Source organism: Lepisma saccharinum, unplaced genomic scaffold (genome assembly GCF_977018435.1).
Source record: "Lepisma saccharinum unplaced genomic scaffold, izLepSacc3.1 HAP1_SCAFFOLD_232, whole genome shotgun sequence".
Classification (NCBI taxonomy): domain Eukaryota; kingdom Metazoa; phylum Arthropoda; class Insecta; order Zygentoma; family Lepismatidae; genus Lepisma; species Lepisma saccharinum.
The window spans coordinates 280175-352263 of NW_028143009.1; the positions used below are offsets into that span (position 1 = coordinate 280175).

General features: G+C 38.1%; 1 protein-coding gene across 3 annotated transcripts; it reads right to left on the minus strand.

Moving 5' to 3' along the window:
• Positions 1 to 254: 254 nt before the first annotated feature.
• Positions 255 to 51513, minus strand: LOC145982534 (phospholipase A2-like). Of its 3 annotated transcripts, none has more exons than XM_083115987.1 (6): positions 51422 to 51513; positions 45329 to 45486; positions 43907 to 44055; positions 37169 to 37328; positions 27463 to 27615; positions 255 to 5820 (listed from the first exon to the last, which is right to left on the minus strand). In XM_083115987.1, exons 1-6 carry the CDS (start codon positions 51443 to 51445, stop codon positions 5724 to 5726), a joined length of 741 nt encoding a protein of 246 aa, XP_082972113.1. In that variant the 5' UTR covers positions 51446 to 51513; the 3' UTR covers positions 255 to 5723. The 3 variants fall into 3 exon arrangements, with proteins under 3 accessions (XP_082972113.1, XP_082972110.1, XP_082972109.1); XM_083115984.1 differs by lacking the exon at positions 255 to 5820 and adding an exon at positions 19710 to 20171; XM_083115983.1 differs by lacking the exon at positions 255 to 5820 and adding an exon at positions 19710 to 20174.
• Between the last annotated feature and the right edge of the window lie 20576 nt (positions 51514 to 72089).

A 72089-nucleotide genomic window follows, 5' to 3' on the forward strand; every position in this document is an offset into this window, starting at 1 on the left:
TTTTTATTCGTGTAATTAATCATAACGATCGTAAACGTAGGAACGCGCAATAAAAGAATAAACGTAGGATTCTATTGTTTATTTGTTTACCATCTTTCCACATATAGCCCGAATGTAATTTTCCTCTATTGCAGATACACGTATCCAACATATATAAAAAAACCAGTCAACACAATTCCCCAAAACCCACTACCCGGAGAAAATCTATGGTGGGGGTACATTGGACGTTTAGTTACGACTGAAGGGTACAAAAAAAAAGTTTCAGAACCACTGGGCTAAACTAATAAAAACACAGAATATTATATTTCAATACATATCTATATTTTCCATGTAATAATTGTGCGTTATAACGATCAAGCTCTTCCACAAAAATACATACACATCTGTCCTACAAATATTTCATTACTAATTAATCTATAGATTAAGAACATTGAATTCATACAATATATGCAAACATAATATATGAAACGGTAACATGTCTTGGATAGGTTTTTCACTAAACATTACAAAATATAATTTATTTTCTCTTTGATATGCGTAACAGTGGTAAATACATATTGCACATCAAGTAACTATGACGTAACATTAATCACAGTGTTATATCCCCTAAGTTTCTTACAATCATTTGATATTTATTATTCTATGCTATTGCTACCTGTGATATAGTTTTTCAGTAATGGGCAATTCTACTGTACATGTAGCAAAGAGCATGGGTGTGAACTATTTAAATTGTTGCACCTTTTCGAACATATAGTCCTTTAAACCATAACAAAATTATAAATAATAAATCTTAAGACTTGGGATGCGAAATGAATATATTTTATACATAGGAGTACCCAGATTTTTTCCAGGGGAAGTCAAAACAATTTATTCTCCAGTGAGGGCAAGGAATATATATTTCGAAATTGTGGCAATACTTTATTATGAATTCTTTGAAAAGGTAATAACATTTATTTTAATTCTCAATGTAAAAAGCACAATGAACCAAACTACATTTTTCAGCCCTCTTTTTCCAAGGAAGGTAAGTGCTCCCTTGCTCCTCACTGGATATACCCATGAATGTAAATATCAAATTATCTATATTCGTTTGCACACAAAGGTGCAGTCTGCAAGGCTAATTGCCAATGTTGCCGGTTTTGTACACAAATGCTGCAAAGTTTTATTGTGGAATCAATGGAAACTAGATTGCTTAGTAGAATGCCCTCGCACTGTTCAGGTTTATTACTTATTTATTTTAGTTTTATAACTTTAGATGCAAACATAGTCAATTTACATTGCAAACATGTTATGGTATACATATTTATAAATTTTAAAAGGAAGATTGTATTAACTATTAAATATTACGTTAACCATATTTTCATCTGCACAAATCTTTACAATGATGCACATACAACGCCATTATGTTTTACATTGATTTGATATTCAGTGTAACTGACTCTCAATATATATGCTTAAATTACATTATTTTGTTAATGATATGTAATATATACAATATCAGTAATATAAAAGGTAAACATTTCTTTAAATTTACTCCCACAAATTTGAAAAAAATACAAAAATTATATGTAAATGCAACAAAATGTTAACTGGATTGTACACAATTTTAGTTAATCTCTGATATGTACGATTAAAAAATGTATATATAATGAAAATTATCAATGCAGATATGTACGTATCTTTCCTTTCCTAAACCTGATTGAAGTTGATATAGGCCTACCTCATTGAATATTTTTTTTTCGATCACAGTTATACCAAGGTTACAATCAAGAATATTTTGTCTGTTAATAACTGCCTATGATTGCATGTTGGAACTTATAAAAGAGCCATTATATAATATACATCTATATGCCTATGTGATTGAAGGTTTCTTCAAATGAAACACAATAATTATTTTCAAATTATAATGTGGTTGAGGTATAAATATAGATTATGACGTCGGCACTGATATAAAAAGTATTTGTAAATCCGTCTATATAATTTGAATTTACTGTAAGTTAAAATCACATATATAATTACATAATTGTTTTATGTATTATGATATAGTTTTATTGTCGAATCAATAGTTTTATACCACTTTACACAAATCTCCGTACTGCAAATTTATCTCTCTCTCTTTCCTATACCCAACATTATTACAATTTAGTTTTACTCTCGGCCTATAAATTTATATACAGAGATATATAAAAATAAATTTGCTGCAGAAAAATACATATTATTTGATAAACAAATTGCACAGAAGATTTTTGATATGTTATAGTACTATGCTGATGTGATATAAAGTAGTATTTTTTTACAAAAAAATACACTAAAATTTTCTTTAGTATTTATATGTATCTTCATTAATGAATATAATAGTCAAACAACAGATTCTTGTCGAGAAAATTAAAAAATATATAGTAAAATTACTTTTTCTGTAAAGGAAATTCGTGTAGCATCGTAAGAAAGTTTCTTGATATTTGCAATAGACGTTGAACATTAAAAATTTTTACGTTATGGTGATCTTTGTATTACTATTATACACATCTTGGAGTGACAACAATCTGATTATCTTGATATGAAGATTGTACAGTGGGATCCATGAGTATTACCGTGCAAATTGTCCATCACCGTGTTCGTGCACCTTATTTGACCTAATAAAAGCTTCAAGAATTAAAATAAAACTCAAAACAAGCTGTTGACAACTTTTGCACCAGCATACAGAAACGTCCATCACTTAAAAACACATAGGATGTAAGAGAAAAATTAATGAAAATAGTCATGGACAATTTGCATTGTAATACTAATGGATTCCACTGTACCCTCAAATTATTATGTGAAATAATGTTTATAAAATGTATTAATGGAAGAAAACACAAGCTTTAACAACTTGAATTTGCAAATGAGATAATGTGTTTTAGTTTTACAGCGTCTGTGCTCTATAAAGATCTCTTTGTAGCATTTATTCATTCCAGCGTGAAATAATAATAAGGGCTAAATTACGCCAGTTAGTAACACATTATAATTCTGTCTCTCTACTGCTGACTGCATTTCGAAAATTACAGTAGAACTTAGAAAAATACTGCATTAATATAAAGCTGTTCAAAAAGTTACATGATTGAGAATGTTTGATTGAAAATTGTCATGAGAAATGAGAAAGCATTCGCCTGTATATATACACAGAGATACATAAAAATAAATTTGCTGAAGAAAAATACATATTATTTGATAAACAAATTGCACAGAAGATTTTTGATATGTTATAGCACTATGCTGATGTAAAGTAGGTTCTTTTTTACAAAATAATACACTAAATTTTTTCTAGTATTCATATGTAACTATAATCATACACTGAAGTTATTATTTGGCGGACATAAATTTTTATGCGAGTACGATATCATTCAATTAAAATTTTACACGTGCTCTTTGTTTGCGTTCCATGTAATAGGATATGTCTAAATTATTTTGTTAAAATTATAACAAAAGAACTTCTACAACACTAAGTTTTCAATTGATTTCGTTGTAAGAAATAGTAGGCGAATTTTTGTTCGTTGCTCTAGCTCAGAAAATGCCCATTTATTGAAGCAAATTCTAACATGGATAATTTTGAACTGAGATCGCATTTATTTTTTAAAATTCAATTATCACAATTGAATTGTGCATGATTTAAATTAAATATATTTTTCCATGTCATAAGAGAAAGTAAATATTTTCTGGAATAGTGTTAGAACTATAGTAAAAATAAAATTATAAAATATAGATTCTTAGATTGTACTATTCCTCAGTTATCTAGGTCGAAACTAGGAAGCTGTTGACAAGTAATTAGCAAAATAACTTTGCCCCAAAGCATCATTTCTTCAATGTTTGTTGAACAATCTTATTTCTTTCAGAGTATTTTGCAAACTCAGAATCGGTTTAGGAATATATTGTACACACAATTAACCGTTTAAATATATGTTTTATAAGTAGGCAACTATCTTCTGTAAAACTTTTGCATACACAAATAATTGATTTCAATAAAATATACAAGCAAACAATTACTTTATATTTTAAATAACCAACTGCGTTAAAAAAAAACATGCCATTTATTTCTATATTCTACAGAGTGGCATTGCCCGTATATTATCATAGATCAATAGTTAAGTCTGCCAGTGATATATATTTTGATATTTGACAATTGCTGTTTACTAGGTAGATTTTGAGCATTGCAGACTTAGAAAGTGTTCATGTATTCATGCTCAAAATACAGGTTATCAAAAGTTGCTGTCAATGTAGACTTATCTCAATATATAATTTTATATTGAAACTAATTTCATATTTTTTTAATTAACAAATGAGTGTTCTATTTTATATAGTTGTTTTTTTATAATATACAACTGTAAATACATTGTCCTTTCCTTGATTATTTCTTTGTGGGACGGTAATTGTAAATTAGTGATTTGTTATACATTAATTCGTGTGCTCTTATATAAATTAAAGATAGGATCTTTCTAATAGCTTTAATGATCAAAGCCATTTTCACATTGTAGTGAATCAAAGTGGAAAAAGTTTTATAATTCGAATCTAGTAGGACACTATCACACTTTGCACATATTTTATAAAGAAATAAGCATTGATATGTGCATTATTTTTGTATATTTTGGCGAAATGGATCTTCTAAACTTATATTTCCTCCTGGTTCTCATCTAGATCAACTAACAAATCAATGGTTTTCAGATGTTGTTTTTTCTCAAGTAGGATACTGCAAGGAAAATACTATATCATTGTTATAATAGCGGGGATAGTGAGATTTTATTTCACCCAGTCGTACTAGTGCTTACTCTATTCTCAATTTGATAGTTTTCTTACAAAATAGACCATACCCTCAATCTATGTGATGGTAAGATCTATCTATCCAAATACTTATTTGTAGCGTGATAACTTTTGGTGTACTCAAACCTTTTTTTTTTTTTTACATTTGAAAAGTCCAGTGAAGAATGGTGGAAGATAGTGTGATAGGCACGTGTGCTATTCATCCTCCTTACAACGTTTTCATGCCTAATACTGTATTAAGATCAATGTATTATTTGTAAAATTAAATGCGTGTGCCTTGAAACTTTGGGTTTGTTAGCTTGCATAAGGACAGGATAAAATTTGTATTTTTTTCCGTCTTGTTATTTTGTATACATTGTTAATATATGTATTGATATGTGAAGCTGACATCTTCGTTATGAAATGTGCACCCGGCTTTCGAAATGACATCAGTCAATAAATTCCACCAGATAGGGCCTACGTGGTACATAAATTCAGTACATTCTGTCATTTTAGATGGAAGAAACATAATTAAGCAACTCAAATATGAATTTCAGGTTAATAAAGTTACTAAATGAGAATAAAATAATATAATACTGAGCTTTTTGCTTCATGTTGAGCGATTGAGCTTTTCACTACGAGCTAGGTATAACATCACAAGACACGGAATTGTGGGTAATTGTTCTTCACAGGAACTAACTGGAAATCAGTCTATGACGTACTATAAACCTTGAGTTTTGGAACAGTCCAATTGTGTAAGCATAAGCGGACAATGTGTTGTCAGTACAATACTTAAGTCTATTAATATTAAGCATACTAACTGAGATACCACTGTTTGATTACCATTTCTTTTCTATAATACTATACAAGGTCACGGATACAATATTGTTCTTGTTGTCTAAGGAGGTTCCTTTGTTCGAAATGTTGATTTCTTGGTACCAAAAGATATGCAATGTTTACTCATTGAGTGTTTTGTATTCTCCGCTGTAGACGAAGGCCCATTCTTTGGCTCTGGATGTGTCCAGTTTGTATTCATGGCAAGTGTCTCCATCCCTGAATATAAAGAGCAGAAATAGGCATTAATTTTAAACTTACCAAATAAAGTCTCACAATGTTCGAAATTAGTGTTGGTTCTCAGTTTGGCGTCCATGTTATGTCGCCAATTTTGGCGATCGCGCAATATTCCTAGAACATGCCAGTTTTGTGCTGTCCCGTAGCTAGATATTTTGGCGTCCTAGGCAGGATTTGGTTTGGCGTCCCTACACTACCATGCACTGACATATTATGTCTTTAGATATTTTTTTGCAATGCCATGGTTTGTGATATTTACATCCTACAAATTTTTAATGAGGAAACAAAGAAAACTCATTAAAAATAATACAGGGTTGGGGCAAAAAAATGTTACCACCGAAAGGGAAACATGCACATTTAATATACCCCTTCAACCTGTGAACCAGAAATGTGAATACATTTGAGCATTCTGTCAACCATTGATTCCATGACCCTTGAACACATGTCTTGCGGTATAGAGAGTATCACTGTAGAACTTCTTTGTTTAAGGTCTTGTATGTCCCGCGGTTTTGTTGCGTAAACACGCTCCTTTACCATCCACCATAACCAGAAATCTCACGGACTGAGGTCTGGTGATCTTGCCGCCCATGGTAGTGGACCACGCCGATCAATCCATCGTTGCCCCACCGCAACACCATATAAGTGGTAACATTATTTTGCCCCACCGAAACCTCATATTAGTGGTAACATTATTTTGCACCACCCTGTATAGGTTATATTTAAAGATTTCTGATTTTTTTTTAAAGTGTAGCGTATTTCACAATATTTCACTTGTCTTAGAGTCTCAACAACATCTTTAAACACAAACTATTACCACTACTTTGGTAAACAGAAAATTCCAGCAGTGTTGCCATAATGTAAGCTTAGTCTGTAAGTTCGTATCAAGCTCATTAACAGAAAATAATTTGTGATACATATCTATTTGTGACGTAGTCGAAGAGGGAACATCATGTTCCGAGTTGAATGGTGACATATATTTTTAAGTTGTGACCCCCCAAAGGAAGTATCTAGAGGTCACTTCATCACTTGTGCACAGGGGAACACTTTACTTTATATATATATATATATATATATATATATATATATATATATATATATACACACGTATATACATACAGAGCATTTACTGACATTCGCTACGAGACTCGGCGGCAAGCGGCCTGGCGTCAGGGCTTGTCTTTCCCGGTGAACGGGGTCCGCGACAGTCGCACGCTACAGTCTGTTTTTTTCGCTCTCTTTCCCCTTCTGTTGACGTTGCAGACTGACGCCAGTATAATCCTTCCTCAGAAGTTGCGTTGTGTTGTGTCCCTGTGTTGAAGATATTGGGTTAATATGGCACCACAAAAGTTTACATTACAACAAAGGATTTATCTTGTCGAGTGTTACTTCGGAAAGAGGAATTGTGGAGAAGTGCGACGAAGTTTTGCAATGAAATTTCCTGTTCCCGTTCCACATACGACCACTATATTAAACCTCGTAAAAAAGTTGAGAGTAACAGGGTCAGTTCTGAATAAAAGTGGAAAGAAAAACCCACGTGTACTTACTGAGGAAAAAAGCGATGAGATAGGACAAAGGTTAGAACAGTCTCCTCGGAAATCTATCCGCCGCCTCTCACAAGAAACGGGTGTTTCAAAAACCCTCTAGGTCCCCCGATTTGTCGGCCTGCGTTTTTTATTTATGGGGAAATCTAAAAAATAAAGTATACAAAGACAATCCGCACACCATCCGTGAGTTAAAAGAGAGTATTGTACGAGAAATCGAAACAATTACAGTAGACAAACTTGCACGTGTAAATGCTAATTTCCTTCGGAGATGCCAGGAATGTGTTGCAGCAGAGGGGCATCATTTTCAACACCTTCTGTAATTTTAATAGCCGACTCTACCGACTGTCGCGATTGGTAAAATGCTAAGAATGTGTGGGTACAAGCTCTCACTGACTTGAGTGTTTGTAAACGTCGTCCTAGTTGATAGAATACCAGTATTACGGAAATGTTATCTTTTGTAAACAAAGTGCAAACCTCGGACCGCGCAAGGAGTAAAACACTCGGTGTTTACAAAATGCAATCAATGAAGGCTTGCAACCACAGATTCGCACACATCATTAGTATTTTACCAACTAGAACTACGTTTACAAACAATGAAGTCATTGGCGGCTTGTAATCACACATTCGCGATTATCTCGAAAATGGCCCGTTTGCAGACCCACGTTGACTGAGACTATTTTTGCTTCTATTATATCGTGTACTTTCACCTGTGTCAGTTTGCGCTATTACTTATAAGACACCCTGTATATATCTGTGTGTGTGTGTGTGTGTGTGTGTTCCAACCTCCGTGGTGGAGTGGTCAGCCAAGCGCTCTACTACCTGTGGGGAAAGTTGAAAACAAAAATTTACGAGAAAAATCCACGAACTTGAAATTGAACATTGGGAACACCTCTGTGGGCATGTTCAAGATTATCGAAGTCTGCCTTCGAGTCGACTGTCGTCACTCTCAAACTTCCTGTAAACTTGAATGAGTAAACCCCTGTTCGTGTGTTCTCTGATTCAGGCTTCTTTTTAAATTGAACGCCCTGTATATGTTTGTGTTTATGGCGAACAAAACATTACTGTGGATTCTAAGTATAGGTTTTTTGAAAGAAAAAAACCATTGTGTACTCATTTCTTTATTTGGCATCTCCTGCCTCCTGCCCTATTCTAATCACACTATCTTCTGTGAATAATAGTGTTGCCCACGAGACGAGACTTAGGCCTGTCTCGTCTCGTGGAAATGCTGTGAAATGCTTTCTCGTCTCGAAAATATTCGTTTGTCAAAGGGACACATGATCAATCTCGTCTCGTCTCGAATTTTTAAAAGCCTGTCCCGTCTCGTCCCGTGGGCAACACTAGTGAATAACTTCACTAAGATTATCTATTAAATGAGTAGGAGATTTAGAGAATAGCTTAACAAAGTTTGTGACATAAACTGCATTTCTCAGTGCATTTAAAGTAAAAAAAAAAATCCAAGGCTAAATATCAAGGTGGAATGATTTAAATCAGGTTGATTTAAATCAAGAATTAAATCAGATGATTATTTTTTGAAAAAATACTGATTAAAATCACTTTAAGTAAGTATTTTATAGAATAATGCACATACGGATTTTGTAGATATCTGACTGAGTTTTAGCGAAAGTACATTAATCTCGTAATCATTTAATGGTATTTATTAGGCTCTAAGAAAGGAAACAAAATATATGTACTGATGAGGTGAAACTTATACGAAAGGAAATGGAATATGTAAACTATAAACACACTAAAATTTTTTAAATTTAATATTCAATAATTTTTATAGGCAAAAATAGCAAGCATTTTGTGTAGAAATTTATACAAAATACTAATAATGTTAACAGTGTCAATATCATTAAACTGTAAATAAACATGGCAGCTGAGATTTTGCAAACTAACATTATTTCTTAAAAAATGCCAAAGTTCAGCTGCAAAGACTATAAGGATATTAAAGTTCATCCAGAATGTTCTATTTTTCTGGAAGAAAAGTTACTGACATTTTTATAGTTTTATTAACACACTCAACAAACATTTCCATAGAAGATTCATATATAGTACAGTATCAGAAACAGAAAAATGTATATTTACATACTATTTGTTATTTGGTTTATTCAAACTGTTCAATATATATATAGATGGTGCCAAAAGCCATACAAACAAATTTAAGCATCTTGTTTAAACAAATCAAAAAAGTCGATTTCTACCAAAAAAAAAGTCATCAAAAATGATTTTTTTAAAAATAAAAGTCATAATTTTTATCCACCCTGATAATTATTGAGACAAGAACATACTCTCCCCATGGAGGTACTTGTGAGGAAACAGTAAGTGTACTGAATCGACACAGTCGGTGCCTTTGCTCCGGTAGACCGTATTGTAGGTATAATGGAAGGCTTGATGGACGGACAAGCAAGCTCTGACATGTGTGTGGTGCTTTCGTTAGGCCTACCTTGGGTGGGGAATTGACACAGGCGCATACGTGCTGTTGGAGAAACAATGCAAAATGTTAAGTTTTGTGCGAAGATAGACGGAACTACGCCACTGAAACCTAACAATTACTGTAAACATGATTTGGAATTTCCCCTTAAACTTGACCAGTTCCAGTGATGTCTTCGGAATTATGCAATCTTATTGGTGCAACAGTTCTGGGCTGCTTAACAGGTAGCAATGCTTCCTCACTCACCGTACTCGCCTGACCTGTCCCTCTGACTTTTTCTGTTTCTCCGAACGCGGAAAGAAGATATTTTGGCAACGGTGACACTATCAAACTGGATGTCCAGCAACAACTTACTCCCAGTCAGGAAGAGAAGTCTCGGATCTGCTTTGAAGACTTTCAAAGTCGTCGAAACCGATTCATATCTGCGTAAGGAGACTCTTTTCAAGGCACAACCTAATAAGTTTCATTATATTTCAGAGGAAGAAAGCAGTCCTGGAACTTTTGGAACAAACGTAGTAGTTATTGGACAATGCCGTCTTCGGCCAGCCAATGGACATTATACTTCCCTAACTTAACGCCACTATCAGTGCATATAATTACAAAGAACAAGAAAACTAGCATCGCAAGACCAATCAATTTGTAACCCTTTCGTGGTAGAATTCAGTCTAAAATTAACGTGTCAACGCAAATATAAAGCAATACTTTAAACAAATTATGATTCCATTCATTTTATTCCCTGTTGTGTGATTTTGAAGAGCCTAAAGTTGTAGATTTCTCTTATACGCTAGGCCTGCCATCTGACGTTTTGATATTGAAACGAAGTTTGGGACTAAGTTGTCAGTTTGGCGCCTATCTTAAGTATTAGTCTCGTGTGTCCTAAATATCAAAGTCTGGTTTAAAACCCTGGTCTGAAGCATGATCAGTCCTTTTTCTTTTTGGGCATAATATTTTTTAATCAACAAGATCTAGCGAGTAGAGTGGATGTTCTACGACGATACATGAGAGAAAGAGTTTGATTTCTGAAAATACTAGGGAAAGTAAAGAATTATCCGCACTTTAACCATAACTTTCTGCAGGTTGGCCACACTGCCTTCAGCGCTCTCGTGCTGAAAAGTAGTACTCTTGTGGTTATGTTGCCGAGGATTCATAATATCTCCATTTGTCTTTCTTTTGTAACAGAGTGAACATGGCCGCGCTGCTGACAGTGTGCACCAAGGGAAAACAGAGATCAGTGATCTGAAGCTTGTCGTGGATGATTTCGCACGCAGGAAAATGACTAACAATGGTGTGCCCAGAATTTTCGAAAGGGGAGGGTGTTACGTACACTTTTTTTTAGTAGTCTGTCCTCATTCTCCCATCATATCCTGCCTTCGACGTTCTTCTTGTTTAGGAATACTGGGCTAAACGGGGAGAGGTTATTTCCCCTACCAACCCCCCTCCTCTCGGGCACGCCACTGATAATTAATTGCGAACAGTCCTAATTGCGAACATTTGCTGCCTGAACAGGAATATACTCGAAGTACTATGTCCTAATAGCGAACACATTTTTCTGCTTTGGGACATACAACTTTCACACTTCCCGAGTCTATTTAAAGATTTTTATTTTTTAAAGGGACTCAGTTCCAGACTTGAGACTGGTCAGTGTTTGTTTATCATAGAAAATTCGACATGATTAAAGTAGTCGACAAAGTAGATATAATTTAGTAATAAAAGTGTGGCCTATTTTTTACAGTACGTACGGCACACTTCTTAACTGAAAAGAGTTTCGTCAATATTAACTTTACCTAAATTTCTAATTCAAATTACAAAACATATGACACTGTTCTTAAAAATTTAGGAATACGACCAATCTCCTTATACTTGTTAGTGCTAAGACTCGTGCCATTAAACTTTTCTGCCTCAGCCTCAGTCGGATGTGGACTACCTAAGCCCCGCGACAAGTTAAGTTTGCAGCAACTTTTCGGCCATGTAGACCCAAACGTGCGCGCAGAATATAGTTCCGCTGCAGTACTGCTGATTTTCTCAATGTCTGTGATATGAACAGCTCGGCGGTTGAGGCAAGACTCGCACGGGAGATGCTGAGCGCCATTCTCGCGCGGTTTAATACATAAAACCTGCTGCAAACGTAACCTGTCACGGGGTATAGTTCACTGTTGATTTTGCTGTTCCATCCCTCCACTACATTACTTGTCCGGTGCTTCCTGTTGAAGCAGTTTCACATCACTTAAGGACACCAAAGCGGTTTTCGAGTCATTAACACACGAATGGTAAGTCAGATTACAGCGACAGCCTGAAAGGGTGAAATGACCTTGGAGGGATTTACAAAGCAATTACCATGATTCAATCAGGTTGGTTATTGTTGCTAGTCAAACCAGCTGTCTCTCTGGATCACTGCCCTTGTCTTTGAAGACAGGTTTGTGGGTTTCATGTGTTCGCAATTACGACATGGAATCATTTCTCACTTTTGTGTGTTCGCAATTAGGACACAACCCTCCGTCAGGTTGTCAGAAACATCTCTCGAGCTTGTTGAATCTTTCCGTCGTCAGTGGAGGTTGATGGCGTTCTGCTTCGCGCTTCCCGCTTGTCCAGTCATTTTTAAACCTCTCCATTCACTCATACACACTTCTACACGGTAAAGCACTGACCCCGTATTGTACTGAAAGCCTGCGGTGTATGTACAGTCATGTACCAAAACTGGGGTGACAAGGACAGTTTACTCTCCCGTAGTAGATAAGGTTTAGCACAGTACGGGGGCAACAACCCCACGCCCCCCTAATTGTAGCCACTGACCGTAATAGAAAGAACGAGCATTGAAGAAGATTCGTCTATTGAAAGAAATGCTAGAGATGGTGAATTTACTCTTCAAACGAAGAGATTACTTTAGGCCCACCCTCAAGATATCCCGAAAAAAATGTTGAAATCTTAAAACTGATAGTTAATTATTTCTAATGACACTTAGTTTAATTACACATCAGAAGCAAGGGGGAATTTTTTAAAAAATAGTATTGTTTTATTTGTATTATAATTTGATGCCTATGACTCCCCCCGTGAAGTTTTATCCGACCCTTAGGAAATTGACTAGATTCACCAATGTTCTCAAGGTTCTTCTCAATTGTTTCTATCCTTTGCCATGCTTTCTATACGTCCCGCACACATAAATCTTATTGGTTTAATTATTCAAGTTATATCAGGAGATGTATATAAATTATTTATTTCTGTATTGTGTAACCCAGCGGCGTACCGAGAACAAAAATCGGGATTAATTTCAACAGGGTAACAGTTACCATAAAAAGTGTGTGTGTTTGTTTCTAACATCCACTTTATGCACAGAAAGGTTAATTGTAAATGAACCTACACATCTGAAAAATAGTAGGATAATGTCGAGATTAGGTTCAAGTTTAGTCCAGAATATATCCTTATGAATAATTAAATAAAAATATCCAGATAACGTCCCGTTCACGTGAACCAAGTCGCACTAATGTCCGAAAAATATCCAAAATCGATCCGTAGAATGTCCAAAAACATGTCCGAAAATGATCCACAAAATGTCCAAAATGTATCAAAAAATACCCAGAGAATATCTTGGTCCCTTACATTGAAAGAGGAACATAAATTGAGAGTATTTGAAAATAAGATCCTTAGGAAAATCTTTGGACCTAAAAGGGATGAGGAGACAGGTGAGTGGAGAAGGTTACACAATTTAGAACTACATAATTTGTATTCATGTCCAGATATTATTAGAATAATTAAATCAAGAAGACTTAGGTGGGCAGGCCATGTGGCACGAATGGGAGAGGAAAGAGGAGTTTATAGGATTCTTGTTGGGAAACCTGATGGTAAGAGACCTGTAGGAAGGCCAAGACGAAGATGGAGGGACAACGTTGAGATGGACCTAAGGGAAATCGGTAGGGATGGAAAAGAGTATATAGAACTTGCTCAAGATAGGGAAAGATGGAAGGCCTGTGTTGCTGCAGCCATGAACCTTCGGGTTTAAGAAGGCTAGGGAGTTAGTAAGTTAGTATATCTAAATCATGTAATTCCTGGATATATGGATATCCAGGGGATATCCAATGGATGTCTACAGAATATCCCTGGATACCTTGTGGATATCCAGAACTTCGACACGAATATCCATAAGATGTCTTCTTGATATTTGTGTGCTGAATGGGTGGATATCCAGGTCGGGACATTTATATCAAGGATGGGATGTCCTCTGAATATCCAGATCGGGCTCTCTGGGATATCCCATGGACGTCCTAATGGCTATCCATAATATCCATGGATCTGATCTGGAGATTTGTGGATATCCTATGGATTGGAGATTTGTGCAGTATGGGAAGTCGGATACGAACCACTATGTGCTTCCACCAGATATCTGAACATCTTTCTAAATATTTTATTTCCAAACGCTGTTTAAAGCGCCCTGGTCACTGTCAGAACAGTCATTCTATTGTCTGTATTTACCAGGGGTGCCCATCCCCCCAAGCCTCAGGACGCGCTTCCCCCAAAAACATCCTCTTTCGTTTATGCCAAATTAATTACTCAAATTATTTTTGTCAGACAAAATTTGCGGAAAAATATAATACCAGAGGTGCAACCACGAATGTTTCTTTGGGGGCTGGCAAGTACCAGGATAAACGTACCAATAATAATAATAATAATAATAATAATAATAATGACATCATCATTATTATTATTATTAGTATTACTAGTGGTAGTAGTTATTATCCTCAAGAATTATGCAAAAGGGGGTAGAAGTCAGTGCTAAAGCATTTGTTTGGAACAAACGATTGGAAATATTTTTTCAATACCGTCAATTTCACATTAGCTAATAATGGAAACCAAGCACACAAACTGTATTCTTGAATGGCAGAAAATAAATGATAAATGCATTCCGAAGATACATGAGTAACTTTCATGTAAAACATATGTTTTACACATATGCAACATGGAGCGAAATAAAATAAGAAAATACTACATATGCAACAAGCTAACACTAAATTGTGTACGTATTCAAAGCCTATTCAATACAAATATACAAAATACAACAGATATTATTTAAATACCTGACATTACAGAAAACAAGTAGATTGCAAGCGAAGCGAGCAAGAAAATTTTTAGATCCATATTTTGCAATTGAAAACAATATTGATTTAATAGGGCGCAAATAATTTCACTGGACGGCATGGCATTCTCTCTTTTACAACATTTTTCTTTAGATCATTCGGCGCCCATGGCCGACTCCCGCCGCTCCTAGCTCTGAACTTGACGAAAACGAGAAATGCAGATAATCCGAGCGAAGCAAGCAAGAAAAGTTTACAAAATGTATTTTTGTTTGCATAAAATTTGAAATCGAAGTGGGCAATTGCTCCTCTGTGACCCCCTGAAGGTGCCCTTGGCAGTCAATGTGTGTCCTCCCTCCCTCCTGGAGTTGACTTCCGTCAAAGGTTGGGGGGGGGGGGGCAATGACCCACCTGCCCCCGCCTGTGGTTGCGTCACTGCAAAATATAGCATATTTAAGCAATATATGTTTACTTTAGATACTTTACGCTCACTGCCATTGTTGGTCAACCCTATTCTGCACAGTTTGTCTGCTCGACTAACCTTGTATTAATGCGAATACCATGCCCCCCTACCCTCCATCCAAACCGATTCTAAAGGCATAAGAGGTGGTGTTTCATTTCAACCCTATCGCCGCGATCACCCACAGGTAGGTAGAAAAACTATACAGGGTGGCTCAATAAGTCACTTAACACCCCCAGTACAAGGCCACTGCGGCATGGAACGTGAAAATGGCGATGACCAATCGTTGCCTGGCCAAGGGGGAACCACATTGACGTCACCCGCATGGTCGGCAGCCATCTTGATGTCCGCCATCTTGAATTCAACTTCAGAAATTTATATAGGAAGGGGGTCGTGCGACATATCAAAATGGGCTAGAATTTCATCAGGAAAACAACTGTGACATTTGTTTTCACCTAACTTTAATTGTTGCAGAGTTAACAATACCACAAAGTTAAAACACATGCTCAATATGACGTCCCTCTTGCGCAACACACACGTGTAATCGTCTCTCCCATGACCTTACCACATTCTGAAGTACCTCAGGAGTTATTGCAGTACAGGCATCCACAATGCGTGTGCGCAAGTGGGCCAGATCCCTGATTTTCGTAGCATACACCATGGCTTTCAGGTGTCCCCAGAGGTAAAAGTCCAATGGCGTCAGGTCAGGTGAGCGTGCAGGCCATTCCACAGTCCCTCGGCGACCAATCCAGTGGTGAGAAATTGTTGATCCAGGTACTGACGGACTATCATTCCATACTGCGGTGGAGCACTATCTTGCTGGAACCATTCAGGATAGCTCCCATCCTCGGACAGTAAGGATGGTAAGATCTGCTCCCGTAGCAGAAGCAAGTAGCCCTCTGCATTTAAGTTGCCCTCAATGAAAAATGGACCAACAAGTCGGGAACCCCAAGTACCACACCACACCATTAGCTTCCCGCCTCCCGTCACCTTGCTGGGATCTGTCCAATGTGGATTTTCGGGTGACCAGTACCGCAGATTTTGCTTATTCACCTCTCCCGACACATAAAAATTAGCCTCATCACTGAACAGAATCTTGCTACCGACGGCAGGGTCACGTTGCAGTTGTGCTATAGCCCACTCACAAAACTGCAAACGCCTGTCTGGATCGTCCTCACTAAGGTGCTGCTGCAGCTGTATCTTATACGGATGCCAGTGGTGGTCACGTACAATCCTTTGAATTGAACCCCTGCTGACACCGCTTTCCAGCGCCAGTCTCCGTGTGCTACGGGTTGGGGACTTTGCAAATGATGCCAACACCGCAGCAGTACCCTCAACCGTGGCTGTTTTCGAACGTCCATGTCGCGGCTTGTCATCCACAGATCTAGTATCTTGGAACTTTGCCAGCAACTGGCTGACGGCCACATGTGACACCGGTTGTCTTGCAGGATTGCGGTTATTGAAGTCTGCGGCAATGTCACGCGTACTTCTCTCCCCTGACATCAATATGATGGCAATCCGTTCCTCACGTGTTAGTGGCATTTTCGTTCAGATCAGTGAAAAAGGAAATATGCTAATCTTGACACGATCAATTCACATCATCACTCTTTTAAACTTTTATGTAAAGACAAAACACAATCGTAATTCCCATGGCAACCAACACTACAAGATATGTACATACCGGTAAGTCAATATCCGGACATTTTTAAGTGATTGGTCTAACAATAAATACCACATAATCACATACTAACGATAATTTGAACAATAAATATTTAAGCAAAAAGGAAATGACGTGCCACTCTCCCATGCGGAAATCGCCCTTAAATTTAAAGTTAGGTGAAAACAAATGTCACAGTTGTTTTCCAGATGAAATTTTAGCCCATCTTGATATGTCGCACGACCCCCTTCCCATTTAAATTTCTGAAGTTGAATTCAAGATGGCGGACATCAAGATGGCTGCCGACCATGCGGATGACGTCAATGTGGTTCCCCCTTGGCCTGATAACGATTGGTCATCGCCATTTTCACGTTCCATGCCGCAGTGGCGTTGTACTGGGGGTGTTAAGTGACTTATTGAGCCACCCTGTACATATATACTATGAAACCTCCCTGTGGACACCCCTGATATTTACCACTCTGAAATGTTTGCTTCTCGCAGTTTTTGCAGGCAAATGATGTTCTAGCGAGTAGGTTCTGCCCTGTTCCGTGTTTGCCTCAATGTTGTTCCCTTTTAAATCTTTGACTTTTTTAACATACGCGTAGAAAATTATTAGGGCTATGCTACATATGCTCCATAATGGATATTTAATATAAACACAAAAGTAACCCTTAGATCGCATGTCATGCCCACCAATAGATGGCAGCACATAACGGATTTTGAGATTCTGAAAGAATAGCACTATCATACATTTAATTTGATGCAGCTAACTCCCTATTAATACCCTACATTAAATTTAATTATCCTTGTAAAGTTTTAATTGAAAAAATACATTGAAAAAGTTTCATTTTTGAGTAAATTTGTGAAAGCATTCAACCTATATGAGGTACATTTCTTAGAACTGGACGTGACAAACTGACTATCGTACCAACATAGTTTTCGTCTAATGTATACCATTGCAGTTAAAAGACATGTTTGGAGGTCAACCTGGATATTAAAAAAAATCAAACTAAACCTTCTGGAATATGAATATTACTTTGTCACAAAAAGTCCCAACGACTTACAGAATAAAGTATATTACATGCACTCAAAAGGTTTTCTGAAAAATATTATCAAAAACTGATTTAATGTAGTGGTTCTTTGCTACCTGGCATTGGTGAGGTTGAAACATAAGGAAAAGTGGTCGTTTTTTTCACTTCTGGCGGAGAACATGCAGGGTATAGTACATTCATTCTTGAATGTAAAACGTCCCAGACGGTAATGACGTCATCAAAATATGGTGACCAACATGACATAGACTAAGTCAATGAAATACTTTTGGTTGTCTTTTGACGACAACCTCTACATGTATAGGGTGATTTAAAAGCCCGACATTACTATTATTTGAATTTGAGTTTGAATTAAAATATTTTGGGTGCGTCAGCACTGAGGCTATTTTGCACCCGTCACACTATACGGGGTCCAGCCCTTATCATAACAAAAATAAAAGTGTGTCTGAAAACTAAAATTTCCTTACCTTGGTTAAAAGCTGAGGCTGCAAAGGTGCGCTCAGCACAAATAAGGACAAAACACAGGACGACACAGAATCGTACTGGCCATGGAGCCAGTCGCCAGAGCCTCCTTAGTGGAAGTGAGGTTGACTACTGGGCACCTATGTGCAAGATCGCCCCTTACACCCCGACATCACTATTATTAGAGCTGACATAGAACAATGGAAAGCACCATGTATTGCTGGTCAGGATTACAACATAAGAGAACATGAGATATATAAACCCTTCCATTGGAAAACCTAGCATGAAATATCATGTTTCTATGTTCTAAGCTAAACAAATCGAAATCATTTTCTTGTTGCTAATTGCTTCTCGTATTTGCACGTGACTGTACAAGTAAACAAAATTAATATAATAAAGGCAAATAAAACGAAGCATAACATTTATAAACAAAAACATAAACATTTATTGCTAACAAAAAACAAAACAGAAAATTATACAAAACGCTAAACAAAAAACACAGACAGAAAACAAAATTTTACAATTGTACGAAACACATGCAAAATTGAATACATACAAGGCAAACAAAAATACTAAGCATATAAGGAACATAATATAAAATTATTTATATTTTTTGTCGTAGGATTTATTTGGTGTAGTCCATAGGAATGTCCAAATAACTACTTTTACCACTAAATGAATGAAAAAATATGTACTTTCCACTCTTTTATGGTATACTATGCATGTCAGGTAACAGGATTTATGAATATAATATTGCACGATAATTATTATTGCACTTTGTTCATTAATGTTCATTTTCTGGGAAAAATTGAGTTGGTTGACGTATTGATGTGACGAAGTTAAGTAATTCGTTTAACGATCACATAGTATTTCCTACTTATGCATTAAACCATTAATTCTATTACAAATAGATATAATAAAGAGAGCATGAAAATCCATTTTAAAATATTGATTTTAATTATTTTCCCCTGTACCTTGTATTTAAGTCATAAATGCTCCAATATAAACAATTGGCTATTGAAATATTTTCACGTTCATCATACTTTAGCAATACGACACATGTACATAAATGTTTTCTGTGCATAAGAAACTGAAATTATTATATTTAATGGCACATTAGTTCAATCATATCCCTAGATTGTTCTTTTTCTCAAGTGAATTACAATAATATTTTAGCATGTATAACCACTAAAATTTCTCTATTTATAATTAGTTTGAGCGGATTTTCAGGAAATGTTTTGGTTGACAGAAATTGGTTTCAATAACTGACTATTCTCTATTTCAGTTTTCAAGTATCGATGTATTTCATGCTTCTGTATCTATCGATTATCGAATTCGCCACATCTAGTGTTACTCAAAATACCTTCCCAAGATTTATAAAGCTTTGTTGCCTGATCACAGCCTTCATTGTTGTTTTGATTGTTGAAAAACAAATAATACTAAAATAAAATTGTGGTTATTTTCGAATTATTCCAGTCGCTTGTACTGTATTTAAAAATGCACTGAATAATCGTTCTTTAACAGACTGCAGTGGGTTATTGACTGTAAAACTTCTTCTCCTTTGATTATCATACGCAGTCCTGGACTTGGGTGGATCGGTGTACCTTGAAGGTGTAAATAGACGTAACGCCCTCGATCGCTTGCACCCGAACCAGTTACGCGCTCGTCTGCTGAAAGATAATAATTTCCTTAATAGAGCTATTATTGAGAGAGCTGTGAGTTTGATAAAATTATTTGTCTGGATATTCTCGACGCTTACTGAAAGAAACAATTATGAACATTGGCGGCGATTGGGGGTGGGGGTGGAGTTGCCCCCCATATTTGCTACTTTTGCCTCTATGCGAAACCTTATCTACCCCCCCCCCCAGTTTTGGAACCCAATCACCGCCACTAATCACAAACATTTTCATAAATTGAATTGTTTGGCTTAGACCTACATACGTATTTTGAAATGTACGTAGCTATGAAGTTGTAAATAATAATTTCATCATGGGCGTCCGGAAGGGGGGCAAGGGATGCACCCCTGGAAAATGAATGTTCACCTAAAAGGTATGTATTTCACACATAATTTCATTTCGGTCACAGTAATTTATGTTAATTATGATAAGGCCTTTCAGATGATAATTTGAGACTGAAGCAGCGGTTTTGAGGGGGCGTCACTATTATGGGGGGAAACTAGGCCTCCTTTGCTCCCCAGGCCAAAATTACCTTCCTTATCCCTTCCTGAAAAAAAATCCTGCGGACGTCCATTATTTTCATCTGCATTCCTTACGATCAAGAACATTATCGATATAGAATATCGATGGAGACACACAGAAATTCCAAGAAGTTCGAAATAAATAATATTGTAGATGGTAATGATGATGCGACTAGGCTACCACTGTTCTTGGAGGCAGTGGCCCACCATGCCTCATCAATATATTCGGGGATAAGCTCCTTATCAACAACTAGCTGATTATCCGGCGTTGCCCGGGTATTTATTTATCCCAATCTTGTATTAGACAGGAAAATAATGAATTGTAACTAAAATGTAAAATGTAACTAATTTTAAATGTGATCGTGAATGTCACCAATTAGCTTAGCGACTCCGAAAACTATGGATTCGACACTAATCTAGGTCATTTGTGGCATTTTATTTTTCACCCCCTCTAAACCCCCATGCCGATAGGTGATGAACTTCAAGTTGAACCGCAATGAGAGTGTCACGAAAACTATGGATTGCATTCGCAACACAGCCTGAATGTTAGACAACCGGAGAAACACTATCGTTGTGCGGATTACATAGTGTCACGGATGTCTGTTTGTGCGGAATTTAATATCGGTGGTTCTCAATTATTTTTACATGTCACCCCTTCCCACCCCACCCTTAGGGGTGCCAGGGGTGTCTTAACCCAAAATATTATTTCCAGATTGCAAGTGATATGTGTACCAAGTTTGGTTGAAATTGCTCCAGGTGTTCGAGAGTTATGCCGGAACAAATAAATATACACATCCACACCCACACACACATACATCCATTTATATATATATAGATTATATGAACCAATTGAATCAGTATCAACCGTCAATATATACGGGGATAATCCCCTTATCAATCATTATGTGATAGTTATCGTTAGGTCTAGGATTTTCATGACTTAGCATATTTTTTTTTTTTTGGTAAGTGTGATGTGTTCCCTAAATATATAAAAATTCATATTATGAAGAAACTAATTACATTAATATGCTTTTTAAGGGCATATTTTGGCATATTTGGCCATTTCTAGGTGATAGAGCATATTTTGAAAGATTTTCGGTCATATTCAGCATATTTTCGCTTTCTAAGGTATATAGAGCCATTTTAGAAGTGGGTTAGTTCACTCAAGTTGTTGATTTCATTTTACAAATATGCATCCCAGTTTATTTTCTGAAAAATGGTGAAAACCAGTGTCATTTTCTAATGGCATGAAATCAGAAAATGGTGCCCCAAAATAATTCTGAGGAAATATTTGCTTATTGTTGAATTTCTTCGAAGTGTAAGTCACTGTTCATTTTCTGCATAATTATGAGAACTACCTTCCTCCCCTATTACAATGGAGTGCAAAAAATGGACTTTACCCCAAAACTTCTAAGTGCAAGCACTTTGAATTGTTTCGCCACAAGAAGGTAGCTAAGATACTCATGGACTGTAGTAAAATCATTCACTGGGTTCGTCTGTTTATTGGATCTTGTTGAATTTATTTGAAAATTTACAGGCAGTATTCATTGTTGTACATTGCTTATAAGTGAACTAAAAATAATATTAATGTTTGATACAGTTTAGTTGTAAGGGCATAATTTTCAAATTACAGTGCATATTTTTTAAAATTTTTAGGACATTGCATAATTTGGTGATTTTTATGTCATAAAAATCCTATCCCTAATTATTGTCAATATATTCTGGGACAAGTCCATTATCAATAGTTATGTGAATCAATAGCAACAGTTGATATATTGTTATTGATAATCCGCTTAATAACAGTATCAATAGCAACCGTCAAGATATTCGGTGATAAGCACCTTTACAAACCTTCTTACTGAAAACTGATTGATTGATTGATTGATTTGTTGTTTTAAGTCCACTTTATGCACAGTAAGGCTAATCGGGACTGGACCTATAGTTTAAAGTGGGATCCGAACTACTTGTGCCTCCACCGGGTATCGAACCCGGGACCCCTTGATTACAAGGCAACAATGCTACCATTGCGCCATCGGGGAGGCCCTTACTGAAAACTATTGATGTGAAGATAAGCTCCTTATAATGACTAAAAGCAATAGAATATGTGAGAACTAAATTTGCCATGCCTGTCGTAATAGTTGTTGAGGTTGTAATGGTACACTTAACACACAAATGGACACAGTAGGGCAACAAACGGTCCTGCAGAGGGTTATACTAACCTATTGAACACGATTCGGTTACAGAGAAAGAACAATGAAGGGTTCGGGTATAAAACATGGTGAAAGTTTTGTAATTTTCTAGTTACAATGTAAAATGTGCCATCCTTCAATTTTCGAGTGAAATTGTTATGTCATACAGTTTCCATTGGACTCAGTGAAGCCATCTGAAATTAGTAAACACAACACGAAAACAATTTATCTACAGTATAGCTTTGTAACGAACCTGAGCGTTTAAGGTTTTATATTTGTAGGATATTAAGATTTTAAAATGGTTGTTACTTCAAATAATGTGGAAGCTGTCACAGACAACTATAGTTAGATTGATACAGTTGTGGTTTGAACTTGTGTACCTAGTTATATGTTTAGAAATACGTCCTAATCTGTTCGTGTTGACGTCACTTTCTCATCTCAGCAGAGGAAGTGAATCCACCTGAAGGTTTTTCACCTGACGACAGACTCAGTTAGAAATCAGGTGAAGCTGAGAAATGAGAAATCAACAGAAACGGGGTAACTGTTAATGGTATGCCCGAATAGCGTAATTGGTAATTATTTTCGTTTCATTCTGGCTATACTCGGAAATAATATTTAACTCCAGAAAAGGGCCTCCTCGATGGCGCAGTGGTAGCGTCGTCGCCTTGTAATCAAGAGTTCCCGGGTTCGATACCCGGTGGAGGTACATAGTGGTTCGGATCCCACTTTAAACTGTAGGTCCAGTCCCGATTAGCCTTACTGTGCATAAAGTGGACTTAAAACACCAAATCAACAACAACATTAACTACAGAAACTTTCGTGTAATTACGTTTGTCTTGTCCAACGTTAATTCTACATGAAAGTGTGTTTAGTGACTGCGATGTGATTTAATATACTATAGAATTGTTCCTCTTCAGGCAGAAACGTAAGCAAATCTGTACCTTGCTTGTAAGTCCACATATGATAGTAAATGTAAGTGATTATAAAACTGCGTTTAACTTTGAATACTGTGTTGTGTTTCTTTTCTACCCAGCAAGCCCTGATGATTTGCAAAGATTCTCATGTTCCCAACTAAAGGAGTAGCGGACTAACTTTCTGACGACTGGTGTACAAGTACGTTGCAGCTTCTAATAACCATTTTTCTTAATGGACTCAGAAATGACCCAAATGTCGCTTACCATGTTTTACACCCGAGTCCTTGAAATATTCGATTTAATTAAGTGGATCAATACTTTTAGGGTGTTCATGAATTGGCGCATATTTTCCCATCGCCATATTGCACCCTTCTGACCAAAAATTTGTTTTATTAAAAAAAGTAAGAAATTAGATTTGTAATTCTCACCAATTCGGCCCCATTTGTTTAGAATTACCAATTACATACTCTGTACTGGCGTGAACTTAAAATAAATAGGGGGGCAAGGATGGCATAAACAATACTTTATATATGTGGATATACAGCGTGTACACAAAGTCCTGCTACCATTAAAATGAAACTTAACTCCTAAACTATATGAGATAAAGACATGCGGTTTTTTCAACGTGTTCTACAGCTCTCAAAGTTTTAATAAGTAGTGGTATTTTATTATTATTATTATTATTATTATTATTTTATTGTTTTTTTTGCAGATTATGTTGTGAGCGACAATGACGACAGCACAGGAGAAAGCACAATGTGTGTGGTGGTATACTAACGGGTCGCAGATGGAAGTGTTGTAATTGTAAATAAAACTTTGAGAGCTGTAGAACACGTTGCAAAAAACAGCATGTCTTTATCTCATATACCTAGTCTTACCATAAATACTGTCCCAAAGTTGTAAGTAAATAGACACAAAATGGTGAGAGATATTGTAATATCAGAATAACATGAGGTGCATGGATGCATTATGAACCAAAATCACAAATAATTATTCGAAATGGCCACCTTTAGCACTGACACACTTCTGAAGTCTTCGTAGTCACGCATCAATTGAATTACGCAACACATCGACTGGAAAATGAGCAACTGCCTTCAGAAGAGACCGACCACTTTAAACTTTCAATATTGGGATGTCTCTTCTTCCAAGCCATCTCCTGAAGCTTGGACCACAATTTCTAGTCCAAAGGGTATAGGTCCGGACTTGCAGAAGGCCAATCTGAAGTGGAAATGAAGTCTGGAACATTTGCTATGAGGGCATGCTCCATTTCTGTGAAAAAGGGGTAAAAACATCAGCCAAAGTGTACCAGCAGACAGTGCTTGAGAAACTATGCAAGAATCTTACCGACATCATCTTCCATGGAGAGAACTGGAGCTTCCAGCAGGACTCAGCCCCAGCACACAAATCACGCACCACCCAGCAGTGATTGGAGGCAAATGTTCCTGACTTCATTTTCACGTCAGATGGGCCCTCTGCCAGTCCGGACTTAAACCCTTTGGACTACAAATTGTGGTCCAAGCTTCAGGAGATGTCTTGCAAGAAGAGACATCCCAATATTGACAGTCTAAAGCGGTCTCTTCAGAAGGCAGCTGCGGAGTTTCCACTTGATGTGTTGCGTAATTCCATTGATGAGTGGCCACGAAGACTTCAGAAGTGTGTCAGTGCTAAAGGTGGCCATTTCGAATAATTATTTGTGATTCTGGTTCATAATGCATCCATGCACCTCATGTTATTCTGATATTACAATATCTCTCACCATTTTGTGTCTATTTACTTACAACTTTGGGACAGTATTTATGGTAAGACTAGGTAGTTTAGGAGTTAAGTTTCATTGTAACGGTAGCAGGACTTTGTGGACACGCTGTAAATAATGTTTGTCCTTTTAGGGGATTTGTGGATGGGGGGCAGAAAGTGCCATGCCTCCCCGAAGTAGGCGCCTATAGTGTCCGGGGAATCTCTGGAGCAAAGGAAGAAAAACAAGTCTCTTTAGAAGTAGGCGTCCAGATGGCTCGACCAATGAGCGCTTGAGAGGAGAGGTGAGTTCATGGATCGCATTATACCGCGTTTGTTACAACCTGTCCCGGTTCCCGCGCTAGCTGGTCGCTCCCTTTTCTCCGTGCTGGGGAAAGTCAAACCCAGGCAGCCAATTAAAATACGCAACGTCACAACAGCGTCTACGTAAGCGCCTCTCTTCTGGCTTCCATTCGCTCCTTGCTGCCCAGCAGACGATTTTTTCCTCGTTTCTCATTGGCACCGAAACTGTAGAGCGCTCCCTAGCGCGGGAAACGGGACAGGTTCTACCAAACGCGGTATAGTGGAGACGTCACAGCAGACGACGGAGCATGTGTTGAGTCTAAACAAAGTGAAAACGTGTTTTTTTCCTATCCCAAGCCATTGAAATTTCCACCGGAAGGGGTAGCTTTAAGAGTTGTGACTGCAGTTATGAAACAACATTGTGATGTGCATCGTACATCAATGTAAAGATGAGATTTCGGAGAATGCGTCTACATATAACACATACCTTACAGAGAATAAGATAGAGAATAACCGGAGTAAGAAAATCATGCATTTTTATACAACATCTAAACATTCCAGTTCCGAGCACAGCCGAAGCAGGCCCGAACCTCACCCGATCTCAAGTCGGTTGCGCTGGAAATCAGGATACTCAGGCGATTGAACCGACGGCGCCCATTGGCTGAGATTTCTTTTGCAGCATTCGCTTTACTCCATTTTCTCTTTACATTCTCATTTGTAAGGTATGTGTTATATATAGACGTATTCTCCGAAATCTCATCTTTACATTGATGTACGATACGCATCACAATATTGTTTCATAACTGCTGTCACAATAATTAAAGCTAACCCTTCCGGTGGAAATTTCAATGGCTTGGGATAGGAAAAAAACACGTGGTAGATTTGGTCACACTCAGTGATGTGCAGTAGACTATAAGTTTACGTCTACATACGTTGTCTACACGTAATCTACGCGTAGATTACATTGGGTTGTAGTTTACATAGACTACGTAGACAATCTAAAGTGTATTTAAATTAATTTTCAAGGGTTTCATGAAGGGAAAGTGACATATTCAACTATATTGGCTCCTAACGAATACAACAAAATTTCTTTTCTGTTCTATTATCAACTCTGGAAGAAAAATAGTATGCAAAAAGCAGCAACAGATGGCAGTCGTGAGGCAAGAATGGTCTTCTTCCTATAAAACAATAGAATATTTCCTATATTAGGTTTCTTACTAGGTGAAAATTTTTTCGAATTTGGAAGAAAGAGTATGAAAAGTTCTCTTCACACATCAGCAACTGTTGGGTGGTATAATTTTCTTTTAATTCCACGGCGCCCTTTGCTAAGTTATCACCTTTCGCCATACATAGATTACGTAAAATACGTGTATAAAATAGTCTACGTGTAGAATGTAGACTATCGTTGTTTACGCGTAGACGCACATCACTGGTCACTCTAATACTGTCCATTGCAGGGAAAACAAGACTGCGGCTACCAGCAGTTTGCAGCAGCGCGGCCTTGCTCCACAGATTCCCGAGACAGAGTTTAGTGACGGGTACCATTATTTTTTTTATTATTAGCAGTAATATTCTGTGTGGAGGGCAATGCATTGTGAATAGTGGCGTGTTTCTTGATACTTACGGGTTCCATCGCAGACATCCAATGATGGGGTGCTCCTCTCGAAAGCACGAGACGAGGGCGAGATTGAAGTAGAGCTTTCCTATGTTATTGGCCACCTCAGTGCTCAAGTACTGAAGGCACTGCTTAAACCTTTCGTCGCAGTCACAGTGAGATCTGAAATAGACAAGATCAACACATTAGATAGAAACATAACTGCAAGTAATAACAATATATGCTGATAGGCATGACCCAAGTGCAAAGTAATTTTGTGAGTTCTTCTTAACGGATTCCGTTTCCTATATTATGCATAGCAGGATTAGGAGCTTCTACCCTGCTGCTTACTGACCTTGAGGTACAGCGTACAGGAGTGAAGCTCGCACCGTACTGAATTCTCTTTCACCTACAATGTTGCAACCTTTATGGTCAAGCCTGGACTACAAGATACGCTAAATAATAGAGGACAAGGTCTAAATATGGGACCCCCTTTTTATTTTGTAATTTTCAGAGGGAAAAAATTAATATATCAAGCACCTGCCTTTAAAATGCATATCTATGAAATATATACTTAAATGTAATAGCATGTTAAAGTATAGAAGGTCTCCATTTTTTAAAAAAATAAAGCAATTTCCAAAAAATAGTAAAATGATGTATTTCAAAATTGTGGTCTAAATATGGGCTACTAGTGGTAATATCACAAAAAGCAATTAAAATTTAAAAAAACAGTCTTTTATCGCTAAAACATTATAAAATTCATATTTATGAATAATCTGTTGTTTTGAAAATCACGCGGAATGGGAAAAGTCGAAATTAAGAAAAACATCCAAATATTTGTTGAAAATGTGATCTCAGCATTAGACCTCATGTCATAGCCCATATTTAGACCATCATGCTATTTTCCGAATCCACGACTTTTGCGACACCGTCGTATGCGACACTAGCATTTCTGCCGTCATATGCAACACTGTATGGAAAATATATTCCATGACAGTTGCGACACCGTCATCTGCGACACGAAGTGTAAATAGCTTCCCGTCACACTTTATCCAGCTTAGGACTGGCAGCATCATGGAAGCTGGTGTGTTTTTCCGTCAATACATTAACTGTATGGTTCCATCCCTCGACTGTATTGTTAGTCCTGTGCCGCTGTTGGGAGCAGTTCCACATGCAAATGTCGAAAACAAGGTTGTTTATCTACTGTTCAACGAAATAATCCAAACATTTTCTCAATATGTCGTGGTTTGGCGCATCTTCCATCACACACAGCCATCCATCATCGACGTCAGCCACAGGGAGGTAAGCCAGAGCTGAACACATTCTTATACATAGCCGCACATCTGGATCTGTTTTGTAATCGTTTGTCAGTCCCAACTCCTGCACCTTTTGCCACAAACATTCGTTAAAGTGATAATTACAACCACTGGTCTGAGCCTCGGGAAATACTTTCTTCAGAGACGCTATTGCTGCTGCAAGTACGAAATGTCCCTAATTCTGGTAAACAAATTAGAAATTGTAGGGTAATATCCAAGCAGTGTCGCTTATGACGGGAAAAATCCAGTTTTTGCCTTAGTGTCGCAAATGACGGTGTCGGAAATGTCGGAACTCCCTATTTTCCTTCTTCAATTTATTTTCGCTCTCTGTGGTACTTATTTCACAAACAAATCATGGCATTATAAAAGCCCACATTTGTTTTATGTACCGCTAATATCATAACCTATACAAAGCAGATGAGAATTCAGAAAACGCTGAGCTAAAACATACCTGCAAAAAGTTTTCGGAGGTCGCAATTCTATAACAGCGTCCAAGGCCGAAACTAACCACCACTTTCTCTTGCGAATTGGCACCGCAACCTTTGTCCTTGACAGATAACCAGTTCCCATAGCCTCTGCCAGGCTGCAGCACCTGGGAGTGCTGATGACTATTTAAACCTTTACCAATATTTAGACCTTCTCCTCTAATAATAATAAAAATAATTTTGATGTACTAAATGAGGAATTAAATAGTTTTGTACACGGTACACAATATTGTGTCCCGTCTTTACTTTTACTTACCAGTCAAATATAGGGTTGCGTCGACTTCCGTGGCGGAGTGGTTAGCATATCGAAGTCAGCGGTCCTGGGTTCGAATCCCGCCCTTAGCCTGAGTGAGTGTACCCCTTCATTAATTTCATCACGTCATCACTCTTGCTCATCTTCGCCATTAACCAAAAGTCACAGAGGCGCGAAGTAAAATAAAACAAAACAATAACATATAGCGTTGCAATGTTATTGTTGAACACTCAGGGATGAGAGAGCGCTCATAGAATTGTACACTTCTCCAAATGTTACCTGACTGCCCTGAAAGATTTCTAAGTCCAGAAATCGTTAATTTGGCAACATAACTCTGCAGAACCAGCAGATGGTAGCCAACTCTACTGCAAATCCCTCTACTAGGCGAGAAACCCTGTGTCAAAGATTTACAGTCTTGTTTATAACAAGAAGTCAGAAACTATATTCGCCCAACATATTAATAGAGAACAAAACGGAAAATTCAAGTATGACGAATAATTTAAGAGAATACATACTTGCGATTCGGCATCTTAAAATTGGGATCAGAGAAACTGTTGTGAGGTTTGAAGCACTGCACTCGCTTGTGCTACACCTGGAGGAATTGCTGTCAAGTTTGAACACAAAAGGGCATAATTACGAATAGTTTATGCAAATAAAATATAACAAAACCCTTTCAAATACTGTGCGATGAGCGAAAAGTAACAATTCTTGCAATTTCCAGTGAAAATGTGTTCGTCGGATAGAAAAGTGGTAGTTTGCGCAGTCATCAACACGTTTCAAGGCATTTGCTACAAGCAAAGTTGTAGAGTATTGGTAAAGTACTCTCGTCTCAGATATCTATTTTTCCTTGAAATTAAGGGTCGCGAGTTCAAATCCAGAACCCTCCATACTTTTTCAAAACTTTTTTGTTCGTAAGTATGGCATTTAGATACATCGAGTATGGAGTCAAGTAATTATATAATTCAGAGATGAGATTTATTTTAAAGCACTAAATTCCCACCCAATCTAGGCATGCTACATGTGAAAATTGTTCTTTGTATCTAATCAGTGGTGATTTATTCATTCTAGTTTTTGGACTTTTAACCACTGTTATTTTTTAAAGAGATTTACCTACGTTTAGGAGGAGTCAACATGCAATCCGGGGCGGTCCAGTCCCCGGAGATCAAGGTGGAAACCTAACGGTGCCACACGAAACCTTGATCGTGACCTTGACGTGGTCATCTAACAAAGTGCAGCCTGGGCCACTGATAATCTTACCTGGCAACTTTTTGTATATAGAGGTCCTTGTGACCGACAGACGCGGTGGAGCCTAGGCCACCAAGAATAATACTCCAAGGTAACCATTTATAGACACCACATGATTTAACAGACTACAGGCTACCCTTAAGACGGAGGCAGATTCAGACTCCGAAATGTAGGTAAATCTCTTTAAAAATATAACAGTGGTTAAAAGTCCAAAAACTAGAATACATGTGAAAAGTCTGCAATTATTTTGAAACTAATTTAAACATCATATCCTTGATTATTATTACCATTCATTATAAGTAATTATTTTTATTATTCTTTGAAAAGCAATAGGAACATTCATCAATTTGGATCTATCAGTACCTAAATTATTGTCGTATTCCAACAGAAAGTATCTGGCCAAACAATGAATGTGCTGACTAGGGCTCGAAAGTTGGTGAAGAATTCTGAGGCTTCAGTACAATGATAAATCTGATATCAGTCCGTTTCCGCCCTCAGATAGAACCAGAAAACATATATATATATTTGCGTTTGTCGGCCCTTTTCTTGCTTCTAGGTCATTTTCAATATTTTTTTGCTTTTTTGTTACATTTTTCTTAAGTTTAAAACTTATTTCTCTCCTTCCCTGTTGTTTCTTGAAGTTTAGATGCATTTGCTAGCATAACTTATAACGGTCAAATATTGAGTGACAAGTAATTAATCTAATTGCCCGTTAGTAGGAATTAATTGCAATTGGTATTATTAATATCCGTCGCGAATACAGGTGTCTAGCGAACTGTCTTAGCCAGCACTAGCTTGCTCAACCACCGTTTTTCGCCCGAATTCGGATTTACATGCATTCTTATGGGAATAGCAAGAAAAATGCAACTTCTAAACCAATGGACCGAATTGGATGAGATTTTAACCAGCGGAAGACCACATCATGAAAGTACTGATTCCAAGATTTGAGCCTAATCAGAACAGAACTACGGGAGTTATGAATTATTAAAGATTCATCGCTGAATTGAAAGGGAGACGCTACCCTACTGAGTTGGCCTTGCTTTCCGTGACTGACACAATAGAGGAAGATTTAACCTAATCTCTGCACGAGGGGCCGCTACCAGAGGTTAAGGATCGGAGTGAGCATTGACCAGGATAGGAGGACAACGGTCAAAGCACCAGAAACAATAAACAAGCACCTGATCATAGAGGATAGAGCGTCACCACGTTCAAATCTGGAATAAAAGGGATGATTTGGAATAGTGAGACACAGTTTTGCCTACAATCGCCCCCGGAGTGTGAGCTACGCGCGACCTAGCTGCGAGCTACAATCAGACCCGAGGTCTGGATTTGTTTTCCTCGAGTGAGTGTTTTAGAGCCATGGAGTAGAGCAGAATAGAACCAGGGGGTCGTTCTCCCCCTCACCGTCAACGCATCCGTGCACATACGTGTGGTTATGTGAGTATAACGCCAGACACGTCCACCTGTGTCAATCGTCCGAAACAACGTCCTAAGTAGTAAAAGTTAATAACATTTGATATCCATGTGAAACCGCGAATGGCTCATCGCGTATGTTCGTCTCATCGCCCAAGTCACATATCTGTACTTACGAGTGACCGCGAAGAACTGACCTATTATTGCGCAAGTTGTCGTATGGAGTCGACAGTGTGCGTGTACCGTCCTGGACGTCCCTGCGAAGTGAACGAGTGAAGCCAGGATCCGATGATGCCAGATGGAGCTGCCGACTGATCCACTTTCGCCAACCAGAATAACCGCGAGGTGCAACAATGGAGTGTGGAGGCCTTCCAAAACTGTAGGACCACTTTCACCCAACCCAGGTCAGAGGGAATGCAGCGAAGGTAAGATCCAACCATGTGCGTGTGTGAGAGAGATGACACCTATCTACCGCGAAACTGCGTAAATCAAATCATTGCATAACTTAAATCAGTGCTATGGCATCCCTAGACATCGGTATTCCGGCAGAGTAATCAATGATAAAGATGAGAGTTTATGTTAACAGCAAACAATAGTTCATTGAAATATATTTATACCTTCAGAAAAGATAGAAGGGGTTCGCACAAGGAACAATTATTCACTTTATACTTAAAATCCTAAACGATAAATTGTAAAAGGCAATGTAGCCAAGACATAACAAGAGTATGGTCAAAGTAGTAATGAACCTAACCTTTGTAATTGTCATATTGTCGCCATATGCCATGGAATGAGAGTATGAATGTGAGATCAAGTGAAAGAGGGCAAGATGTACTGTGTATTTATCTGTGCTTTAATATATGTGTATATTCAGAAACACCGTAGTATTATGTAACGTCATTTCAGGTACTTAAAATCAAATCCTCCTAGGTTTATTCTCGGTAACTCCGACTGTTAGGCACTTATCCTGACCGTATTATATTTCATGTGATGTTTAATTCGCCCAGCAGGTGAGGCGAGCGATTCTTCGTTGTTGCATTGCTAAGCTCAGCTCAGTTGAGTTAGTTGAGTTAATTAGTTATTAAATTAGCCCGTAACAAACTTATAGATATAAATTACCTGACATTGTCCTTTTAGCAGGTTTACCATTAAACGAATATATGGTCAATGGAAAAGCACAACTATTATTTTCAAGTGAAATATTTGGCAATGCATTAAATAATTAATTGTGGTAAATTTATTTTTTCCTGCAACAAACTTAAAATGCTTTGTGTGAAGCCTACTTTTAGATTTCCTTGCTAGCCTCTGCTATTGCTTTAATCTGTGCTTTAAAATAAAATTAGGCACAATATTAAAAAATAAATATATAATCTTATGTTTGCCAAACACAAATGTATTTTCAGTTGCTGGCCGTCTACTGTATCGTGGAAGATCCATTCTCAAGGAAGTGAATGATTTATACAAAAAAGTTGCAGTGCATGTTATGTAAACTTGAATAGTCAGTAGTTTAAACCTCCAAACAGCGGGTTTTATCGAATTATTCAACGACTCTCTTTTAATTTTTTTTAAAAAAAATCAAGCTTTCATTTTCAGTGCGAAAAATATTTTAGGCTATTTTTAAATCAATGTTAAAGTTATTCTACAGGTCATCATCTTCCGAGCCCTAGCGCTGACTAAGCTATGTTTCCTATGTGGTTTCTGCACCTGTCACGTGGTATCAGAGTGTCTGCTTCAATTTAGATAGCTGTCTGAAATTTAAGGTTTCCAAGTCTTTGAAGAAATCGATCAATCTGAAGAAATATTTCGTCAAATGCTTCTTGCCTTCTGAAAAATTATCCGCTGTGGTTGGGGATCGATCTTACGAACCCTTTCACACACGTCGAGCACGATACCACTACACCACAGGTGCCACTTTCTTCTTATGCCACTAGTACTAAACATGTAGTTTAAAAAATGACAGTCCACTATTTAAGTCCTTTAATTTAACATCTCGTATCCATATTTCTCAAATCACACAAAATGAAATTGTAAATACCCAGCTGGGATAGTAACGTGTCTTTCTCCCTCTCTCAATCAATATATGGACATAATTTCACTTTTTTCACTTCTGAGATAGAAAAGGCTTGTGCTTGGTCGTTCTTCTTTCTCCAACATTTCTCAGGACTTCGAACTTCAGAACACATGAACGCAGTATTCGTACATGTACGAGTAATTCCCCGCACGTTTCACATACATAATAGTGAATACGAATACGAGATTTCGTTAAACCAAAGGACCTAAATAGTGGACTGTCACTTTTTAAACTGCATGTTTAGTACTAGTGGCACATGTGGGGTAGCGGAATTGTGCTCGACGTGTGTGACGAGTCGTAAAACTTTTCACATGTTGCAGACATTTCATTATCTAGCATGTCTAGATTGAGTGGAAAGTTAGTTTTTAAAATAAATCTCATCTCTGGATTGTATACCTTACTGCAAAAAAGAAAAAAAAATACATTGAGCTGCTGGAAATGTTGGTCAAATTTTAAACCGAATTACATTTTGCAAACATTCTTAAACTAAATTATTCAACTTAATTACTAATACAAACAAAAAAGTTTTGAAAAAATATGGAGGGTTCTGAATTTGAACTCGCGACCCTTAATTTAAAGGAATAAAAATATCTCTACAACTTTGCTTGTAGCAAATGCCTTGAAACATTGTTGATGACTACGCAAACTACCACTTTTCTATCCGACGAACACATTTTCACTGGAAATTGCGAGAATTGTTACTTTTCGCTCATTGCACAGGTGTTGTTATATTTTATTTGCATAAACTATTCGTAATTATGCCCTTTTGTGTTCAAACTTGACAGCAATTCCTTCAAGTGGAGCACGAGCGAGTGCAGTGTTTCCAACCTCACAACAGTTTCTCTGATCCCAATTTTAACATGCCGAATCGCAAGTACGTATTCTCTTAAATTATTCGTCATACTTGAGTATTCCGTTTTGTTCTCTATTAATATATTGGGCGAATATATTTTCTGACTTCTTGTTATAAACAAGACTGTAAATCTTAGACACAGAGTTTCTCGCCTAGTAGAGGGATTTGCAGTAGAGTTGGCTACCATCTGCTGGTTCTGCAGAGCTATGTTGCCAAATTAACGATTTCTGGACTTAGAAATCTTTCACGGCAGTCAAGTAACATTTGGAGAAGTGTACAATGCAAATAATCTTCCAGAAAGGAGAATAGTAAATTTCATAACAATTGGCTTGGTTTCTGTATCGTATTTCCAATTATTACAACGAATGTGCGTGTACTCTGTTTCGCTCTGCACCCTCAATCCCCCTTTCTCTTCCGTTATGTGCGACCTTGCTCCAGAGATAAGTGAGAAAGAGTAAAGCTATACTTCTGTTGAAAAAATAATAACGTGGTCACAAAATCGAATCCTTTCGCACTATTTAAATGCACATCCCCGTGTCGTGTATCACAATAACACAATAATTATTCTATCTATTTTAGATTTGCACACTAGTCTGTAGTGTACTGGTTAGAATAGCGCAAATTTTGGAAATTGCTTATTTGTCTTCCTGCTGCGATAGCGTGTAACGATACTAGGTAGTTTTCTAACACACCGTGTAAGTTTTCAATAAGTGAGTTACACATTGTTGTAACTCCCTGGGTGAGTGATTTATCCAAATACCCCTCCCCAAAAATTCCTCAACACTCCCATAAATATCTTCACAAATGCCCAATTTTATTATCATTTTGGCTCTAAAATTACCCTTACAAACTTGGAATATGGGAAATTCTTAACAAACCACTACCCGCACTGGAGCTACAGCCACTCCCATAGATTTTTTTTAAAAAAAAAATCAGCATTTTCAAATCAAAACAGGATTTTTATTTAATTTTCTTTATTTAGCATTGCTTTTCTGCCACTGTTGGCTAATCGCGACGAAGAGGATGATATGATGATATTGATAAAGGGACAGTTGCAAAGGACACCCGTGACCAGGGGGGATTCGAACCCGTGTGAAATCAGGAAGGAACTCGGGAACACCCACAAAGTTTAATGTAAACATCCCTTAAAATGACACCCAATTACAATTTTTGTCTTTGAATAAGAAATGGGAATTGCGTAATATTTTACAATGTATCCACCTCGCCTACAAAGCAGCTATGCATATCTACCTTTACAATTCCACCCCACTACAAAAAAAAAAAAAAAAAAAACTACTGCGTACGCCACTGGTTACTCGTGTGTATGGACATTCCTTCACCGTCTCTGCAGAGAGTAGGAGGGCCTCCACGATGGCGTAGTGGTAACGTCGTCGGCTTGTAATCAAGTGGTCCCGGGTTCGATACTCGGCATATTGGACAGTGGTTCGGATGCCACTTTAAACTGTAGGTCGGGTCCCGATTAGCCTATATGTGCATAAAGTGGACTTAACAGTTCAACAAACAAGCAGGGAGTAAGTACCAACTTCAGATTAGCATGGCCCAGTTGCGGAGTGGCGCTACGACGCCAGAGATCCCGTGTCCGAATCCCGGACTGGGCATGGATGTCTGTGAGTGTCCATTCATCAATTTCATCATATCATCACTCATCCCTATCTTCGCAAATTAGCCAAAAGTGGCACAAGAAGCGAAGTAAAATAAAGCAAATCAATCAATCAATCAAAAAGGCCAAGTTGATTGGTTAGGTAGACAAATCAATATATGGCATTGGTACTAGTATTGTAAATAATATGATTAAGAAGAAAATTAGTTTGTTATGAATGTAATTGATTTATCATTGGGGAATATATAGCAATCAAATCTAGTGAGAATCAGTCTTATACGTACAGTCACTGCCGACTTGTAACGATTCCATTGAAAGTCAATGCATTCATTACAAGCCAGCAATGTCCGTGACTGTACAAGCAACGATATTGTCAGATCGCATTCTTTTCTCGAGCTGCAATTAGTTCCGCAAAAGTCGCACAGGTGGTAGCACGAGTAAAATACCCATTACTTCTAACGCTCACCAAGAGATGGCAGTACCTGGTATATGGCGTGTCGTTGCATAAACCCAATTTGCATTCTCCTGATCGCAGAGCTTGAGGACAATGGTCGTGTTCTCTGCAACACAGATCTTCCCTCTTGTAGAATCCGAGATCGTTGTAGCCGGCAGCGATGTTTCCTGGACCACACCACTTTGTGCCTGCAATTTAATATAATAATAATTTTTGTCTGGGGGGTGGCAAATACCAGGATAAACGTACCAATAATAATAATAATAATAATAATTTTAATAATATGCTAATGCTAATAATAATAATGTTAATAATAATAATATTATAAAATTATTATTAGTATTATTATTATTGATTTGCTTTATTTTACTTCGCTTCTTGTGCCACTTTTGGCTAATTTGCGAAGATGGGGATGAGTGATGATATGATGAAATTGATGAATGGAAACTCGCAAACATCCATGCCCAAGTCGGGATACGAACCCGGTACCAACATTATTATTATTATTATTATTATTATTATTAGTAGTAGTAGTAGTAGTAGTAGTAGTAGTATGAAAAACGTTATTACCCTCCTAAATTATGCAAAAAGGGGTGAGAAGTTGGTGCTATAGCATTTGTGTTCGAACAAACGATTTCAATTATTTGTTCAACACGTTCAATTTCACATTAATAATTAGAAAAGGGCACACAAACTATTTTTGAAAGACAGAAAATGCTGCATAAATGAATTCCAAATGTAATTCTTTTTTACATTAACATGTATAACTTTCATTCACGATATATGTTTCACATATATGCAACATGGAGCGGTGTGGACACTAAATTGTGTACGTATTCAAAGTTTCTTTAATACATATTATATACAACATATATTATTTAAATACATTACACATCCAAATCATCCATCTCCAATAAGCCAACAGCATAAATTACATACATTGTCTCTCAAATGTGGACGTTCCCTTTCTTCAAAACAATTGTTCATGCATTTAAAACAAGTCTTATTTCTCTGTCTGGAAATTTGCAATGCATTACAGAGAACAACGATACATTGCGAGCGAATCGAGCAAGAAAATTTTTGGATCCATTTTTTTTTTTTGCAGGCGGTAATCAATATTGATTTAATAGGGCGCAAATAATTTCACGGGACACCAATAGACTTTTGTGCCTCCTCGATGGTGTAGTGGTAACATCATCGCCTTGTGATCATGGGGTCCCGGGTTCGATACCCGGTGGAGGCAAATGGCACAGTGGTTCGGATCCCACTTTAAATTTTAGGTCCAGTCCCGATTAGCCTTTCTGTGCATAAAGTGGACTTAAAACCAAAAATCATTTACAACTTATTTTCATTTAGATCGTTCGGCACCCAGGGCCGACTCCCTCCGCCCCCTAGCTACGGTTCTGAACTTGATAAGACTAAGAAAACGAGATATTGCGAGCGAAGCAAGAAAATTTTACGAAAAGTATTTTTACTTGCATAAAATTTCAAGTTGTGGGCGGTAGTTACCCCCTGCACCCCCTGCAGGTACACTTTGCCGTCAATGTTTGCCCCCCCTTGCCCCCCTAGAACTCATTTCAGTCCAAGATTGCGGGGGGCAATGCCCCCCTGTGGTTGCGCCACTGATAATAATATATTATTGCGCATTTATTAGTTAAGAAAGCATGAGCAGCTCCTTTCACATTTAACTCTTGTGTAATACGAACTACAGTTGAACCTGAGTTATACAAATGTCAAGGTGAATATAAAATAATACATACAGGTTGTTTCCGGGCTGATGATACAAACTTTCATGGGTGATGGAGAAGGGCACATGTATCAATTTGAGATAAGGAACGCTGGTCCGGAAACGACTTAGTCGAAAGTTATAAGCGAAAATCTGTGTATGAACATGTAATACTTTCATTACCTGCACAAGTTTCACAAGCTGCTACATTCACAACAGGTGTTCAATATGGCGTCCACCAGCTTCGCTGCAGGCACGTTTCCGGACCAGAGTTCCTTATCTCAAATTGATACATGTGCCCTTCTCCATCATCCATGAAAGTTTGTATCATCAGCCCGGAAACACCCTGTATAATATTGTATAACTGAGTATTACTTACAAATCAGATTTAGATACCATGTCATATCAATAGTAAATACTGTAATTATATCTATTTTTAGGAACAAGATATACGTAGTACAGGTTGTTTCCGGTGTTTTTTTAATTTCCTTTTAAATTTAGCACCCAATTTTTAGAAAAAGCTTCTAAAATGGCATTTCTTTTACTAATGACTGTACAAAGGGTGGCATAAGCGATGCCTAAATCTGCAGCTATAGTGGAACCACAAGCGCAGACCCGCGACTCCTGTGCACCGTATCCCCGCGTGGAGGGGAGGGGCTCTGGGAGAGGCAGAGTAGAGCATGCTTCATTATGGCCCAAGTTGAATGGAAGAGGGGAGGTGCGTGGAGACTTTTCGCCGAGAGTTCTTTTGTTGTGGTCGCTCAATATTTTAGATTTTTGTGGATTAGCGTCCACTTCCTGTACAAAGTTTACTTTCTGGTTGAGCGTGCAACTTTTCCTCTTTCTGTTCTCAATACAATCTGAAAACCGTCGCTTCTTGTGACATTGTTGTAGCTTCAAATGAACTGCAGTTTTTGAAAATTAGTACGTGTCACACCGAGTTCCGTATAAATGCATTACGTACAATTAAGGTTTACTAAACACATTTTTAAATTATATTTTCTCGGGTCCTACAGTAATTTACGGATAAAACAAAATTACGGAGAAATGAGTTACGTATATACAGTCTCGACTGTATGACAATGTGCTTTGTAAGTCGTCCAAAGTATGAATTTACGTGGAGGTGCCATAAAGAAGGGATACTTATAAGCAGCGTTGTTAAAGGTCCATAAATTATAATGGGCTCGGTAAAAGGTAAACTGCTCCCCTGTGCTTAGCACCACGCCATGAAGGCGTATAGGGGGTGTGTGGTTAACGCCCTACAGTTTCTTGATCCGGTCGTCAGAGGGGGGTGTTGTGATCAGCATCATGCCCCTGACCGCCTTTACCCCCCAGAGTTTCCCCAAGGTACGCTGGGTGGGTGCCGGGGCCGCTTCCAACGTTAGAAACGTTCCCGGATTTGAATCGGCCGGAGATCAAACCCGGGACCTTTAGCATGGTAGTCAGACGCGTTACCGACTTTTTAAAATTTTATTTAAAGGAAAGCCCCTAAGCGAAAGCTTCCCCCATCACACTTCATTCATCCATATCATTTTATTCAAATCTCAATTTCAAGACTTTTCAGGACAGACAATCACAAACATCCATGTCCGAGCCGGGATTCGAACCCGGAACACCTGGCGTCGTAGCGCGATGCGCTAACTACTCCGCCACAGGGGCTAGTGTTGCCCACGAGACGAGACTTTGGCCTGTCTCGTCTCGTGGAAATGCTGTGAAATGCTGTCTCGTCTCGAAAATATTCGTTTGTCAAAGGGACACATGATCAATCTCGTCTCGTCTCGAAATTTTAAAAGCCTGTCCCGTCTCGTCCCGTGGGCAACACTAACAGGGGCCGACTGACTGAGTCACCGCGGCCACGGTAACGGACCGGAACCCCTTTTCTCACACAATTTAAATTCGGTCCAAGTTGCGTAGTCCTTCACTCATCCTCATCTTCGCGATTAGCCAAAAGTGACAGAAAAGCGAAGTAAAATCAATCAATCAATTTACAATTCATGGACCTTTAACGTTTCCTGCTCGCAAGGAACATAGCCCTACATATCCAGGCCGGGATTCGAATCCGGGAATTTCGGTGTCGAGGTCTAAAGGCCACCACTTATAACGTGCCCTGCCTCGCGAAGCGGATGACAGGTTTTTGCCACTGCGCGAACGCAACCGACGAAGCCCCCTGCCTCGCTCCTTCCCTCCTTACTACGCTACAGCAGCGCTGCTCGCTCCGCTGTCCACACGTGAATACGAGAACACTCTTTCACAAGTTCGGCGGGTTGACCAGGCCTGACATAATTAAGTCACCAGATGTAGTGACGGGCGCTGCTTGACACATCAAAACGCTATTTAAATGGGACGATATTCTAAATTACATATGGCACCAGAAAGCATTTAAGAGATATCGCGTACATTACTTGTGGTAACTATTACAGTAAACCCTCGTTAACACGAATCCCAAGGGACCTAAAAATCAAGAGTTCGTGTTAAAAAAAATCGTGCTAACCGGGGACTCAAATTTTATTGTTGTAATACAGTTCTTTCTATACATTCACCATTTACAATACGTATTATGTATGTCATCATAGAAAACACTACTACAGTACACAGTAATTAACTTTAAAAAAAAAAATACTCAGATCATTTCCTGGTGAAAAATTCCTGTATATTGCGCTGTCGCAGATGGGCACGCAAATGCCTGGTAACTTCACGGCCAACTGTACTCATAGCTTCCGTAAAACTATACGGCGCACGCTTTTAGAAGGAACATGAGTTCGGCCAATAGCCAGCCAGTGCTACTGCGCTGTTGCCAAACTAACTGTTAGCGCAAGGGAAGAACAGTAAAATTCCCGATGTGTCCATTATTTTGATAATGCATGCACAGTATATATGAGTACAGTGAAATAATATAGTGAATATTTTTACACAGGATTAAAATATCATATCACTGTAGCATATACGAGAAACCCATACCTGAAAGATGCTTGAAGGTATTTATTTATTAATCACCGCTCTCGTCGTCTTCCTCGGTCTCCGTGTCACTGATTTAACTCATTTCCGAGTCACTCTTCTGGAGGTTAATGATTAGATTTTGCACCCTTGGTGCATGTACTACTGGTGCTAGGTTTTGAGAGTGACATTATTTAAAATAAAAAGAACACACGGAACACACACTATCGCACGAAAGGGCTGTATTTATTTTTTTCACAAACTGTTCTTTGTGGCGCACGAGTGAACGATAAGTGAATAATTTTACACCGGCCTTGCTAGGAAAACGCTGAACTCAAACTGACCCAGACTTTCAATGTTCGAGAACGCCAAGAACAATGAAGGGTCATTGTTTATATCGAGGCGAATTTAACACCCACAGTTTTCCCTTGCCACAACAACTCAGCTGCGTAAACAAGGTGGCAACGAAAAAAAAACAGGCGGAAGGAAATGATAGGTGATGTTTCCATTGTTTCTTCAAGGAACGATAACTCCGGCTGTACAATTCATGGGACTTGGACAGCCAGGTTCAAAATGTCTTTCCCCATCTTATGATGAACCTTAAAGTTGCGAATTTTATGAAAACTTCTTGCGCGCAAGAAAAATACAGAACACGGTGTTTTAACTTCCGCGCCGCAGTCTCCTAACTGTACAACGTTGCACTCCTGCCATTGGCTGATCGCCATGCACACCCTCTGTGTGGCCCCGCCCCATATCGCTTCTAAAAGCGTGCGTCGTATAGCGGTCAATTCGTAATGGCTACGTTTCAATGAATAGAAAAACACATCTGAACACACAACTGAATTTGTTGGTTAAATACGTAAGCTCATTGTTGACGCGATCATCGCGATTGTCGAGCACTTTGCACCCAAATTTTAATCTTGATGTTACTCGTACTGGCTATGCTTTAAAGAATAGAAAAACACATTTCAAGACATTGTTGATCTGAATCTGTTGGTTACAATACTGTATAAGTTGATTGTTGACAAGATGATAGAGATTGTTGAGCAATTTCTTACATACAGGAACAACAGAAAAAAATATGAAAAACTTTGAAAGTTCGTGTTAAATGAGATCTAATGACGCAACGGACCAAAAAAACAGTTCGTAATTCGTGGTAAACGAAATTCGCGTTAACCGATAAAACTTTCTATAAGATATAATACATCCCTGCCGGGACCAACATTTTGTTCATGTTAACCGAGTGTTGGTCTTAAGCGAGTTTGTGTTAACGAGGGTTTACTGTATCTAAAGGTACCTTACTTAATGCATTTATGTAACTAATAACGGGGTGTATGTATACCAAATAAGTAATTTTTACATCCATTTCTATTGGTAAACTTCATAGCGTTGAAATTGATTTTTACATGAGAGGAATTGTACAAAATTGTAAAATTGAAATGAAATGATATTGGAAATCAAGTAAATGCGTATTTGAGTGGTTTTCTGTTCGCCAAGGTTAATTCTGACAATGATGAAAAATTTGAAACTTCAAAGCCTTACCGAGAATTCGATCCTTTAACCAATGAATTTATGCTTTATGATGGAACCTAAACACAGGAATGTTTATCAGTGACTGCGTTTTTCAAATATGTACTTGGTTTGATCTATTTCAAGAATAACATTTTAAATGTAAATTGTATTAATTGAAAATGACGTCATTTTTTCAGAAAATTAATGCGTCATTCAGGAGACTTAATATTCCACTGGGCTCAGCTCAAATATAGTAAGATCATCTGTGCATAAACTGGGCTTAAAGCAAAAACTTAAGACTCAAACTCAAATATAGTGCAGCGTTTAAATTCAACGGAATCGGTGGAGATATATTCCGGGAACTCTCGTGAACATCTAAAGAAAATCTCGCTGAGCCACCATTTTGAAATATAGCGTCGCCATGTTGAATTCTTGCCCCCTGCTCATAAATGTTGCTGTTGCGCGCGAACTATTTGTCCTAGAACGTTGCGGTTTGTTTTGACTTGTTCTTCTTGAGGTCTGCTTTCTTTTAAAATAAGTAGTGTAATTTTTTGTTTACTTATTAGAATAGGAAAAGTTAGTGCATGACTTTACCTGGATATATGAATCCGACTTGTCTTACTATATCGTTTGGCACAGTCCTCTTCCCTCTGCATTTGGAAATAAGGTTCACCATGTCGTCGTCGTTCAGTTGTTTCACGAATTCAGGGTCGGTGTGAAAGAGCATTTGCTGCACAACATCACTGAAAAAGAGACAATAATGACTTCTGACTCGGAAAGTATGGCATATGTACAGCTTGGCCAAGATAAGTATGTCCCCCTGTGGCGCTGTAGTCGCAGGGCTTATAGGTACGAGAGAAGAGGAAGCAAGAGGAAGAAACAAATGACGGTGCACTTTAGAACACGAGTTTGCCGGGGTTATTCTTATCTTGGTGAAGCTGTATCTGCTATGACTAACTTTAAATAAATAGAGTCCACTGCAAAAATTTGATAGAGAGCTACCTCCTCTTTGGCCTGCATCAGTTGGAATTGATGTTTTAAGTCCACTTTATGCACATATAGGCTAATCGGGACTGGACCTATAGTTTAAGGTTTTATCCGAACCACTGTGCAATGTGCCTCCACTAGGTATCGAACCCGGGTCTACTGACTAACTAGGCAAGTCTTACAATGAAAGTAACTGTATGGTTGGTGGGGACGACTCTGTTTAGCCTGTTCATGATCGAAATAAAAGAAAAAGTAAAGTTTTCAATAAACTATAAATAATTTATTCATTTAGAGATTATCATGATAGTCCCTCCCAGGAATTTGTGGAGTATAACTGTAGAGAATGGGAGTTAGCCAGTGGTCAGTGGTCAGAGTAAAACTTCAACATTTCGGAAGAGACCGTAGCCCCATCAGCTCCCCCTCCGCGTACGCCAGTGCTCTGAGACGCCCCTTAGTACTCACCAGTGATGTGCGTCTACGCGTACACAACGATAGTCTACACGTAGACTATTTTATACACGTAGATGACGTAATCTATGTAAACAACTTGGCGAAAGATGATAACTTAGCAAAGGGCGCCGTGGAATTAAAAAAATATATATACTGCGTATCAGTTACTGATGTGTGAGGAGAACTTTTCAAACTCTTTCTTCCAAATTCGAACAATTTCTCGCCTAGGCAAAAACCTAACGTAGGAAATATGCTACTGTTTTATGGGAAAAAGACTACTTTTGCCTCACGACTGCCATCTGTTGTCTTTCTTCTATACGATTTATCTTCTTTCATAGTTGATGAGAGAAGAGAAGAGAAATTTTGTTGTAAATAGGGTTCTTTTCATTTCGTTAGGAACCAATATAGTTGAAAATATCACTTTCTTTTCATGAAAGCCTTGAAAATTAATTTAAATGCACTTTAGATTGTCTACGTAGTCTATGTAAACTACAACCCAATGTAATCTACGCGTAGATTACGTGTAGACAACGCATGTAGACGTAAACTTATAGTCTACGGCACATCACTGGTACTCACCCTCCGGCGATCACTTCGCAGTCTTGGTCATCCTCCACTTTCACTAGGTTTTCCAAGTTTTCATCCACGTAGAGGTGGTAGGCTTGTGAGTGGACGTACTCGAAGAGAGCGAACAGGAACAGTACCAGGATCACGTGACTCATTGTCAAGACACGATCCTGCAACAATAGGAACACAGAAAGCCGTTACAAACACTTGTAATGCCTCATAATGAAAAAAAAATATTATTTCTCAATTCTACAATCATAATGTGGAATTATGAGTACACCATAAGAATACAACATGTGGTTAATTTCATGAGATCTTGATAAGATCGGATAAAGCTCTAAATGAACGTGTTCTTCAATGGACTTCTTTTGAAATATTAGTTCTAAAGCCTTTTTCTTGGAAATACATAGTGGTTCAAATTTGTGCAAGCACTCGTTTAAAGCAAATACGAATGGAGAAACGCGGGATATCGAAAAGGGGAGAAATTGTTAGGAGAAGTTACCAAAATGGCGCCCACTTTCTTCAATGGAAAGGTTGTCATGTCATGTGACATATCAAAATGGGCTAGAATTTCGCGAGAAACACGATGTTCTTAACCATTAAAACAGCACAGGAGTTAGAGTTATTTTGAAATTGCGAACATCATCGTGTTTCTCGTGAAATTTTAGTTCATGTTGATATGTCACATGGCCACTTTTTCATTTTAGACAATTTAGTTCATTCCAAGATGGCGGACTTTAGGCTCACGGTCAATTAGGTAACATCACAATAAGTTCTCTGGAATTCGGTATGCTGTTTAAGAGTTTGTTCGTAACTAAAAACCACATATCTACGCACTTTAGGTAAACAATTTTTTATTATATCGGTGAAGTCTGTAATTTTTTAAACTTTGCAATAGCTTTTACAATATCCACTTGAGAATCTGGTGCACTGGATTTACTGGAGGTGACATACGCGACAGCAAATGACATGATTGAGACTTGCACAAAATTCAAATCTTAACATTACTATATGCGACTTTCCCTCTAAGTTCCTAAAGAGAATTAGGTGAGTGATATGTACACGAAGAAAGGTGGTTATGATATACCTACAGGTATATTATTTCTGTATTTACTGTTATACATGACAACTTTTTATCAACAAGCTTCAGAGAAAAATACAAGAACTAGAGAAATAGTAAGCATTAATCCTTCTTATGCAAGCCACTGGCATCTACCGTTCTTTACTTAAACCTTGCATGTCCTTGACAATGTGCTCTGGATTTCTATGTTTGTCATTTATCAGTCAATCATAATATCATATGCCTCTACAATAAAAGCCTCCGTCCTTTTTCTAGCAGGATTTCTGCTACAAGGCTCTGGACTTGTGTTCAGTCCTGTCTCTGAATTTGAATGTTATTACTCCATATAAACCATATACCGTGCGTCCATTTCGATCTGCAGCCGAGAGATCGGGAGAAGCGTGGCGGGCGACGCTGACGGAGATGCCGACATTTGCGGCCTGTAATGCCCGCTTATTTTTATAGACATATGCAGACATTTATATAAATATTGCAAAACGAGCACTAACCTGTGTTATAACACGCAAAAGTTCTTCTGTAATTCATCCAAGTTCTGCTCTTATATACACAAATAAATACGCTATAGAAACGATGTTAAGAGCCACAGATAATAAAGTTCGAATGTGCAACACTGTATCAGGATTACACTGCAGACGAAACCGATAAAAGTGAATGGTTTTCGTGAGCTTCCTTGCAATCCGAAATATCCGAGCTCGAGTTTTTGTTCCTTCGCGACTAGATGAAGACAGAGTTGTAAATATAGTGGCGAGCAATGTAAACCAAGAGCGTGTTAATTTCGTACTGTGCGCAAGAGTGTTATTCTTGGTTACTTGCAGTTACTTGTTTGTGTTATTGTAGTGTGTATGTGTGACGTGTCAGTGAGACGATTGGAATGCCAGGCGCAAGATTCACGTTAGAACAAAGATTTTTTATGTATGACACGTACGTGAAAACAAACTCGTGTCGAGACGTGTGTAGGTAATTTGTACAGAAATTCCCATGCGTTTCAACTCCACACAGAGATACGGTTAGACATCTTGTCCTTAAATTACGAGAAACTGTATCGTTAAATTTTAAAACACCTAAGCAAAAACGACGGATTCTAACCGAAGCAAAACTCGATGATATTGGTGCAGCGTTAGAACGTTCTCCAAACAAACCTCTACGCCGTGTTTCACAAGAGGTGGGCGTGTCAAAATCATCGGCACATACAGTCACTAAGCTACTAAAATTAAAACCGTACTCTTATAACACTGGTTAGTGCTCGTTTTGCAATATTTATATAAATGTCTGCATATGTCCATAAAAATAAGCGGGCATTTCAGGCCGCAAATGTCGGCATCTCCGTCAGTGCCGCCCGCCACGCTTCTCCCGATCTCTCGGCTGCAGATCGAAATGGACGCACTTTACATTAGTATTTGGAGTGTTCAGTACAGTTCAGGCAAAAAATATAATTACAAAGTTTCTATAATTTACAATTTAAGTATTCACTAAGGCTGTAATAGTCCTGTTTTTTGTGACTTGTAGGCCGTAAGTTATATCAATTATTGCCATGTCGAACAAAATAAGAAAATAACGTTTTCACAACAGGTATTACAACGATCTTCACTGCTGTAACTAGGTGTCTGCAGGACGAAAATTGTCGGTCGGGACGGGATTCGGAAGGGAAATTTTTATAATCCCGTCTTTCTGGACTGAAGAATTCGTCATTTTCAGACCAGTTTCGGTACGGGAGACCTTCCAAATTTACGGACGCCGTGAAAAATCTTGAATTCTACACACTACCCTCCCTTCTTAAGTGATTGTTTTGGCACTTCTGGAATAAAACGCATACATTTCAATAATTTTTTGACACTTTTAGCGAGAAAAACAAGAATAATAATTTTTCAATAAAAATCCATTGGATATCGCGACTGTTCAGGATCCCGAAAAGTGCCATGATGGTGAGCAGATTAAGTGGTCTCTATGTATCGTGGAAAAGTGCAAAACGATAAAGAACTGTCCATCCCCATATGTTTAAGAAAAGAAAGCAAGCTGAATCCAGGTTCTAGTTAAGTAGCGGACCCAAGTCGCAATTTGTCAACAGTGTCAAGGAATTTACACCCAATTTCAATGTTATGTTTTGTAAAATAAAATAAAGTAAAAAATTACTAATAAAATAACAATAAATAAATGCTATTAATAAGAAACACTACTACTAAAAATAATAATATGTAAAATACAAGTTCTATGACTGAGGGGTCAAGATATGAAATTTTACTCCCCCCTACCCGAGAGAAATTTCTACGGGTGTCCTTGGCTGCGTTTTTGTTCCAAATGACATCCATATTCTAAGTTTGGTGTTACTTGAAGCTTAAATAGTGTCTACAAAATTTAGATACAATCACTCTTTCCCTTAACCCACCATCGCAAGTCGAGGAAATGGCAAGATATTAAATATCTCTAAGGAATAGTCCAATGCGTGCCACATATAATATTCATCTGTCCCGATGTGAGCTATCAAATCGGATTGTTGTCATTAGACAACTACGAACTTTCCCAAAGCGTAGAGACCATCACGCCAACACTATGAGCCCTCAAAAAATGACAAGTCTTCCCGAATATGTATGCCACAACGCGGGACAAATTCACGTTTGTCACTGGTATGATGTAACAGTTCCAAGCTTCAGATCTCTGTTTAATCATAATAATAGTGACAACAATGACAGTACATATATTGGATCCTTGAATAATGTCAACAAGAATGAAGAACAACAATATAGAAAGACATCTATCATTCTTTAGTTCAGAATGAAGTTAAGAATATAGATCTTGCCAAAATAAACATTCACATAAAACTCCCATGATTCACTCATTTTCAATTCGAGTGCTGAATGCTACTTATGGATCAGAAACATACATTAATATTAAACATTAATAATGTTATGCTTGTGGACATTTGTGTCATCTGCGCAAAAATTTGACCAAAGTTTACAATGATCAAGAACGTAGGATGGGGAAGGGGTTGAAAAATACGTAAATACCGGTAAGCTTATAACATGGTTATGAGCTCACCTGAAGTACGTAGTCACCTCCCTTAAAGAGCCCAACGTTCTTTTAAGTGCAAAATTACGTCAGGAATGTAAAACATGTTAAAATGTGGTACTAAGTAGCCATAAAAGGAGACACACAAGTGGGGTGTCCGGAGGAGCACTTTTTTTTTTATTGAGCAATTTTCACACCGAAAGTACCCCTGGGGGCATTGGTGCATGTGCATTACAAGAATTTTTTTATAATAATATAACATAATATAATAGTAAAACACACAATGACAAATTATTTGTTGAAGTGAACTAGTGCTGTAAAAGTACATGTTATATAGTGTATACAATCTAAATTTATTTTATCAAGTTATTTAATTCTTGAAATTCTTGAACTGAATATAATGTGTATTCCAATAACAATTTTTTCACTTTACTTTTAAAGATTGTGGTTCTCTCAAAATTTTTGTAACTTTTTGGTAATATATTGTATAACTGGATGCCTGAGTAAAAAGGTCCTGTTTGGTATGCATTTAGCCGAACTTTGGGAATGTGGAGTTATCTTTTTGTCTGGTATTGTAATCGTGAGTGTCTATGTTCCTTGGATAGTTCGATTTTGTTTCGTGTATGAAAGTAAGTGTTTCAAGTATGTACAAACTTGGAAGTGTTAATATACGTAATTTTTTGAAAAGCGGTTTACATGTATCAGTTTTATGTGCATTTGCCAAAATACGCAATGCTCTTTTTTGAATTTTAAAAATCCTCTGCGATTGAGCCGAGTTCCCCCAAAATTGGATACCATACCTCAAAATACTTTCGAAGTTTGAGAAATAGATATTTAGGAAACATACTGTATTGAAACTATTTTTTAAGGTTCTTAATTGGTAACATACGGTGTTTAGCCTCTTGCATAAATGATCTATGTGAACTTTCCAGTTTAGACACTCGTCTATAAATATTCCAAGAAATTTTGTATTGTTAGTAGCTGTTATAACGGCATGCCCTACTGTGAAATTATATTGCTTAATAGAAGAGTTTTTGGCTCTAGATACACCAAATTTTATTATATTCGTTTTTTCGTTGTTCATAGAAAGTTTGTTTGCTGAAAACCAGCTTTGTAGTTCAGTAAGAGCTTCTTCCGTTTTTTGAATTAAAGTTACATCGTTAACAGAATCTACCAAAGCCGTAGTATCATCAGCGAAAAGAGTAACTTGGGCAGTTTCAACATTTGCTGGAAGGTCATTTATGAACAATAAAAACAATAGGGGTCCTAGTATCGATCCTTGGGGGATTCCAATAATCACATCTTTCAATTCGGAGTAATATGTTGTTTGCGTCCCATTATTGGAGAAGATATTTATTGCAACGCTCTGTTTTCTATTCGATAAATAGGATTCTATTAATTTGTTTGATCGGGCATAATCCCCTATCCTCCAACATTCATTAAAAAAAAAGTCACATATAAAGATGGCAGATTATAGAACTGACTATTAAAGAAGTGAAGCCAAAGCCCCTCCTGCTCCTTACTGAAATTCATGAACACGCTACTGACATTACCTTCCACCTTTCCTTTACACATTTCCGAACATTTTCGCATACCTCCTCCATTTGCAAAATTCCTGCTGGTGAAACATCAGCAAGTATACACAAATGTCTACACTATCCCAATCTCGTAAACACATTTTGTTTTCGTCAAAATAGTTCGACTTTGCAATATATTAATGCTTCATATGCAATGGTTATTATTGCATTACAAGTCCATAATCCTCCCCCAAAATATCGGCTTTCCTTATTCACAGCGATTGATTTAACCAATATACGATAACCTGACCTAGGTCAGTGTAGCCAAAGTGTTCTCACTGTTGAAATATCAGAGAAAGGGTCTCGCGTATCGATTCAGATTTCAAACCGGTGAAGGGTTCTATTCCTGGCGCACTGCTAACGCAAATACACATTGTCACATGCATAATTATACGTTAAAGAGCATTAACAATTGCATAGTTCATGCACTTAAGGTTATCTTACCTTAATATGGAATAATAAGTCCATTAGAAATCTATAGGAAACATATGCCGAGCTTCTGACACATCACATCACCAACAGTTAACTGGGTTTGAACATTACCTTGCCTCAGAATAATATTGATTTGTTAGTTTGGCGATAGCTCGGCAGGTGGCTCTGGCGTAAGGTATCGGGATGTAACATAGCAATAACGCATTCTTTCTGCGTGTATCTTGATGCAGTTCCTTACGTACTTTTTGCGTGATCTGATTGTTAAAACATTGTTTGATTCTTCGCTGGGGACACAAGTAACCTTTGTCCTTGGCGAAAAGGTCGTAGAGCTTTCAGAATGATTCACAGCTTGTATTCATATTACGGGCCCGTTGTCTAAACAATACACTTCCGTGAAAAAATGTTATTTCCGGTACAACAATATAAATGTTATTGATTCGTTATTTCCGCTTTATGTCTTTGGAGATTGCATAAACAATAACTTGTGGCATTTTATTGTATTTCTGGGAATCTGTTACGGTGAACTACACTTAAAAATTTATGAAGTTTGTAGTCTACAAAACTTACTTCTTGACGTTTAACTTAAACGTTTGTTGTGCAATTTGGAGTACTAATGGTCAGAATGGCCCAATTTAAATTTTATACTCTAGAAGCGAAACGAAAATATACATTTAAAGTACTAATTTTAAACTATTGATCATTGAGTTTGTTTTTTAAAGTCCCTTTTATGCACATATAAGCTAATCGGGACTGGGCCTATATATTGTATATATATACAATATACATATATATATATATATGGGGGATGAGATTGTAAAAACTGGTTGATAGATTTGAAAACATGCCCCCCCCACTCCAAAATAAGTTCCGACGTCCCTGCATAGGCTAATACGTAGTTTCAAGTGGGATCCGAATCACTGTGCAATGTGAATCCACAGGGTAAGTCTGTAACTTTGAATCAACCTCACAAATCGAAAGGATTTATGATACCTTTTCGTGACGTGGTCCAACAGGCAACGACATGTACCGAGTTGAATGGTGGCCTGTTCCATACAGGAGTTCAAGCTGAAGACCTTCAGCTTCGTAGCGCGTTAAGTTCACAACCCTCCACCCAGAGGTTGGTGGTAGTCACTACACTATAGTGTATACATTTAACCCATGTGCAGTACTACATTCCCATAATAGTGTCCCAAAATAGTGTTAAACTCTTTGAATGTAAATAACAGAGAAACTTCGAGATAACTTGACTGGACTTTTTGTATTTGAAGCTGCAATATCTACATTGAGTGTGTGTGCGAGCGTGTGTAGGCATTCTATTGTTTTTAGTTCCATCACAACTCACCGGGCGGTAGGCATTTGTGTACCCAACGTGGCAGAGGTGAGCAATGTTTCTTTTGAGCAAGGCAAGAAGTATCAAACAACCACCCGTATCTCCCAATTTAACACCGCTAGATTTCTACCTCTGGGAAACTGAAGAACGTTGTGTACTTCACAAAGCCATGGTCACTGAATGACATGAAACATGCTATTGACACTATCTGTGCTTTCCTTCCTGTAGAAACCATATCTTCTGTTTGTTGATTTGTTCTATGGCATTGCAGACAACGTATTCTTGCCAATCTATAACTTTAAGGTATGTGACACGCAAAAGAGTCCATACTTGCTATTGTTAGGGTTAGTGTTACCATTAAAGTGTAAACACTCTTTTTGGACACTCTGTATAAAGCACATACTTGTACATGACGTAGAGTTCGGGTATGTAACAAACCCATTGACTTTCAATAGGATCATTACAACCCAGAAGTGTCCGTGACTGTACAGTGTATAGTGGCTACATACTCGTATGCTGTTTCGTAAGTATAGGAACAATTATGAACATCGGGAGGGGAGGATCGAATCGGTCAATGGTAATAGCACTAGTATTATCCATCATAATTATATTAATTATACCAATACATTATAAAATAAATTTTCGTGGTTTACAATTCTACCCTTTAAATCAAGTATTGTTCTGAGTAATGCTTGCAACCTTTATTCTATTAGGTGAGAGATATATTAGGTCTATTGATTATGGATGGAGTGAATTGATTGGTGGACAAGGGGCATATAAATATATAATGGGTGGTTCTTTAGAAGGAGCCCCTGAAATTGGCATAGTTTATTTCAAGTTACAAAATATAAAATTTGTTACTTTTATTGTTAATAAGAGTATTCGAACAGATTAATCAAAGTCGAAACTGCGTTAGATCGTTACATTTACTCTACAGTTGGATCCATGTGTATTACCGTGCAAATTGTCCATGACTATATTGTCATTAATTTTTCTCTTACATCCTATGTGTTTTTAAGCAATGAATTTTTATGTATGCTGGTGCAGAAGTTGTCAACAGCTTGTTTTGTTTTCTTTTAATTCTTGAAGTCTTATTGGGTCAAATAAAGTGCACGAACATGGTGATGGAGAATTTGCACAGTAATACTCATGGATCACACTGTACAATACAGAAACCAGTTTATGTGATTCCCTCAGATCTTGGACTTTGTTGTTCTGTACTGACAACTATTTTTTGATTAGTGCCTGAACAATAGGATTGAAGTTTGGAAAGTTCACATTGTTTATTTCTGTTTAGACTTTCAACGATCGCATTAAAATGTTTCGCAACTGCTATTTCTTCTTTTAAACAGTTTATACAACCTTTTGTTAAACTAGTACAAAAATGAAATGATAGAGGATTGTTGTTTCGCCGAAAAAGAAACATGAATAGTTCAACTTACGAATACTATACGCTGATACGCAAAAATGTCTTTGCGTAGCAAGATTGAACATGAATGAATGCCAATACAGTAAAACCTCGTTAATGCGGACCCCGATAAGCCGGACTTCGATTAATCCGCACAGGCAAAAAGCAAAGGAAAAAAAAACAGAATGCAAGGTTTTAAATGTGGCTAGAAGTCAACAAGAGAACTTCCCAAAGAAAAGGCAGTCAACCATTGATGAAATTCTGTTTCCCGCAGACTTTGTACTGTACTGTATATTGTATTTAGGCATATGCCCTTTAAATACACCATAATAAACGTGTTTTGTTGCTATAAACTGAGTTTTTGCACTTTCTACTGTTCTTTTAGGTTATTTCAGTTAATCCGGACTTTCGTTAAACCGATCAACTTATCCCCCCCATTAGTCCGGATTAACGAGATTTTACTGTATTAAACTATTGTTAGTGTTTCTGAATCTTTTCTTCACGCAATTGGCACTTTCCTATATTGATCTACCTCTCCTATACTCTGCCTCAGCTATCTCGGATAGAGTAGGCAGAGCGAAGCAGTACACGCTGCTGTGAAAGGCTGGTAACTGCAGTCGCTTTCCCCCTCCACGCTATCCCATTCCTTCATTGGCGAAACCGTCTCCGGTCACTTCTTACGCTGAGATTTGTTTTCGTTCCCTTGCTCCAGAGATTGCAGGGACAGAGTATAGATGTTGGGGAGCCAGTATAAGTTTCGTTCTTCTACGGGCAAAACATGTTTTGCAAACAGGTTCCTCGCGCAGCTAATATGCGTCATAGGCGTACGTATAAGCGGGCAAACGGGGACTGGCACCCCCTCCATTATATTTTTACTTAGATATTCAATGTAGAGGCATTTTATCGCTGTTAATAAACAATATTATTCTCTTAAAAAAAGGAAGAAGCGTTTTCGAGCCGATAAAAGTTCTTATGTGATTAGGAGACCTCCGTGGCGCTAGGGGTTCCCGGTTCGAATCCCGACTTGGGCATGGGTGACATTTGGGAGTGTCCTCCTTATCAATTTCATCAAATCATCTTTCATTCTCATCTTCGCAAGGGCAAATGGCAGAAGAAAAGGGGATATAAAATGAACCAAATCAATTTTATCAATTGTTATGTGATTATACAGAGCATTCCGTGACATTCGCTACGAGTCTCGTAGCGAATGTCACGGAATGCAGTAACATAGTGGAGGTATCCTAAACTCCACTGTACCAGAGAAGACTAACATTAACATGATAGGATATTTTCGCAAGACTTCTCAAATTCATTCTAATGTTTGGACCGACATTGTTTCCTAATATGGTATCGAATATTTGTAAATACGTACATATGGATTCAATTCGCAACCATGTGTGCAGCGAAAATTTTAGTTTACGAAGAGCCGTGAACTATTGTGAGGAAACGAGAGGTGAGGAGCTGAGGAAATGAGAAACAGAAAAATGATAAGGCATTGGAGAAAGGGAGAGGAGAGAAGATAATGGAAAACAGCAGAGGGAAAAGGTAAAATGAAATCGATTGATAGAATGGACAGAAAAAGAGAAGCCTGATCCAAGACTGACTCAACCAATCAGAGCACATGCTATTGAAATCGATTATGGTAAAGGTCATGTAATGGCGGTCGCGTGGGATGTAAACAATGTATCACTTCACATTTTTGAAAGCCGATAACTATTCAACCGATAGGAATAACGTTTCGTATTAGATGGTTTTAGGAACAAAAGAATGGCGCTGTTTAAGTACATACTCTATGGCGTTTACTGGTACACGTATGGAAGAATATTTTAGTATTTTCAATTGTAAACACCGTGCACTCACCATAGATGATGTAACTCGATGTGCCTTTCGTGCTGTATGTATTATACATAGGTACGTGAAGATTTCGTTTTATTTTTCTCTAAATTTCGATGCTATTTCTTACTGCAATTCGGTGTTATTTTTGGCGGTTTAGAGCAAAATTCGATGTAATTAATTTAAAATCGGTTAATTTTCCATGCAATTTTACTGTTCCTTCTCTGCTTGAAGTTTCACATTGTTTTAGTTCTGGAAAATTGAGACAAATTTTAGTTTTAATGAAAAAAGAATAAATTTATTTTATTTAATTTATTTACCTTTGTGAGAAATGGTCAAATTTCTTCCATTTGGAAAACTATTTCAACTCATCAGCCACTAATTATGATCATCCAAATCTTTGAACACAGTCATACACATCACATTTCCTTAACAATGCCAGAAAATTCCTCTGCGAGCTCAAAATACCGTTTTGTGTACGCACACATACACGCCCCCTAACCCCCTCCCCTGCAACACAACAGATGCTTCTCCCTGAAAATTTTCCCGTTCTTACGAAACTTCCCTTCTAGGAAGATCCCCCCCCCACGATTTCTATTTCAGGACGAGGTTAAACACTGTTAGTCATGTCTGCGCCAAACTGCAATAAATGAATTGTGACAATCTCTTTTGAATCAAATTTTCACCAGATAGACTAGAGATGACAGATCTAATAGCGCTTTATGTAGTTCTGTTTGAACGAAATAAATGTTATTCCAGGTTTATATTGCATATTTCGCGTCGTTTTTCACGTTAAAGTGGAAAAATTCGGCATTATTTTGAAAAATTGCAAAATTCGCGTTATTTCGCGATTACGAAACACCGAAAACTTGCCTCCTTAACCTACTCAAATACATTTTAAACACTTTATTCTGATTTTCTCAACTTTTCGGTGTTCGTTAAATCGAAAACTTCAAGTCCCTAATTATACATCGACTTGTGTCGAGTTTCTAATATGTCCTACTTCTTCCTGTGGAAATAATATTATCTTTGTTACGGGTAATCGCTAGTCTATTTATTTTTTTTTCATGCCGTACACACTGCCATCTTTTGGTCAAATGTGAACTCGTCCAACTTTTATTCATCGTGTACAAGAGCAATTTCAGACCATTCAAGATTTGTAGTAGGAACGCTGTTCAACGACTTTCAATTGCGTTCAATTCAACGACTTGTTCATGATTAATTTGATCGTGCACAAGGCTCTTGGGAGAGATTTCAGACAGGCAACATGTGACAGTGGGGGTTCACACCGAAGTGCCATACGACAAGCGACACGGGCCTCTTCGGTCTATAAGCACCACGCATGCGCAAACAACAGACTTGAGGCGAAACGATGCACGCTATTGAGAAAACCGCCCAGTCCGAGCGACACGTGCAGTTGTCTTGTCAGTGAGAGTTTGCACTGATTACTGCGACATGTGTCACTTGTCGCTTCAGTCTGGAGCGAAACGACATGCTACAAACGATCCGAGCACCATCCTGTCTGGTGTCTGGTGTTATAGTTCGGTACGAAAGGCTACTCTTGTTTCTGAAGATTAGTTTCGGTCCGAAAGCTGCCTGTGTAAGATTTCACACCGAAATGACACGTGCTACTTGGATACGAAACAGAGACATTTTACAGGCCACACAAACAGCGTTGCTAAAGGTCCAGGATTTTTTAAAAAAATCAATTCCGGTCCAGGAGAGAAAATCATCAGCGTAAATGGGTTCTGGACCGTAAATAACCTTTCTATCTTTATAGTATTTAAATTGGGTCCAGGAATCTTTTTTCCGGATAAATTTAAATACGGTCCAGGGACCTTTTTTCCCGGATAGTTTTAAATACCGTCCAGGAATCCTTATTTCCGGATCAATTTAAATACTGTCCAATAACCTTTTTTTACATTCAAACAATACACACCCTGTACCGAATTCATATAGAATTGTGGGTTCCTTAAGCCCGCATTGGATTGGAGATATCGTCAAATAACACGCGATTTCGGTGTGAAATCTCGCTAAGACGTGAATAAATTGTGCCTTACCTTTTTATGAGCACCCTGTCCTTCGACGCACGCGCGTGGGCCGCACACGCAATAGCGACATTCGCATTGTAGGAAGAGACGAGGTGATGAATAGCCAAATGCGCCCGCCCCGCAGAGCTAGTTTGCAAGACTAACAACCTCAGAGAAGCAGCCAGGTTGCCTCTGATTTAGACCCTGCCTGTCAACCGTGCCCTTGGGGAAGGTCGCTCGCAACAACGGATTCAGGAACACAGGTCACGTACTCTATAGGAAGCCAAGTGAAATGGAAAGTTCAGCTTATCATTGCTTTAGTTGAGGGTGAAAGTGTTGAGACTGAGCGAGCTTTCGGGGATGGGGGGGGGGGGGGCAGCAGGGGCCACGCTCCCGGACAAGAATAGGTAAGTCAAAAGGTTTGTTTCTATAAATTTGGTGGTCGTGCGCCGTTACCTTGTCCAGTTTCGATCTCGCCATAAAGTTCCATTGTGGAATGGTTGAATTATTTATTTATTTGCTTTATTTTACTTCGCCTTTTGTCCCACTTTTGGCTTTGCAAAGATAATGATGATATCATGAAATTGATGAATGGATACAAACATCCAAACCCAGGCCGGGATTCGAACCCGGGACCCGTAGCGTCCTAGCGCGATGTGATAACCACGGGTGCCGGCGTGGGCTTGTTGACACCAGGGTTGTTAAAGATCTAAAGGTCTATGGATTTTAATAAATTCAATTCCGGTCCAGGAGAGAAAATCGGCAAGTGTAAATGGGTTCTGTACAGTAAAGAACCATTTTATCTGTGGGCCTCCCCCATGGCGCAGCGGTAGCGTCATTACCTTGTAATCAAGGTGTCCCGGGTTCGATCCCCGGTGGAGGCACAAGTGGTGGTTCGGATCCCACCTTAAACTGTAGGTCCAGTCCCGATTAGCCTTCCTGTGCATAAAGTGGACGTAAGACACCAATTCAAACTCAAACCCATTTTATCTGTTATTTCAATTCGGTCCAGGAACCTTTGTTCAGCAAAATAATACGATCCAGGAATATTTTTTCCGGCTAAATTTAAATACGTTTTCCCCCTGCTGAATTTAAATTCGGCCTCCCCGATGGCGCAGTGGTAGCGTCTTCGCCTTGTAATCAAGGGGTCCCGGGTTCGATACCTGGTGGAGGTACAAGTGGTTCGGATCCCACTTTAAACTGTAGGTCCAGTCCCGATTAGCCTTACCGTGCATAAAGTGGACTTAAAACAACAAATCAACCATGAATTTAAATACGGTCCTTGAACCTTTTTTCCCCCTGATCAATTAAGTTTCGTATTGAAATGAGGCTCAAGACTTGGGAATACAAGGCAGGAAGAGGAGGCGAAAATATATTTAAACGGTTTCGTCCTATTTGCGAACACTTGCTACCTGAACACAAAGAACACTATATTACCTCCGTGGATTGTGTGCAAATTGCGAACACATTTTACTACCTTCGGACTTCCTCTCACACTTCCTCTCAAACTTTATTATAAGACCCTGTAACGCACAATTCTTAACTGAAAAAAGCTTCGTCAATTATTAACGTCGTCATAATACATTTATGAATTTTACTTAGTCAAACATCAAAACGTATGGCATTATTATTAAAAATTTAGGAATGTTTGCGCATACTTGCTATACTGGTTGCATTTTCAGCTGGCGGCTGGGAAACAGCGAATCAGCAATCAGTTTAATTCTCTTCGACTAACATCGGACATTTTCGAGTCACAAGACACCGAATGCTCTTCGCGGGACGAAACAAATGAGCGTCGGATACACCACATGTTCTCAAACGTACTCCAAATCGAGAGAGTTCTCCGATAACGATATTGTCAGCACCAGAAACCAACGGGTGTTAATGGTACAACTGCACACGTTGTCCTGGGCAATGAAGTTTCCGATCGTATGCAACTGACAAAAGCAGAAGTGCGCTTGGCAATGCTTCTTCGGGAGAGCGATGTTACCCCTACATCTTTTACTTGGCATCTGACTTTGTTGATACCCATCGAGCCACGTATCGCCGAATACGATTGGGGGACGGAAATAGCCATGAAGGCCAGCCGCAAGCTGGGAATGCGACCAGCAGTGTTTCTCGCTATCTTTTCGTCCAATAAAACATAGTTCTTTTCCCCCACACACCAGGTTCATTTCCATCCTAAGAATCGCGTCTGCCTCAGACTTTAAGCTTTTTTGTGAGGTCTGCAACTCTTGGGTGTGGCCTACCTAGCTCACTGTTCATTTTGTGGTTCCATCCCTCCACTGCATTGTGAGTCAGGTGCTTTCTGTTCAAGCACTTCCACATCTCTCTTGGCAGCGAGGGTTCTTGGCTTCCCTTTCTCTGTTGCGATGATTTCTATTTTTGAAACAACTCCAGCAGTTGCAAGACTAACGCAAGAACGAAGTACAAAGGTCATGGAGAAAATAGGAGCGTTGTGGTGTAAAACAAGAAACAAATGGTGTGTGCAAAAGCAATTATGGTGCAGAAACTACATACTTTACTCTACTCTTCCATATACCCATTCAAACACTTATTATAGAATGATACCAGTTTGTTGATACCATAAAACTATCCGGTTCCCACCAATGTATTCAACCACCCCGTTGGTTATGTAAGACACGACACATCCTTTGAGGCATTTGACAGTAGGGCTCAGCATTTATTGTTGCTCCCCGTGGCAGAAAAACAAATGAATAAGACTCCTGTCCTGTCCCAAAATACATTTGCCAGAACCTTTCGCATGCTGAGTGTTTGTTTGACCTTTTTTGGCTTGGAAGGTGATCCGGTATGGTGTCACTCCATTGACTGGCGCTTGGTTTGGGTATTGCATAGGCGACCCATGTCTCATGGATTAGATTACGTCGAATGACGGAAAGGTCGAAATGACCTTGGAAGGTTAGAAAAGTAAACGGACAAGATTGGTCAATGAGGTTGAATACGGTTGTTGCTACTTAAACTACATGTTTTCCTGCATCACTGCTTATTTGTTTTTGAAAACAGGCGCTTTAGTTACACGCGTTTGCAATTAGGACTACTTAGGTATTGTTGGCAATTAGGACTGTTCGCTATTAGGACACAGCCATTGAAACAGACAGACGTATACAAACCATTCCAGAAAAATATGATTAGACTGATGAAGTGCTTCGCTGCCTGAAGGGTCTATCCTGTGTGACTAGGAATAATAAAAATCAACCTTAGGTGACGTGGCTGTTACAAAAAAAAAGAACAACAAGAAAGTAGGGAACGGATTTTAAGGTGCAGCACATTTTAAAAAATATAGCTGTTTTCATACCAATCGTTTGAGATATGTATTTTAGGACATGAAATCAAGTAAAATGAACACACTTTGTTGCATCTTTTCGTGAGATTAGTACATTCCCCCTTTCCCCACCTATTCTATGCTTCAGCACCTTTTCCCTTCCTTATCTTTCATGTTGTGTTAAAAATTCGACAAAAAAACAAATGATTTTCACTCTTCTTGAGCAGCTACATACGATCCTATAGCCTCATTTTGTAGAGCAGAAAGAGAGCTATAAAATGGTATAATATAATCATTGCAGACCCAATAGTTCCCAAGATAATGTAGCAAAACCCGCGAGAGAAAACACAAACTTCAACGAAACCTATTCGGCAGAACGACTGTTCTCTCTGCGGTCCGCGCGCATTATATATAGAAGGCGCAGAATAAAGAGAGTATTTTATCAGCACCATCTTTTGAACCTTTTTGAAAGCATTTTCAGAACCTTTTTTCCCCTTTCCCGACCATAATGTTGCACCAAAAAATCCTTTCCCTACTAATAAGGGACATTTTGTCGAAGCTACTGGCAACCAGTGTGCGATTTCCCCCCACGAAAAATTATCCGCGACAAAAGAAGATCCCTGGCAAGGATGTCTTTTCCCCCCTCAAAGGAAATGGAATTCAAAGCATGCAGTATATATTTTTTTTAACTATGTCGCAAACACAATTGAAAAATCGCTAGTGTCCATTAATGGACCACTCATCAAAGATTTCCCTGCCGAAAAGTAAGCAGTCTTCTGGATTAAAGGAGGACCCCATTCGGCAACTGACCAACCTCACGGAGCATAAGCGTTCACAAGAAACTTGTAACTGGGTTAGATGGACGTTAAGTTTGAACTTGGCAATAGAAATTTGGTCAAGTTTTTACTAGTTCTAAACTTCCAAAGCTCTTCTTTGTGTGAGAGTTGTGGTTTTCTTAGAACGTAAAGACAGTGTTTCCAAATGACGTGTAAATATTAGAACCAATGTTATGAGTAGACCTCGGATTTATAGGTTCTAAATTGTACTTTTAGGTTCCTAATATAAGATCTAAAAATCCCAAAATAGGTCCTAAAAATCTTAAGGTAGGTAACACCATTAAGCCTTGTTTCCATGAAATGAAAAACTCAATATGCTGACCAAGGCAGAAATTTATTTTATTAAAAACATAAATTAACGTAACGTTTTAACCTTCTAGCAAGGTCTTCTTCAGACTCTGCACCAAGTACAAATGTAACAAGGTACAAAAACAGGACGATATATATACACAAAAAATACTTCCCTCCAGACTATTAGAAAGTTATTCTGGAACATTCTAGCAGGTGGCTTCCATTGTCAACTGTACTTTCACCTGAAAGGCTAAACATATTCACTTCCATATAGAATGTGGTTGGACTCTTTATCTCACGCTCTTTTTCCTTCATTCTTCTTCCTTCTCCTCTCCTCTTTCTCTGTTGTCCTTTCCATTCTTTATAACACCTTCTTCCATTCTTTGTTTATCTTCAGTCCCCCATTCCAGTTCATTGTGTCTTCTTCACCTTTCTTCTCTATTTCCTTGGCCTCCTTCCATTTTCCCACTAGTATTATCTTCTCCCTTCCTATCTGCTTAGCCTCATCCCACTCTATGTTATATCCTGTTTCTCTCGTGTGTTTAAGTATCTCTCTCTCTTAAGTCGTACATCGTCCCTATGTTGTTTCAACCTGTCTTTCAGCCTCTCTTTCGTTTTTCTTAAGTTAGGCTCGAAAAATCTTGAAGTAGGTTCACGAAAACTTAAAATAGTTGAAAATTCCTGAAAAATGCTGATTAGCTAGTCACCGGCAATGAAATTGGGACACCTATATCCTGAAATACGCACTATCTTGCATAACGTCATGGGTGTTGCCTAACCCTATGGCGATGACAGAACTTACCATTGGAAATTTGCTATCAAAATCTACTCTTCGCCGTAGAGTTAAGCAAAAATCTTTTTTCATGTTATCCACAGTCAATCTCTGCAATTTTGCGTGTGAGGATCACAGACAAAAAAATAATAATAAAAAACACATTCAGTGGTGCAAACTTCAATGCTGAAATGTTAGTTTCCAAGGCGTGAATGCCACAAAGCATCGAAGTGACGCGATAGTGAGCAAGACCTGACAGATCAGACCACTTTGGATTGTACAGGTAACAGTGGCACCAGACATTTTCCTTTGTTTAGAGCTTTGAAGAATCACCAAGGACTTAGAGGAAGGGAAATCGACAGAGAGTACGTTTCAAACACGTTAGTCATTGAATTTTTTCGTGAGCAAACAAAGCAAATACCTCTGTGTGACGTAAAATTCCCTGTAAAAACCTTTAAAAATATATAAAAAAGGCTTAATTTAGATGCTTAACCCTAAAATAGGTTCTAACAAGAAAATAGGTTTTTTAGGCACTATAAAACTTCATCAGTTGTTGTGTTTTTTAACGAAACGCTGACATAACTTATTATTTCTTACATACCTGTAAAGGAAAAAATAGGTTAAAAACTTAAGATCTGAGGTCTAGTTATCAGACACTTAGAACCGCAAGGCAATACTTTAGTTAACTAACTGGTAATAGATACCTTCCCTTATACAAATTTGCTTATACATAAAAAACCTACCCCTCAATGTGACAAACAACATTTAAACCACCAATGTGTGCATAAAATTTAGATTTCAGTCTACCGATTACTTCCTATGTAAAATCATTAAGATCAATTTTTGAAGCACGTTGGATATACCGGGTGTCCCAAAAGTCGTTTGACAGAGAAATATTAATTTAATTTGGCAACAAGATGTTGGCAACTTTGACGAGTGGATCGGAAGACTGGCTGGAATACAACTGACTGGCCACCAAGATCATGTGATCTTACGCCGTTTTTGTTTTCAAATACAAATATTTATTTCTCGGTCAAGCGACTTTTGGAACACCCGGTACCTATATGAGTTCATTCTACTGTGCATCTAAAATTATTTTACCCTCTGCTTTCCTTATTCTTTTCTTGGTAAGCATGTATAATGTCTATGTATGTTATATATACGCTAAATATTTTTTTTTTATTATTTACTTCCGTTCAATATTATGTCAAGGTTATGTTCGGGATAATTAACGAATTTCGAATGTGTATATGGATGGATATATGTTCCAGTCCTGCGTTTACATATATTTTACTTTACTTATTATCTTGTGTGTATAAATGTGTTTGCGTGTGTGTGTGTGTGTATCAGTGGCGTATACTGAGTCCAAGATCTGGGTTATCTCATTGCCACGTGGTCCTAGGCTATGAATAGAAATACATTTACCAACTCCTAAGAAATCAGGTTGCCAACTCATAAGAAATCAAGTTGCCAACTCATAAGAAATCAGGTTGCCAACTCACAGGAAATCAGGTTGCCAACTCATAGGAAATCAGGTTGCCAACTCATAAGAAATCAGGTTGCCAACTCACAGGAAATCAGGTTGCCAACTTATAAGAAATCAGGTTGCCAACTCATAGGAAATGAGGTTGCCAACTCATAAAAAATCACGTTGCCAACTCCAGAATCAGCATCATCATCGCACTGATATGAATAATATTATTTACAATTTCTGATCGATTTTTTTCGTGTATTTTATTCTCTAGACTTAAGGCTTCGCAGATAGCCTAGAATATACGCTCCTGGTGTGTATGTATGTGTATGTATATATGTATGTATGTACTCTACACTGTTATATGCTCATTATTTGAATAGAATATGTAAACTTTCCTGTAATTGGAGATTTTTCTGTTAGAGGCAACTAAATACTAAATAAATAAGTAAATACTGCATATTGTCCAGTCCCACTCCCAAGTGTGGGGGGGGGGGGAAATGTGAGGGGAGGTTACATTCAGGGTTGTTAAAAGTCCAGCAACCCTTAAACTCTAATGGGTTCTATTGGGTTCCGTAACAGGACCGGAAACTTTTTTTCTCGTACAATTTAAATTCGGTCCAAGTTGCGTATTGTTTCGTATCAATACGGAACTTGGACCCTATTTAAACTGATTCGGAGAAAAGGTTCCTGGACCGTATTAAAATTGATCCTGGAAAAAAGGTTAAGTTAAATAGATTCGGAAAAAGGTTACTGGACCGCATTTAAATTCATCTGAAAAAAGGTTTATGGACCGAAGTGAAATACTTTAATACATGAAAAGGTTAGTTACTGCCTAGAACCCATTTACACTTTCTGATATTCTCTCCCGGACGGGAACTGAATTTATTTACAATTCCTAGACATTTAACAACCCGGGTTAGACGTGCGCAGAGACTTACTTTCGTTCGCTGGCCCCACGGAAAGGGTGTAGGGAATTCCCGAGTATGGTTTTTAAGTTTCCATGTATCTCGAAGCATATAATCAAGAATCATAGATAAGAGGACTAACCATCGTGAACAAATGTCCATGTTCTTCGCTTGCTGAAATGTCCTTATGAAAAGGACGCCATTGGTGAAACCAAGAGATAACGTCAGTGTGATTTATTCCACACGTTAATGAACTGCAAGAGCATTAAAAGCTTTCACAACGGCAGATAAGGTAAAACACATTGAAGAAAAGATAATGAAGTGACATAAACCACCCATCTACCCACATGTTATTATGCCAAGGATAATGATAGTGTTTCTGAATTATGGCTTGTTAATTTGCGTAAAAGTTACATCAGAACGCTCTCGAGAAATGATTAAATGCGATTTTCACTCAAATAGATTCTTTACTTTCTTGTTTGACATCATTTCGTACGTGTGATAATTCCAACACTGATATAGTCCACTCCCTCCATTTCTCTGGCCCTCAGACATATTTGTTCTAAACCCCGTCCCAGCTAACTGTGGAGCAATGCCGCGCATAACGTCAGAGAAGCGAGGGAAATCGAGTGGCCAGAGCGAAGCAGTACACGCTGCTTGAAGGATGGTAACTGCAGTCGCTTTTCTCCTCCACGTAATTCCCGGGTTTCGGCACCATATAACATTACTAAGTTCCGTTCCCTCTCACGTGGCGCCGTCTCGCGTCACTACTTGCGCAGACACTTGTTTTCGTTTGCCTGCTCCACACTTAGCTGGGACAGAGTATAGGGCAGTGTTTCTCAACAATTATGGCGGCCCTGTAAATTCGTTTTTTAAAAGTCGATACCCCGACCCCAACAATTTTACTCGTATATACATTTCTAATTTTATAAACTTTATACATTAATTAATAGATAACATCTAGACGATATATCGCGATATTGAAAAAATATCGACCAGGCGATATGGAATAGACCAGCGGTACTTGAACTTTCCTACACCGCAGACCCCCTTCAGATATCACTTGCCCTCGCAGACCCTCAGGAAACTCAAAGTTTAAAGCACGGAATTTGCATCATACATACAAGGTCTAGTGTCTCATCACTAATTTTCAGCATTTAAGGAAGGGAAAATTAAATGAACGCACACATTTTATTTTTATTTGCATTTTATTTTCATGCAGAACTCAAAGGGCTTCCCCAATGGCGCAGTGGTAGCGTCGTCGCCTTGTAATCAAGGGGTCCAGGGGTTCGATGCCCGGAGGAGGCACATAATGGTTCATATCCCACTTTAAACTGTAGGTCCAGTCCGAATTAGCCGTACTGTGCATAAAGTGGACTCAAAGCACCAATTCAATTCAATCATGCAGAACTCAAGGAGGAGTTCACAGAACACAGGATATTTTCGCCGTCAAATCGCTTGCCCTTGAATTGGAACTTCAAATGCCGAAACAGATAAAAATTCTGTGATGGGCAGATCTGGCGAATATAGAAGGTGGCTGTGAACTTCTGCTCGTAGCAGAATTCCTGACAGTATAAGACGTGTGTGGTGGTGCATTATCGTGCAACACATTTACCCCGTACCTGTCGTTAGTCACCCTTTTCTGGTGAATGGCTTGACGCAGTTCGGCAAAGTTTCTAGATATAATCGTTGGATTTTTGGGATGGAACTTGGTAAGCAGTGAGTCTTTGCAGTTCTAGAAAAACCGTCAAAAGCAGCTTGCGCGCTGTTTTTTTTTAAACTTTCGCCTTCCACACGCATGTTTATCACCATCACCAGTCCAACCAATGTTATCTTCAGTTGTATCACTTCTGCTGCCAGGTTTTAAAAAGGAATTGATCTTAGGATATTTCATTGCCTTTTCTTCCTCTTCCTAATTCCTTTTTCGAAATTCAGCACCACTTAAACATTTCTCACTTCATTAACAATAACGGGGTGTAAGGGGTGACCTTCCACGTAGTACACCCAATTGTCAATCTCACTTCCACGTAGTACACTATGGACTGCATTTTGCAGACTAAGGTAACTCTAGCGTCTGGCCAGTATAATTCTGTGTGTTGTCCTGTTTCTCTTGTCCTCAGGTGTGCTGAGTGCCCCTTTACAGCCTCAGCTTTTAACGAAAGTCAGAACATTTTAATATTTTAGTAACACGACATTCGGTTATGCTATTTTAGTTATGGTAAGGGGCTGGACCCCGTATAACGTGACGGGTGCAAAATAGCCTAAGAACTGTTGACTCACCCAAAATTGTAAATTCATATTCAAATTAACAATATCAACTACAAAATACACTGAAAAACATGCAGGAGCAACACAGTTTCATCAAACCTTCCAGAAACGCGGGCTGGAAGTAGGGGCGGGGAAGGGTGTATGTCAGGGATGTCAGCCCATTTTCTTGCCTGTCGTCTACCCTTGGGGACCTAATCAATGACTTGAACTATTCAGCTAATGAAGGTTTTCTTCTAATATGGTAATTGACTTTCCACTTTTCTAGTGATTAACATTTTCTGTTTCCAGTTGTACGGGTATAAAAATATCATATGTTTGGTTGAAAATATATTTCAACGCCGAAAGGAAAACCTTTGTGAACGATTAGTCTTTTTTTAATTTATAATTCTTACTGCGTCCCGAAACCCGAGCGACTCCCTCCCCCCGCACCGAGGGGGTTCCTGGAGTGTTATTTACGCCAGTGAAAAGAACCAAACATTTGGTTCCAATCTCACCATTGATAAGGCTTTAATTGGAACGACTTAGTTTGAAGGAGAATAGTTTTTTTTTTTATATCTGAAACATGTGAGTGTTTTCACTGCTAGATCGGCGGTGAAAACTAAGAATAAATTGTCATCATTTTAAAGGTAACGATAATAGCAGCGGCCCCCTGCCTTTCACACCTAAAAATTATTCTAGGAGGCACTTTATCTAGCGTTCGTAAATCTAGCTCCTTGAAAGTCAGTTTCATTGGAGTATTATTTTATTCCTTCTCTCTGGAATGTCAAACATCCTATAACGTAGAAAATAGTAAGTACATGGACGGAAAAAGGACATGTTGAACTATGTCTTAGTCGTAGGAAGAGTCGGAACTCCCATTTGATTAGTCGTAACTTGAAGTTGAAATTGATTTCCCATAAGGAATACATGGGATTCTGTAAATATTTATTGATCATATTTTTTGAAACATCGTTTCTAGCTTAATAATCGCCTTAAAAACCAGCTTCTACTTGCAACATGGAGAGAAATTTATACTTTCTTGTATAGTCAAGGCTTTGTTTTAGTAGCAGTGTCCATTCCGACGATATTGAAATAAATGCACAAGTGGTGCGAAATTATCACTCTTCCCCTTAAAGAAAATCAATATTCAGAAAAGTTTCTAAAACAAACTTTTCTTTCGTTCTTTACGAATTATGCAATAGGCGAAATAGCGATATACGTACAGAATATATAATGTCTTCAATTGGGATATCATTATGAAAACATATTCCTGTTTTACGCATATATCTCAACAATCGTACTTTCATGTCAATAATGCAATCCATTTCAAATGCACGCGATAAATAAAAGCCGATGGACTTTTACACGCTATCATGAATATATAATTTTGTTTACTGGCGTTTCACATACCAAGAGCTTGACAACAGAACCAAACAATTGATACAATCCTTCTGTCCTCGTCAATGGTAAGGCCTTATTTGGAACGACATAATTTCAAGGAGAAGAGTTCTTTTATTTCTAAATCATGTGAGTGTACAACTCTGCATCTCAGCTTTTAGGTGACATAGACGAGTATTAAGGTACAATCTACTACGGTACATTCTTCAGTTTGAAATTGTTGAAGCTTTTTATTTTTCAATTTATCGTAATATATTGTGTCTTGCAGATTTTGTATTTTTAAAATATTCAGTCATACGTTTTGCTTGAAGATACCCAAAAGATCGACATGTACACATTCATACATACATACATACACCCCCCCACACACACACCATCACCCCCCCCACACACACACACATATATATATATATATATATACACACACACACACACACACACATACACAGACACACACACACAACACACACACATCATGATTGATTTGCTTTACCTCGCTTTGTGTGCCACTTTTGGCTGATTTGCGAAGATGGGGATGAGTGATGATATGATGAAGTTGATGAATGGACACTTAGTGGAGGTAATGTTAGCAACACCACGCTAAGATCGACTTCATTTTTTACCAGGTACCCAGGGGCTAGGTTAGCCCAAGAGCAGCTTAATTTCAGAACAGTTTTGGAAAATTTCTCACCTAAGCTCAGTTACCCAGGGAAGCGAACTAGAATGTACATCATGGCAGATGCCCTACCAATTTGGTCATCGCGCTTCTATGTAATGACATCAATAAGCAAATTATGAGATAGGGCTCTATGCTTCAGACCCTTATACGTTGAAGCAAGTAATCTGAATTTTAGGCAAGAGAGTGATAAGAATTAAGCATTTGTAATTGAGATGGATTTGTTTGATCATATCATCCTAGTTAAACTAAATGTAACATTTTTGCTTAATTAAGCTGTCCCTACACGATACAGTTACATTGAAGGGTCAATCCAATTCAAATCAAAGTATAAAAATTATTTTTGCACCTTAAGGATTCAGACGTTTTAGATTTATTGTTTATACATTCTACCTATCAAGAGTACAAAAACTGCGAAACTTCAGATTTTTTCGGCTCTTAGTTTTTGAGTTATTGACTTTCAAAAAAGCAAAAATCTCAAACTTTGACGACATTTTGAAATCTTTAAACAGCTGTAGATAATTGATTTGACCTAGAGAATTAAAATTGGTGTGATTCTCTTCTGCCTTAATGAGCTTCAATTTGAAATGCAACATGACTGTGGTATTCGAATTTTGCATTTTTAAGAAAACTTGAAGAGAAAATATTTTTGAAAATCTCAAACAAATCATTTTTAATTTTTCTGAAAACAATATATGTTTTGAAGACATCAAATGACAATTTGTGTGCAAGATTTCATAATGGGACTTCAATGAGTTTCTATGGAAATTATTTTTTTTGTATTGTAATGTGTGAAATTTGCTAAATTTGTTGACTTCCATGTTAAAACCACAACTATATGCTGAGTTGTTCATGTTTATGTCTTCATATTGGTCTATTTTATAATGTTTGGAGTACAAATAACATGAAAATACCTAAAAGTTATCACTTTTAATATGAGGTAAGCAAATTGAAAAATGTACGAAAGGAAGTCATAACAGGAATGTTATTCTAAACTTCATGGAGATTTATGCACAAGGAAAATTTGTGTTTTGGCACTAAAAAGTTCACAGCGTGTTCAATGTTTAGCCGTTCCGTTTGCCTGAGCTCATTATTCATTATGTTTTTTATCTTTGCTGAAGAGCACTATTCTGCAGATAATATTTTATTGGGTGAAGTTTCGTAATTCAGGTTCTACTGAGGCCACAATCACGGGTAATCGAAGAAAAACGAATCAAGCATTAAAGAGATCCAGAAAAGAAGTATAATAGTCGTGTTCCAGGATGAAAGTTTGAAGTAGGTTTTGTGATAAAGCAAAGAACACCGTCGGACATAGAAATGATTTTCTTAAAGGCCTGCTTGCGGCTTCTTGTTGCACGTACGTTTAGTACAAGAATATGTTACTTAATAAGTGATATACGATATGCTATCGTTTCCTCCAATTTCATCTTCATTTATCAGTGACACAAAGATACAAAGGAATATTCATTAAAAAAAAGGGGGTGGCTTGAAAAACCTTCAGCACCTCCGTTTATATAGGTAAAGTAAAGTGCTCCCCTGTGCATAGCACCACGCCATGAAGGCGTATAGGGGGTGTATATAGCATATATAGCATAGTATAAAATTTTACAATGATTGCTTAGCACAACAATCATTCTAAGTTTTTTAACTTCAATAAAACAAAGATTTTAACAGATGTCTCAAAGTCGCAAAAATGTATTTTTCTTTCCAATAGATGTGACTGTTGGGAACATTGAAGGAACTTAACATATGTCTTGTCCCAACAGGCAAGTCAAGCACTGATTTTTCACCTCCCATGGCTGCTAACTTATAAACCTATTGGGTTATGTCATAAAATGCCACAATGTTTGATGCATTTCATTCCAACTTTACAAATGTATCGATAACTAAAAGAAAAAAGGTCTAATGAAGGGCCCAGGAAAAGAATGTTCGCCCCTCCAGCCTTTAATCCTCCCTTGCGGAAAGCTACTAAGATTTATAGTTGTAGTTAGCTTAATTTTCCTCATCGTCACCCTAGTTGCGCTTGGGGTATATATCAGCTGATCTTTCTTCCTGGCTACGACGTTTCCACAGTGACTGGGCATGTAGAAAATTAGATAGGAGGTGGCGGGAATATTTTCTAGATCATCTGGGAGGAGATGGTCACCTCACGAGTCCTTTGATCCACGATAGTAATATTATACTAGTCCTTCACCTT

Bases quoted from the DNA above. Each gene is read 5' to 3' on its own strand.
- LOC145982534 (XM_083115983.1), bottom strand. From the start codon at position 51,445: ATGGACTTATTATTCCATATTAAG. The intron at 45,487-51,421 runs GTAAGATAACCT...CTATTGTTGCAG, and splicing joins ACTTATTATTCCATATTAAG to GATCGTGTCTTGACAATGAG. The intron at 20,175-27,462 runs GTAAGTATCAAG...ATTATCTTTCAG, and splicing joins GGATGTCTGCGATGGAACCC to CAGACGAGCGCGTAACTGGT.